This window comes from Coregonus lavaretus (genome assembly GCF_964263955.1).
Source record: "Coregonus lavaretus genome assembly, chromosome: 11".
NCBI lineage: Eukaryota > Metazoa > Chordata > Actinopteri > Salmoniformes > Salmonidae > Coregonus > Coregonus lavaretus.
In genome coordinates this window covers 19,915,169-19,976,953 of record NC_139998.1, presented here as the reverse complement: position 1 = coordinate 19,976,953, position 61,785 = coordinate 19,915,169, and the positions used below count along the sequence as shown (strand labels likewise).

At 44.6% G+C, this 61,785-nt stretch overlaps 1 protein-coding gene across 1 annotated transcript; it reads left to right on the top strand.

The window, feature by feature from the left end:
• Positions 1–30,815: 30,815 nt before the first annotated feature.
• On the top strand, positions 30,816–44,380 carry LOC311137035 (uncharacterized protein; the record flags this gene model as incomplete). The annotated part of the gene is made up of 3 exons (XM_084171348.1): positions 30,816–36,543; positions 38,506–38,608; positions 40,052–44,380. The coding sequence occupies 3 exons, from the start codon at positions 30,816–30,818 to the stop codon at positions 43,302–43,304; spliced, it is 9,084 nt and encodes a 3,027-aa protein (XP_084027474.1). The 3' UTR covers positions 43,305–44,380.
• Between the last annotated feature and the right edge of the window lie 17,405 nt (positions 44,381–61,785).

Below are 61,785 nucleotides of genomic sequence, written 5' to 3'. Positions count from 1 at the left end.
CTATTCAACCTCTCAACCTCTCATCTACCCTTGGAATAGAATGGAGTAGAGTAGAGTACAAACAAATATAATATAATAGAGCACAATAGAATACATAGAATTGCCCATCAATAAGGGTAGGAATGGAAGTTTAGCACCAGTCAGACATTGTCGATTGTATGAGATTTGAGAGCTCTCTAGGCTGAGTGCTGGGTATCGCACAGTGTCATATTTCTCTTTGACATGGACAAGACAGGAACACTGGTTTAGGGCCAGTAGTAGAGGTGATGAACCTGTTGCTTCTGATGAGCACCTAAACACCCTCTGAACCACACACAGTATAGACCGGAGTAGCTGAAGAAGCCCCTAGACGCTGATCTTGGGTCAGTTTAGCATTTTATCCACTAATGGTTAGAGTAAGGACTGGGGAGGGGAAGCTGATCCTGATCCTAGATCTGTTTGGGTTAAACATTCCTGCAGCAACAGGACGCTATACTAAGACACCCCTCCTCACTCCCCTCCTCACCGCAACCTCCATTCCTCCCTGCCGCGTTTCACTCTCTCACTCCCTCTATACATGCCGAGGTTGCAGCAATTACATTTGTTCAGACGTTTGCTCAGATGACTTAAAGAGCAAACGCATCGCCTGCCAAGGAACCAAGTACAGGGGCACAATTACTCCCCGGCATAGCTGATAAATTACTTACGGGCCCTTTAAACTTCAACTTCACCAATGGCAGCGAAATCACACAACTATGCTGGCTCTGGTCTGTCTCTGGCTGGTTGGCCCCGGCATCGCAGCAGTGACGATTCACATACTCTACGGGTGCCTTTTTACTGCCCTGTTTCTGTGGATGACGTCATTATTCCCATTCGGAACAGAACTATTTGTATTTTTATATAATGGAACATCAGCTGGGGAGGGATGGAGGATGGAGGGATTGTATCACTGATGAGAAGGAGAGGTTATGGAAGCCTGCAGTCGAGTAGGAGCAGAAGCAGCGGCAGCAAGAGGCGTAAGGCCAAGTGCAGCCAGTGCTGACTGAGCCCCGACATTCTGACCCGACCAGACACCATTCATAAATTCCCCTTAGTCAGAAGAGGAAGCACGTACAGGGGCCACTGAAGTGTGGATTGTGTACGAGTGTTCCGTCCCATAGGCACGATACATATGGACCCGATAGCTTTTATAGCTATCACACGCACACCGTCACACACGCAGGCACACACACACACACACGTCTCTGGCCCAAATGCCTCTCCTTTCCTTTCCTTGGGTAACATGGTCCCTTGCCTCGCCATACAAAGGAGATATTCCTAAATCCTAATTCAATCAATCAATCAATCAAATTGTATTTATAAAGCCCTTTTAACATCAGCAGATGTCACAAAGTGCTATACAGAAACCCAGCCTAAAACCCCAACAGCAAGCAAATCAGATTGGCTGTGTCCTTGGGTGGATGTTTCCGTCTCCATCCCTCAGTTGGAGTTTTATCTGGGACGTCTTTAAAGGGCAATTGAGAAGAATGTGGATTTTACGTCCTCCAAGGTGGGTCCTTTTAACGTTACAGATCCTCTCAGAACTTTACGACCTTGTATTTCTTTTAATTATCCTCCTCTCCGCCGTCTGGATGCCTGATAGAGAGATTAACAAGGAGGGATGGAGAGACTGAGAAAGACTCTTCCTCTGGAGATGAATGTTGCAAGGACGGGAATGTTTCAGGTCATTTTTTCCTGGAACTCTTGCAAAGATATTCCCTCCCCTCCACATACAGTATTATTTACGGTAAGACCCTGCGAGACCCTCAAAATTATTGAAATGTAACATACTGTACCAAGTAGCTTCCATGGCGGCTGTATGCCTGATTCTTTTAAGCTGTTGACAGAATAAGCTACATGTTTTAGTTTAAAGTACATTCAAGCTCTTTCTATCACACACAGTTGGTGTCTGTACTGCATTTGTGTGTTTGAGTGTGTGAGATCTGGGCTGGGCTGTACGTTTTTATCCCCCTGTGTGTGTTACTAGAAAGTTCAGGCATACAGTAGGTAAATTCAAGCAGGGCACCGAGTGTATGTGGCAGTTCGTCTCTCTCTCTCTCTCTCTCTCTCTCTCTCTCTCTCTCTCCTCTCTCTCTCTCTCTCTCTCTCTCTCTCTCTCTCTCTCTCTCTCTCTCTCTCTCTGTCCCCTCTCTCTCTCTCTCTGTCCCTCTCTCTCTCTCTCTCTTCCCTCTCTCTCTCTCTCTCTGTCCCTCTCTCACCCTTTGCCCTAAACCCTCACTAGTCCTAGATTAATGGACTTCCTCTCTTCTCGGCCCAGGGATGCAGCGTGTGCCAACACAAATGCCCGGCCACGCGATGCTGGGCGGCATGACGAATGGCAGTCAGTGAGTGTGAGACCGTGGCGAGGCGAAGGCGAAGGCAGGCAGGCAGGTTTTTCTAATCTGTAGCTGAGGGGCGTGGGGCTAGCCAGCGTCCCAGATCTGTTTGCGCTGTCTTGCTAGCTCCATTGGTGGCATTAATGACAGCATCAATGACAGGCATTGTATCTGGCAAGACAGCACAAACAGATCTGGGACTCAGGCTAGCGTGGTGCTGGTCATGGTGGTGCAGTGCGCTCCAGTCAGGACCACAGAGGCACCACAGACCCTGGCTTGTCCCTGCATCTGGGCCCTGTAATGGACTGTGACCGGGCTTCCGATCTCAGCAGGCCCAGCCGAATGGTTTATAAATTGTTTATTAATATGTTAAAGATTATGTTTATAAGGATTTACTTTAAGGAGTGAGGTGAGGAACACCTGCTACCTACTTGAAACCTGAAGGTGCATCTTAATAGTCTAAAGTGGTCTCCTCTCCATCCATTTGGACTGACCACAAGTAATTGTATGAAACTGATGAAAGAAGATCCTCTGAATCCCCCTGATCTATCCTGTTTTCATCATATCAGTGCAGGAAAGAAGGTGACGATAAGAAGCCATTCTAGACTATGGAGATGTACCCCAGCAGTTTTTTTACTTCTTCTTCCACTTTTCAGCTTTTATTTCCTGGTTTGTGGAGCCGCTCCGTACTCTGTGGTGACCGGTAAACTGTCCCCACCCCCTCAATGAGCACAATACCTCCTCAGCTCCAGTGGTCTAATCTTTGTTTAAATGCTCTAAGTGTGTTCTATAAATGTAAGGTTTCATACCCTCTGCATAGTGACTGTCCTATATGACAGTCTTATTTTCTCCCGCTTTTCACTCTGTCGACTCCCAGCCCTAGGAGAGAGTGTATAGGGCATAAGACTGGAAAAGCAGTGCCACAAACTCAATCTTGAAGTCCCTCCTCTAGACTATATAAGCGTGTGTGTGTGTGTGTGTGTGTGTGTGTGTGTGTGTGTGTGTGTGTGTGTGTGTGTGTGTGTGTGTGTGTGTGTGTGTGTGTGTGTGTGTGTGTGTGTGTGTGTATACCTGTGTGTACCTGTGTGTACCTGTGTGTACGTGTGTGTGTATGCTAGCGTACATGCCCACATTTAGTGCGTGCGCACACATGTGCCCGTGTCAGTATGCAGCATGCATGCGTGTGTGCATAAGTTAAGGTCAGGGGGTAGACTGGGTTGTTTATGTGTGTGTGTGGATGGAGAAATACTGTGAGAAAGTGAGTGGAGAATGCTCAGGGTCCTCTAGCTGTTCCCACTCAGCGAGGAGCAGCAAAGTGTTTGAGCAGATTGGGTTGTGAGCAGCTGTAAAAATAGGAAGGAGGAGAGAAGGAAAGTATGATTCATGTGATAGAGGACATAATCACTCTGAGCCGTTTAGAGCTTATGTATCCCTCCACCATAAAGTAGATCTACTTGGTTTCACCACGGCAACCCCATATCTTTCAGCAGCACCAGGCAAAATGGTCGATGTCCGGATCGAAAGAGAAGGGGTAGATCTGAAATGGCTGCGGTTTCTATCAAGGATTAGATATCATAGCTGATGCTACCTATCGTACGTAGTAGGATATTTGTAGTAGCACAGTTTATCTCTGGACCCAGAACCACATCTTTGGCCTTTTCACACTGCATTGTTCTTAGCCCCGGATTATCTTAGCCCCAGGCTAAGACTGGCCCTGGACTAGTTTAGCCTGTGTTCACACAAGCATTTGTTACGTCTGGGCTAAGATTAGCCCTGGGCTAAGTATTCACGCTTGAATCCAAGCCCAGGGCTAACGGACAAACAAAACACACAACCAATGTTACATTCTATCTCTCAGACACGACCAATATTACATTATATCTAGAGTCCTGCAGGGGCATTACATTTAAGCCCTACCCATACACGTGACTTTCAGGCCCTGCTATAACCCAAAATCAGAAATACAGCAACTTCCTCCGTAAGTTAGCTAGCTGTTTGTCTCTGGCTGCCCCCCGCTCCTCACTGTGTGTGTGAGTAACCATAGTATCAGCTTTGTGCTGCTCCTCAAGTGAGAGCAGCTGTTAGTTGATGTTAGCTCGCTACTTTTGGTCACCAGAAATTATTATTTTCTGTGAGATGATCTCTCCTGTTGACATGGACACATTTTTGGTCATTTGGGTTGCCTAAACAAGAGTGGCAGGTGTCAGGAGCCTTTGCAAATTAAGTGAAAGTGCAGCTTTTGTGATTGGACAGTGAAAATTCTATACATAATTGTTCTTGACCCCATTTGACACTGTGTTTATATGGCTAAGGTTGGTGCTCCATATGGATGTCATGTGGCATAATGGATCCATAGACAGAAAGCAGTAGCAGAAAGTGTATCCACTCCAAGCGCTACCCAGCGGGATTTTATAATGTTCTGCTTAAAGAACTTTCACACTCTTAGGGGTTTGGGTCCCTGGTGTGGTTTCTATCTCCACTCCGGTCAAATTGTTGACATATCACAGAAAAGTTTTCTTTGTCAAGGTTTACATAAATACTCTTTTAAGTTCCTCTTGAAAGGCAACATTTTCCATAAGACCCCAGTTATGCAAAAAACGTCATCCAAAGTACACAGCCCTCTCCCCGGGTCACTCTTTGGCTTGGCCCAGCTGCCCACCTCACACACAGGCTCCAGGAGCCAGAGCAGCAGGGTTGGGCCCCGGCGGACAAGTGCACATAGGACCACTTTCTCTGACTTGCTCAGTGTCTCTCCACCTTCAGGCCTCCAGCACTGATCTCTACTGTGCCTCACTAGGACTGTCCACACAGAGTGGGAATAGAGGCAGCTTCTGCCAGGGGGTTATGGCTTTGGTCTGCTCCAGCTGCCTCCAGCCAGCCAGCCAGCCAGCCAGCCAGCCAGCCAGACAGCAACTGACCCATAATAAGACGCCCAGTTTGTCATGGCACGTATGGAACATGCTGCCTGCCGAGGGAGGGGGGCAGCTGGACCAGAGTTGCACCCCCTTTTGCCCTCAGAACATCCTCAATTCGTCGTGGCAAGGAATCTACAAGGTGTCGAAAGCGTTCCAAAGGGATGCTGGCCCATGTTGACTCCAATGTGTCAAGTTGGCTTGATGTCCTTTGGTGGGGTGGACCATTCTTGATACACACGGGAAACTGTTGAGCGTGAAAAAACATTCAGCGTTGCAGTTCTTGACACACTCAAACCGATGCGCCTGGCTCCTACTACCATACCCCGTTCAAAGGCACTTAAATATTTTGTCTTGCCCATTCACCCTCTGAATGGCACACATACACAATCCATGTCTCAATTCTCTCAAGGCTTAAAAATCCTTCTTTAACCTGTCTCATCCCCTTCATCTACACTGAGTGAAGTGGATTTAACAGGTGACATCAATAAGGGATCATAGATTTCACATAGATTCACCTGGTCAGTCTATGTCATGGAAAGAGCATAGTGTTCATAATGTTTTGTACACTCAGTGTATATTGCAGGTAGGATTCTGATAGCTAGCTAATTTAGTTAGCGCTTAGCAGGTAGGATTTCATTAGCTAGCTAGCTCTGATTTGGTTAGTGGTTAGCTAGTGATAAGCTTGCTAAATCCATTAGCTCTTCATTGACAATGCATCACGTGGGGCAGGTGAGGCGGATAGCACCAACAATATCTAATATCTAAGTAATTTAATGCCACAACAATATATCATATCAGTTAGCAAACAATTTACATGGTCGCTTTCCCATTGTATGGTTGTTTTAGTATATTTTATTTAAGTAAGGCAGCTCCAAAACGCATCTCCTTTCAGCCTCGCTCAGTGCTTTCTGTGGTGGAGGGGCAGACAGAGAAATTACAGAGCGTAGGCATCATTGATCATCTCTGGTTGCACATGATTGGCTCAGGGTGTTGTCACTCATGGGGACACTACATCGCCGCAGCACCTGCTGGGAGAGCTAGCCAGCAAAAGCCCATCTTAGGTGGTCCATTGATTTACAGTAGAAGTGCCCGCCCAAGAAGGCTCATTGTCATTGGCCACAGATAAATCAAGGTCTTATGCCCGGTAACTTTGATTGGACTGATGTGTCAACTTCATAGCTAGATAGTTGTTTACCACGCACTGCTACCACGTCTTCAAGCTTAGTAGCTTAGCTAGCTGAAACATGTCAAGTAGCTTAGCTATCTCCTAGTAAATCATTTTCAAACTTAGCGTTATGAAGGAAATTATGGAGATAAAACGTCTCAGTGCTCATTAGCCACCTAAACTTTCAAATATGGTCATCCATTAAAATAAAGAATGCTGGGAAGAAGATTCAAGTTGAGGGGTTTGTGGTGGATCATAGAGCAGAGGCTAACATCAGTTTTGAGGTAGGCTAGCTATAATATCCTATACACTACATGTCTTATTGTTGATGTTTGATGGCAGACTGTAATACCCCTGGAACCACATGTACAAGAAGGGTTAGTTCTAAATATATTTAATGGAACTGTAACTGCAGTAGAGGAAGCGAGGGAATATCATTATAAACGTTGCATATTGTTAAACGGGCCCCTTTGTAATGGGCAGGCAGACGCACACATTGTCGTGATATTGCAGACCGATTACTGGCTAATTTACTCTATAAAAGTATGCTTGACTGCCGTGTTCTTCCGTGAAATAAGAGCTAAAGATATGGGTAGCCATAAATGGATCATAACCTAAACGTTATAACGTTTGTGTGTGTCTCCACTGGGCTTGCCTAGATCTAGGAAGGAACTGAAGGTGTGTGTCAGTGTGTCTGAATCAGTGCAGGTGTTGTCTTAGCCAAACCGTTTGAACTACACTCTTAGAAAAAAAGGTGCTATCTAGAACCTAAAAGGGTTCTTCGGCTGTCCCCATAGGCGAAACCTTTGAAGAACCTTTTTTGGTTCCAGGTAGAACTCTTTTGGGTTCCATGTAGAACCCTTTCTACATGGAACCCAAAAGGGTTCCACCTAAACCAAAAAGCCTCTAAGACTGTACCCATAACCGTTCCCCCAGTCTATGGCTGAATGACTGGTAGTGTTGTGTCCCTGTCTGGTCTGATCCTACTGGTGATCTGATTGGATGGATCTCTGAAAGATGTCTTAGTATTACTACTGACCCTATCTGTCCAGTGGAAGCGAAGGGTCTGGATCAATACCTGTGTTGTGTGGCTATTAGGGGCTGCTAGGGGCTCGCAGGTCTGGGATCAGTGTTGGTTCTGTTCTAGCCGGTGTGGGTCAGTGCTGTACGCTCCTCTACTGTGGCTGGGGCTGAGGCCTCGATGAATGGCCCCTTGCAGTGGCCGTACAGAGCGTCATTCTTCTCCAAGCCTCATCTGGGGCTGAAATCCGAAGGGGGGAAGCCCGGGGAGCAGGCAGGGGCCAATGTTTTTCTATCCACGGTAAAGGAATGGTGGACATATCGGGTGCTGTTTTAATGTATTTAACGAAGAAAAACAAGGCTATGTCCATTGACAGAGCGGTAAGGGAACAGATGGAGGAACGAACGACAAGGACAGTAGTGAAAATATCAGGGTTGAGCGAGAGGTGCTTTCTCGCTAAGGCATTGTCGCTCTCCACCTCTCTCTCCATCTCTCTCCATCTCTCTCTCTCTCTCTCTCTCTCTCTCTCTCTCTCTCTCTCTCTCTCTCTCTCTCTCTCTCTCTCTCTCTCTCTCTCTCTCTCTCTCTCTCTCTCTCTCACCTCTAAGATGAGCCAGTGGTGGAGTAAAGGAAAAACATCCAGCCCAGAGAGTAACTCCAGCTCCATCATTAATGCCCCAGGGTTTGTTTGTGTTAAGAGTTATTCGCCCACTCTGCCATTTCCCCAGGAATCTTAAATACCCCGTCCCCCCCGTCCCCCCCGTCTCCTCTGCTGTGGTCAGGCCCAGATGGGACAAAGTGGAGCATTCCATGAATAGCACCCCACAACGACCACCATACCCTCCTCCTCCTGCCGCTCACCTGCACCTCACACAGAGGGGCCCCTGGCTCTCAACCCCTTCTCCTGTACGCTCCCATCTGACTGTGACTGTGGTGTGGGGGGGTTGATGGGGGTTCCCACGTAGCAACAGCTTTTCCACAGGAAGCTACAAAACCCATGAAGCATCTCTATAACTCTTTTTATCTATGACCCCTGCTCCTTTTTCCTCCCCTGCTTACATAACGAGGTAGAGGCCCGGAAGTGTTCCCTCCTCAAAGACAAACAGACAGACGGACAAACAGTCCGTAGTCTCTTTCAGATGGATAGACAAACAGCTCACATCCCCAACACTCTAGTCAACACTGACACCCTTCACATTCTCCTGCCTGCCTGCTGCAACCCTGACACAGGCCAGATCTCAAGCACCCACCACTGGAAAGCAGGAATGAGTGGCTGTTGAGCTGCAGTGCCTCTAAAGAGAGGAATATTTGTGACTTTTTAAAAAATAAAGTGGAGAGGGGCCGGAGGGGTGGAGAGGGGGGCAGAGGGAAGGAGGGAGGGGGGATGAATAGGATCCTGTGCTCGGCCCTGTGGCGGACTGAACCCCTCTGTTTGGGCTTTTTTCGGCGCGGGCACACAGGGTCGCCTGTGAGGAGTGGGTCGGAAGCAGGAAGTGGCCGTGTAAGGCGATCCACTAGCCGCTGCAACAGAGACCCTTTTCAGCCAGGGAGAGGAGCGAATGCATCCCTCGGTCCTATCCCCCGTCGTTCCCCGTCCCGCACAGCAGCGACACATCGGTCAGTCCTCCGGCGGTTCGCACAGCGGGTCCCCAAGGCTGCAGAGAGAGGGGGGGGGGGGGGGGGGGGGGGGATCAGACAGGAAAGTGGGGAAAGCTATTCAACAGAAGACTGACGCAGTCTTTGCCAGAATATGACATTCAGGCTACCGAGTTCTACTAAGCTAACAATGGCACTATTTGACAGTGAGGAATAAGCATTTACTAGTTGCGCTAGTGCATCACTGATGATAGTCAATGGTAAGAAAGGAGAAATAGGAAGATTATACTGTTAGAGGTTTATTTTCATACGGCACCTGGCAGAATAGAATAATAAATAATTTAACATTTGCGAGGAGACATTGAACTTCACCTCATCACACCTTTATTACTCACACGAAAGCTTCTGCATGACCCTAGCTTCTCATGACCCTAGCTTGACCTTTTATGGAGGGTCAGTGGGTCAGTACTCCACAAGACCTAAGACCTCTCTCCTTCCTTCCTTTTCTCCTTCCTATTCCTCCTCTCTCTCTCTCTGTCTGCCCTGACCCTCCCCTTCTTCTCAGGCGTCATAATTGTCCTGTATATAGCCTATGCAGGATCGGCAGAAAGCCGTTTCTTTTACGCCTGCTACGTTAGATTATCCTGATGGTGAGGCACCAGACTCTCTCTTGCGTCTGATTGGACGGAGAGTCAGAGAGCGCCCAAGGTCATGATTGCCCCCCCTCCCCCCTCCCCTTGGTATTTATGGCCCGGCTTTTGCAGCTGCAAATAAAAAGGACTTCACCTCCCAAAGGTGGCCCGTCGGCAAGGCACTTAGTTTAAGCGCTGGGGAAAGGAATGCAAAGCCCAGTCAATCGCCTACATTTTATCCCTTCAGTTTAGCTTTGATTGCGTTGGCTATTTCCAAACCATTACCATCAAGTGGTTTTGAACAGGACGCATATCACCTCGTCTCTCACGCAGTACAAAATAAACAAACACAATAAAAGGATATACACTACCAGTCAAAAGTTTGGACACACCTACTCATTCAAAGGTTTTTCTTTATTTTTACTATTTTTTACATTGTAGAATAATAGTGAAGACATCAAAACTATGAAATAACACACATGGAATCATGTAGTAACCCAAAAAGTGTTAAACAAATCCAAATATATTTTATATTCGAGATTCTTCAAATAGCCACCCTTTGCCTTGATGACAGCTTTGCACACTCTTGGCATTCTCTCAACCAGCTTCATGAGGTAGTCACCTGGAATGCATTTCAATTAACAGGTGTGCCTTCTTAAAAGTTAATTTGTGGAATTAATTTCCTTCTTTATGTGTTTGAGCCAATCAGTTGTGTTGTGACAAGATAGGGGGGGTATACCGAAGATAGCCCTATTTGGTAAAATACCAAATCCATATTATGGCAAGAACAGCTCAAATAAGCAAAGAGAAATGACAGTCCATCATTACTTTAAGACATGAAGGTCAGTCAATATGGAACATTTCAAGAAAGTTTCTTCAAGTACAGTCGCAAAAACCATCAAGCGCTATGATGAAACTGGCTCTCATGAGGACCTCCACAGGAATGGAAGACCCAGAGTTACCTCTGCTGCAGAGGATAAGTTCATTCGAGTTACCAGCCTCAGAGTTCAAGTAACAGACACATCTCAACATCAACTGTTCAGAGGGGACTGTGTGAATCAGGCCATCTTGGTCGAATTGTTGCAATGAAACCACTACTAAACAAGAAACACGAGCAAAGGACATTAGACCGGTGGAAATGTGATTAGACCGGTGGAAATGTGTCCTTTGGTCTGGAGTCCAAATTGGAGATTTTTGTTTCCAACCGTCTTTGTGAGATGCGGTGTGGGTGAACGGAGGATCTCTGCCTGTGTAGTTCCCACTGTAAAGCATGGAGGAGGAGGTGTTATGGTGTGGGGGTGCTTTGCTGGTGACATTGTCTGTGATTTATTTAGAATTCAAGGCACACTTAACCAGCATGGCTACGAGAGCATTCTGCAGCAATACGCCATCCCATCTGGTTTGGGCTTAGTGGGACTATAGTTAGTTTTTCAACAGGACAATGACCCAACACATCTCCAGGCTGTGTAAAGGCTATTTTACCAAGAAGGAGAGTGATGGAGTGCTGCATCAGATGACCTGGCCTCCACAATCCCCCGACCTCAACCCAATTGAGATGGTTTGGGATGAGTTGGACGGCAGAGTGAAGGACAAGCAGCCAACAAGTGCTCAGCATATGTGGGAACTCCTTCAAGACTGTTGGAAAAGCATTAGAGGTGAAGCTGGTTGAGAGAATGCCAGGAGTGTGCAAAGCTGTCATCAAGGCAAATGGTGGCTATTTGAAGAATCTGAAATACCAAAATATATTTTGATTTGTTTAACACTTTTTTTTGGTTACTACAAGATTCCATATGTGTTATTTCATAGTTTTGATGTCTTCACTATTATTCTACAATGTAAAAATAAAGAAAAATCCTTGAATGAGTAGGTGTGTCCAAACTTTTGACTGGTACCGTAGTTCGAATAGCGGATGAAATGTCTACAAATGAAAGTTAAGCGATGGTTGGGTTGGGATTAATGAGGCTTTTGTTTGAATAGGATCCCATTGTTATTGTTTCCAGGCATTAGTTTAGGTGCAAATGGGCTACAGAGGCGGACCAAAGTGTGAAGCCCCATGATACAATGTAATGGTGTGTGTTTGGGCAGAGTGAGTGTGTGTGTCGAAGACTTGCTTATGTGTCTACAGCCCTCAAACTCAACTTTGGACCTTGATGCCAGATCCACTGCGTTTTATCATTGTCAGGGACTGATTTAGACCTGGGACACCAGTTGGGGGCAATTAATTATCGTAGGGTAAGAGTTGAATACCCCTGGTCTACAGGTTCAGGGTGGTGGTGTCCGTGTGTGCGTGTGTATGCCTTTGTCTTTGCACGTGTGAGTGCATCCCACTGGGCACACCACGTCATTTCAACATGGAAATGTGGGTAATATTTGGTTGAGACGTTGATCAATGAGATTTCAACCATTTTTCACCCTCTCAAAAAGACAGCAAGAAGTTTGAAGAATTCCCAATGTGTTATCGCTATGCTTTGAACCATCTAAAAGCACAACCAAATTCTGATGGAAAACAATCCGATTTTTGGTTTAGTTGTCATCTAAATGTGTTATCACTGCTCTTTCAACCATTTTAAAGCACAACAAAGTTCAAATGGGAATACAATGTCAGATATTTTGTATTTATACAACTTAATGTGTTATCACTGTGCTTAATCTAGTAGCACAACCAAATGACCTGGATTGCAGTTGAGATTACATTAAAAGGACATAGTGCAAGTGATCAATGCTGTTCGAGATTTTGTACAGATTATTATAGCAATTGTGAAGATCTCCACAGACCTGCGACTTTTGCATGCTATCTTGAACATGCACGCTTTCTATGATTACATAAGAAGACATTTATAGTTACAGTAGGCTAACCTACAAATGTGGCCATGGATGTGTTACTCATTTTGTGTTACCTCCCTTGTACTTTATTGATGAATTATGGTCGCTAACTCCCCTCAACTGGTTGTCTAGGTCTTAATTGATAGGAAAAAAACTAAAACCAGCAGACACTAGGCCCTCCATGGATTAATATTTGGGGGGGGGGATAGCCTGTAATGTCTCTTCCCCTCATACCCTGAAATAAAATCTGTTCACTCAAATATTTCACTGTCAAATTTCTGTTATCAACCTACTAATCAAGCATATTATGGCCATAAATTACATCAAGGACTTGCTTTCTTCTTGGCAATATTCTGGAGACAAACTTGGAAGACACACTCACAACGCAGTCAAGTCTTTAGTTCCACATTGAGACAGTAGAGGTCACTCAAGTGACATAAATGAAAGCAAAAATAGATGCTTTTGGAGAAATTGCACTAAATGGAAATCATAGTATTATTGTTGATAGTTGATTTGGCTTTACCACAAATTAGCATTGCATTTATTTGCAGTGCTGCCATTTAGTTTCCACTCAAGGATTGCTCCAGCAGAGAGGCAACTATGGTAATGTTGGCTTTGGGTAATGTGAGAGACAGTGGGTAATGTTATCAGCTAGCTAGCTGATGAGAAATGTAATGAGCAAGTTAGTTGTGCTAGCTAGCTAGCTAGCTATTGTATCATGTGATACATGGAATGGCATATAGCTAGCTCAATACATTTGGTTATCAAAATGTCAATGTCAATGGAGATGTGAAACAGTTTATACTTTGGCTATTTAGCTATACAAACAGGTAAGTCAATTGTGAGGGAGGGTGTGAGAGAGAGACAACCGCACGAGCTCAGTCATCCACATAAAGAGACGCGTGCAATTATTGAACTGGGAACATTTTCATGCTGTGAGAAATTTTACAACATGACATTACAATCAGAACACAATCAGAACGATTGGGAACTATTTCACACTGGGAAGATTTTTAAACAGTGGCTAGAATATGCGGGTGCTGAGAGAGCGACCAGACCAAACTATGTTGGAGGACAGAGAAAGACTGTACTACCAAGACTACCCCTGTAGCTCAGTTGGTAGAGCATGGCGCAAGCAACGCCAGGGTTGTGGGTTTGTTTCCCACGGGGGGCCAGTATGAAAATGTATGCACTCACTAACTGTAAGTCGCTCTGGATAAGAGCATCTGCTAAAATGTAAGACAGAGTCTTGTGACATACAGGTAACTGCCAAAATAAAGGAAACACTTGAGTAAATGAGGGATACAAAGTAAATTGAAGGAATATACTAAGCAATTAATATCCCATTATGCTCAGAGTCATGTATAAAAACGCCCAGTTGCCCATTATTTTGGCTAACATGACTAGACGAAGAGATCTCAGTGACTTTGAAAGAGGGATCTCACAGAGCATATGGGGTTTAAAGGGTGTGTGTGTGTCTCAGTCACCAAATATCAACCCAATTGAACACTTATGGGAGATTCTGGAGCGGCGCCTGAGACAGCGTTTTCCACCTCCATTAACAAAACACCAAATGGTGGAATTTCTTGTGGAAGAATGGTGTCGCATCCCTCCAATAGAGTTCCAGACACTTGTAGAATCTATGCCAAGGCGCATTGAAGCTGTTCTGGCGGCTCGTGGTGACCGAACGGCCCTGGGCTCAATTTCTACTAAGCTAACATATGAAATTGTTTTAAGATGGTCATACCAAGGATACTTTAGCTATTTGATTTTGAATTTTAGGACCCCTGTAAGTATATATATATATATAAAAAAACAAAAAACAATTATTTGATTAAACATTGAATTTGGCCTTACTGCTTACTTACTTACTTACCCATAGAAACGCATTGAATAACATATTCATACATGGCAACCATATTTAATATGTACAGGGAGTAAAACATTTTTTGCCCACAAAAGTATTTCCATCTATACTGTACTTCCATTAAAAAAATTAACTGGTACCGGGCTACCTGCAGATGAGTCTTGTGAGGCTTGTGTGCAGCCTAGAGCAAAACAACCGACATGTACAGTATGTCTTTCTGAGAGTCTCACCTTTCAATGGTGGGGTCATATTATTGTGTACAAATGTTTGGACGCTACAGAAAGAAGTTGGTATATCGGCGGTACCGACTTCAGACAAGTCCCGTGATGCTTGTGGGGTTTGCAGCAAAACGGAAAACACCATTGTGTTCGTGAGAGACGTTTTTGTGAGAAGAACAATTTTTGGGATGTCTCCTGGTCTGACAAACACTGCTGTAGCTCTGCCACCTTCATCCGCAGATGCAGAAGGCCGACATCGGCCGATGCGGTGGATGGAGACGCAGCCCATGTAAAAAACAGATCTCTCTAGCTTAAATAGACCGATTTTGATTTTTTTATCATGCTAATTAGATGTCTGCGGGGGCATGGACATTGACTCTAAGACACTTTATGTTGGTGTTTCCTTTATTTTGGCAGTTACCTGCAGATGAAAGTGTTATGAACTGACCTGGTCAAGTCCATGCCTCTGGCAAAGCGCTCAGCATTCAGCTAGGCTTTGAATGTCTGCCCAGTCCAGGTTACCTCTCAAGACCCAGACTCAACAGACAGAAACAGACAAAAACACAGACACAAAGACAAACCGCAGACTCATCGCTCACCGTCCCACTATGAGAAAAACTACAGACCAAACAAAAGAAAAACACCTCTGAAGGGTTACCAGGGTTTAATTTTTTACAGGTGCATTTTTGGAATACAACATCATGCGTTGACATACTTAGAAAATATTGAGTCGTAATGAGGTTGTTTGGACGCTTCCTCTGACTATTTCAAGGCAGGCAGGCAAGCAGGGTAAATTAGGAAAATGCTGGTACAAAGTGACTCACACATTCAGTTCCTGGAATTCCCTCTCTTTGGCCAGGAGAACGACGCAAATTGGAATAGAATGTGACAAATAAATAGAATAATGATTACTGACTGCATTTTGACACTCAGCTTTGACTCTAATATGTGTGTTACCGTTTTAAAGTTGGCATGCATTGTTATGTTGTTGGACACCCCTGCCTGCTCTAAACAGCACTGAGTATGTAGGAGTCATATAACCTCTCTTGGAGAAAAAATTGAAGTTCGTATTAAAACAACTTTATTGTTACTGTTAACTCTCTCAGATATTTATTCACGCACCTTAGTTGTACTGCAAGGTAGCACAGCCGGTAACGACAGAAAATGGTTTCCTTTACCTTAAATAGCAGACCTGCCCCACCCAGTGAACCTCCTCAACTACTTCTTAAACCTTAAACATACAACCCAACCTACCTGACGTCGTCCTATCCATAAAGTTCCTTAAAGTTTTACATGGTTGCCCCCAGTGTTTAGCAGGCCCCATCTGTCAACCAAATCACTACAACTCTCAACGTTCATCGTAACTCATTTAAAAACATTTTCCTTCCTCCCGGCATCGACCCCCAACTGCCCTTCCACTCCTGTGACCTAATGCGGAACACTGTCTATCTTTATCTTCTTCTTTAATTGAAGCAGAGAAAAAGCCTTGGATGTGTGTTGAGCCCATAGAAATACGATGACTAGAACAGACCAACTCTATTTCTATTGTTGTAAGCAGAGGAGTAGTAGTAGAGAAAAATTCCACTAAAATAAGGTGTTCCATTTATACCCAGCGGCCTGGTTTATCCCAGAAAACAGCATGTGGCTAGCGGCAGGAGGGAAGAGACATGGATTTGTATAATACTGTACGGACAAGAGAGGAAGCAAAGGATAAAGTAGGACAAGGCTTGAGAGCGAGAGAGAGGGAGAGAGAGGTAGGGAGAGGTCATTTTTCTGTGCTACTACTCTTTGCTCCGCCTGCTCCACCTCCCCCCATGACCTGGCCTGTGTCCCAAATGTAAGTGTACTACTTTTAACCAGGGCCCTATTTCCTATATAGTTTGGGACACAGACCAGGTCATTTGGGACACAGCCACGGTCTCAGACTAGTAGTTTCCCTCTGTATTGATAACAGTGCATGAGGTGCCAGGGCTATAAATGTAGAACTTCCTGTCCATCAATCAGCCAATCCACTTTCCCTTGGGCTGTCTGTCTGTGAGCCATCCTGTCCCGTGCCCTTTAGCCATATTTGTCTTCCACCTTTTAAAATTCATCTACAGAGGTCCGGACACACTCTTGTCATTCATGCATGTACAGTACACACACACTGAAAGACAGCGACTCCGTTTAGGCTGATCTGTAACCCACTAGCACCTCCCGCGGTAAGGGAATGAGGCAATCTCAGAGTTACACACAAGGATACTTTATTGACACACACAGATGAAAGGTACATGGAAAGGTAGTGGAATGGTAGTGGTTCTGTAACAGGAGAAAACAAGAGGCACAGATACAGAACCTTACAGAATAGAGCAGTAACAAATGGCAAAAGACGATATAGAAATATAAGCTGAAATGCTGCTGAACAACTAGCAGTAATATACACATATACACAACTCACTTTATACACGCACACCATCCCACATGTGCAGGATATATGAATGAGTCCAGTTGTTGTTGTGCAGGACAGAGCTGATGTCCAGCCCTCTACCAACCGCCCTAACAACTGCCCTGTCAACCAATCAGTGAGCAGGGCCCTAGGTGTGAATGGACCGTTTATGACGTTATGACCCCTAGCCTACTGCAAAGATGAGAAAGTTAGTAAGGTTGTGTCTGAGAAAGGGCTGTAAGATAGTCATAAAGCAGGAAATTTGTAACACACACACATGCATGTGCACACGTACACTCACTCATTCGCAGACAGAAACTCTTACACACACACTCACACGCTCCCGCTCTCATGCTGCCAAACATTAACCCACATTAAAAGCCCATTCAGTAATATGTGTGTACTTTTGCATTCACATGCACAAGACTTTTAGACAATAAAATACGCACCTTTTGGCTTTGATGGAGTAGCCTGTTTTGAGAGAGTATGACATATATGTAAATGAACAAACGGAAATCTCCTACATGCTTATAACAAGTTAAGAAACATTCCACCTGCAGGCTTAGAGGGACTCAGGTGTTACCCAACTAACCTAATGAAACGTATGCATTTGGCATTTGGTCTCTGTAGAGAACACCCTGTCCAAAGTACATGTTGACACTCAATGTTCTACCTGGTTGGTGGATATGTGGATTGATTCCTCCCTCCCTCACGGCCAGTCAGTCATGAGCAAAGGGCCGACCCTAGGGGTCAAAGGTCATGAATGTGGCCTGCAGGCAGGGCCCTTTAAGCTCTTACAAAACTCCCTGTACATTCCCTCCCTTCTGGAATCCAAGTTCACCTCACTATGATGTAACCGTTTCCAACCTGTCCCATCCCAGCCTTCCACACCAGTGGATGTTTTCCCCCGACTGGGAACACCGGAGGCATGGATGCAATCAGAGCGCCATCATTAACGAGCCTCACAAAGTCCCAGGCATGGGTGTTGCTATATTATCCTATCCTCCTCCTTAATGTTAGTGCCTCTGAGCTACTGCGTACGAGTGCCACGAATCAAGACTCGATTACAAATTCCACCCGAACAGGATAAGACTTGATTATAGGATGTAAAAGCACCAAGACCCAAATCACGTACTCAATACATTTTAATGTATAGTCATTAGTGACTATATACTGTAGGAACGTGAAATCTATATGTAGCCTATTTATCATATTTAGAAATTCCTATCCTAATAATGTGTCACTAAGGTTGGGCTCAGGAGGGCTCTGTCTACCCCGGGCGCTGACACTCTGATTTGTAGGTCGGCAGGTCTGCTCCCTGCTCCAGCAGGCCCTATCTCCTGACTCCTAGCTCTCAGTGGCCTCACTGGCCTTTCCCTCTGGCCCAAGGTGTGTGTGTGTGTGTGTGTGTGTGTGTGTGTGTGTGTGTGTGTGTGTGTGTGTGTGTGTGTGTGTGTGTGTGTGTGTGTGTGTGTGCACGCGTGCATGCACGCAAGTGTGTGCGCATGTTCATGTGTGAGAGAGAGAGAAAAATGCACTTTTTCCAGTCTTTGTTTTCCTAAGGATTTGTGTGGGGGCGACACTTTTATTTTTTATTTTTTATTTTTTCACTCAAACTTACTTGAAATGGGTAGTCGTTGCTTCAAAGAACACTTTCTGCTTCTCATTAAGGTCATAAGGCAATGATTGAGTTGTGATTCTGACATAGATTTAAGTTTTACAGCATCGTACTGCTCCCATTAGAAGTTTTCAGTGTAAATACTTCTGCTATTTTATGATTTCCTAACAAATACTGAGGATTCAGGATACGGTTCTCCTGTTTACGTGTGTATGTGGTGGGTACATATATAAACCTAGACCTAGACTCAATATTGTTCCAATCAATTGAGGGCAACTAAATGGAGTGTACTTTGAGAAGTCCACTTAACCAATGCTTTATTAATGAAGGGTCAAGCGATATATAACGGTCTCTTGTGATGTGTGGTCAGGTGTGCGGCCAGGTCAGGAAAATGTTGTTGGAGTGTGTCCTTACTTTCCAAATATCTTCCACTTGAAGTAAGTCTGAGCTTCAATATAAATCGTCAGTTTATTCAGTTATATTTAGCCGTAGCCGATTATACACATTGACATAAACACACTCGTGGTCAGACACACACAAACACAAACACACACACACACACATGCATGCACACACTCGCACGCACTCGCACACACACACACACACTCATGCATAGACATAGCTGATGGACTGATGTCATTATGGCTGGGGTTACAGATGACTATCGTTAATAAATACACCTCTTTCTCTCTCTCTCGCTCTCTCTCTCTTTCTGTCTGCTCAGCAAAGCTTATTTTACAGCTAATTAAACGTTGCTCCATTTGAGCAGCAACCAAATCCTCTGACCTAGCTAGAAGTATGGACTAGCAAATATTGATATGCTGAAATTAGGAATGTTGGAGGGTGACCATTAATTTGGAAGGGATCTCTGAAAGAGGACTTTGTTCATTAAGGGTTAGGTTATCACGGCTATGGGCCGGAGTCAATAACCGTTGTCTACTTTGCCCGTAGTAATATCCTCTATGTGCAGTCATCCAAGGTTTATATCGCACGCTTTTCCCATCAGTTTCTCTCTCCGACCAACCGCCACACATGAGTAATATTCCACTGCCTTGTAGAAATTAGGGAAATTGTGTCCCAAAAAATAAAATAATCCAGCAGTTAGAAAATAACTAAACACATACACACATACACACACACATACACAAACACATACACACACCCTTCCTCTCTTACCATCTCCCCCACTGTGAAGCTAACCACATTTGGGGTTTTGGTGGGGGGGCTGGTGGGATGGAGGAGGGACGTGGAGAGACTAGAGAAAAACAAGCCTCCAATGTTTCTCCCTGTTTCATTTCACCCTCACCTTGGTTTCTATGGCATCCCTAAAATATTCTCCTGAAAACTGACAAAAACGTCACCCACAACAAGGCAGTGTGACAAATTAACTGCTAAATAACAAAGAAAAAAACATTGAATAAATTAAACAGGCAACAGCCGTGTTGACACGTCTAACATCCAAAACGCTCGCTAACAAACCTATCAAAGCTAGCTAACTACAGCGGCGGGTGTATAATTACTATGTGTCAGTATTAGGGCTTTTTCTCACCTTGTCTAATCAGTGTTGCCTGGGTTGTCCTCACAATCCCAATCCCAACTATGCTAACATTTCTCTTTTCCACACAATCCTCAAAATGCTGACATATTATATATATATATATATATATATATATATATATATATATATATATATATATATATATATATGTGTGTCTTCTTCCCCAGTACTGCCTTCAAAGCAGCACAAGCATGAAGGAGACCTTTAAGGCAAATTGCTTGGATAATGGATGTTTCCAAAAATATAGGAGAGTAGGCAGGCCCACTGACTGAGGGTTTGGCCCAGCGCCTGGCCAGTTATTGGCCCTGCGCCAGCTGTTCTCGCTAGCTGCTGAGCATTCCGTTCCCCGAGGCTGAGGCTGCGCCTGGCTGGGCTCGTCACACTGCCACTGGGAGAGGTGTGAGGAGAGCAGTCAGCCTGCTTTCTCTGCTGCTACCCGATCCCCAGCTCTGCATCCCTCAGCTCATAGCGCCCAGCTAGCGCCCAGACAAACGCATACACTACCTGCGTACTGAGCTCCTCCTTAGACGCACAAAGACACACACTAACTCCTTCTCTACCTCCTTTGCGACTTTGTTACTTCCTGTAGATTCACTCTCCTTCTCATTCTTCTCTTCTTGTCTCATCTCATCTCCTCTCCTCATTCATCCCCTCCTTTCGACCTCTTCACTCTTTCTTCTTCTCGCTTCTTCTCTGTTCTTTGTCTTTCTTCTTGCCCCTTCCTTCTCTCCTTGTTTCTTCTCCTCTCCTCTCCTTTTCTCTCCACGTTGCTCTGACTCAGGTCTTGGAGGCTACTGTGAGGTGATATTTCACTACAGGCAGCGTCTGGAAAAAGTGACATTTTTGGGAAATGCTACCTAATTCTGCTTGTTGATTTACATTGTCATAAAGGGAGCCTTTGTGTGTAGAAGTGGACTGCTCTGCTGGCGGCTAACCTTCCGTTGGCTCTGGCACTACTCATTGTCTCTGGGGGTCACTGGCTGTAGTAATGTATGCGCTAAGTCTACTGTTTGCGTGTGTGCGTGTGCGTGTGTGTGTGGCTTGCATAATGGTATGTCTCTGCCTGGTATACCACTCAGTCTTTGGTGGTAATGCCTCACCAAAGGCCCCATCCTATCCTATTGTCATAAAGCCCTATAGACATCGCTAGGAAAATAGCATTTATCTTAAGTAGTCTCTTCCCACAGCCTGTGGCAGGCGATAGTAATCACAGATGACATTGGACCGAATAAAATTGTCAATATAGAATTAAACTGAAATTGAATAGGGTTTACTTAACCTATCACCTCTAGTATGATGCATTTAAAAAAGGTGGCAATTTTACTGTGGTGATACAATTTTATAAATAGACCCTATGTCTGTGAAAGAGCCCAATTTTACTGTACATTTCTGTACATTACTCTGCATTATGAAATCTTAGCTAAATGCTCATAGACAGATTTTACTGGGAAAGAAGTGTTCTGTGCACAGTCTCTTGAGCTGACAGACCTTGGGAGATATGGATCTCATGGGGGGGTTGAGGCCTCTTGGAAAATAGAAACTGCTAAACAATTATGGGCTGAAGCCACTGATGTGATGGATGGATAAAAGTGCTACCAGCGTATTTTCACTTCAACCTACACCACATACATCCTGCACCAGAACGACAAGGGAAAGACGTTCAGGAAATTCACTCGGCAGGAGTTTTAACTTTTCCCCCACTCACTCCCCTTCTGCTGTGAGAGGAGGAAAACAGCGACTTACAGTCATGCTGGCATACATTTTTAAGTATGGGTGGTCCCGGGAATCAAACCCACTATGTGGAGTTGCAAGCTCCATGCTCTAGTAACTGAGCTACAGAGGATCACTGTCTACCTAGTCCTGAGTCATACCCACATAAATACTCTCGCTCACGTAAATACTGAGACTATCTTTCTCTCTCTGTGTGTCTATCTCTGTCTGTCTCGCTCACACACGCACAGACATACAAACAGAAGTACACTCTATTGTTCTGACTGAATGACACACATACACAGATAGTCATGCATAAAAAGGACACGAATAAGGGGCTTTGAACACACACACCAAACATCTGAGCTCCCACCCTCAGCACTATAGTGTCTGGGTGGTGTTATGGTACGGTGCTTCCATATGGGGAGCTACTGCTGCTGCTGCTGCTGCTGTTGATGGTGGTGAGGCTTAATGATTTGACACCAGGCCTGCAGAACACACCCACACTGACTGAATTGACTTGTAAAACCCACAAATGTATTTTTATGGGACCAGTCACACAGGATTTGATATTTGCCCGGCTAACAATTCTGTCACAGCCACCCTGCCGTTATTCCCGATTCATGACCACTTTATACTTATATCGGATAAAAAAAGAAAAGCGTATCAAAGATGCATTGGCAGATTGATATGTGTAAACCTGGTGTGTGAAGTCATTCTGAGCCTGAAAGGAGACTGACTGACTGTGGATTGTGGATGGAGTAGGGTTGGTGTGCTGGTCAGGTCCTGCCCTGGAAGTCAACCAGGCAGTTGTAAAGATATAAATGAGTCCGTCCTCTTTGTGAACTGACAGCTCGGACTCGAGTGCTACTTCTGTGAGGCCCCTGCGATCCCCGCCACTGCTCTCTTTGTTGTCGGAGTCCCGTGTTGTCCGCACCCTCTCATCCCCACTGTGCAAACCCAGGGGCAAACACCAGACAAGGACATAATGTATGGGTTTGGCTGTTGACCGTCCAGACCCTTCAGGGCCAGATCAAGCACTGTGAGGCCAGTTGGGGGGAGTTTTCAATAGGGCCGATTTGCACCCATCCGGCCAACCGCTGGCGGAGAACACGGCAGACACAGTAGACACTGGCTTTCAGAGCCCTGTCGAGCTGAAGAGGGGATGTGACTTTTCACAGCCAGGCCCCAACCCAGCCAGGACCACAGACCCCCGGCCTTCTCTCCCAACCTGCTAAATACCACTCAGAGGTTGGCTGGACCAGGCTGGGCGATAGGGAAACACACATACCAGTGACCTAACAGTAACACTCAGGGCCTGGCTGCATAGAGGGGCTTCCACATTTAGTGGGGCCTTAACTCACCACTGCGTTTGTCTTACAGACAGAGGAATTTAAACCAGGGTTGGGGGTCATATCCATTTCAGTACAGTCAATACAGGAAGGGAAATGACATTTCCATGAAGAACTGAAAATAAATAGAAATCCAGTGAATCTCCTCTATTGAATGGAATCTAAATGCAACCCTGGTGCTCACCTCTGGTCCTGGTTGTGGGTATGTACCATCCAGATTCACCTCTCTCACCTGGTGTGTCTTTCCTCCTCTCTGTAGTAGAGACAGGGCCATGACCCCAGGCTGAATAATAGTCACCTATGTTACTTACAGTCCTGCTCCCACTGTAAAGCAGTCAACACACCACACAGTTTCTCCTAGTGACGCCCCCAAGGGCATAAGCCAACTAGTACTGAGACATAACTGCATTTCATCACATAAATATTTCATCATGATCTTATTTGGTTTTCTTATCGATGTGCCCTTGTGCAAGGCACTTAACCCTAATTTGCTTCAGGGGGTGACCCTGTAAAACAACACATTTCATTGCACCTATCCGATGTATGTGAAAATAAAACATTTAAATAAATGTTTCCTCCCGTGCTAGTGTGGTGCCCGCAGAGTTCATGGGGGCGTGCGTCACTGTCAGGCATATCAGCACTAATGGTATGAGAGATGGCCTTTCTGAGACTATAGCTCAGCATTCAACACCATAGTACCCTCCAAGCTCATCATTAAGCTCGAGGCCCTGGGTCTGAACCCCGCCCTGTGCAACTGGGTCCTGGACGTCCTGACGGGCCGCCCCCAGGTGGTGAAGGTAGGAAACAACACCTCCACCCCATACGTAAAAATGTATGCACACATGACTGTAAGTCGCTATTGGATAAAAGCGTCTGCTAAATGGCATATTATTTATTATTATTTACTTGGCTGATCCTCAACACTGGGGCCCCACAAGGGTGCGTGCTCAGCCCACTCCTGTACTCCCTGTTCACCCATGACTACATGGCCAAGCACGCCTCCAACTCAATCATCAAGTTTGCAGACGACACAACAGTAGTAGGCTTGATTACCAACAATGACGAGACAGCCTGCAGGGAGGAAGTGAGGGCTCTGGGAGTGTGGTGCCAGGAAAATATCCTCTCACTCAACGTCAACAAAACAAAGGAGATGATCGTGGACTTCAGGAAACAGCAGAGAGTGCACCCCCCTATCCATATCGACGGGACCGTAGTGGAGAAGGTGGAAAGCTTCAAGTTCCTTGGCGTACACATCACTGACAAACTTAAATGGACCACCCACACAGACAGTGTGGTGAAGAAGGTGCAACAGAGCCTCTTCAACCTCAGGAGTCTAAAGAAATGTGGCTTGGCCCCTAAACCCTCACAAAATTTTACAGATGTACAATTGAGAGCATCTTGTCGGGCTGCATCACCGCCTGGTACGGCAACTGCACCGCCACAACCACAAGGCTCTCCAGAGGGTGGGGCGGTCTGCACAACGCATTACTACCCGCCCTCCAGGACACCTACAGCACCCGATGTCACAGGAAGGCCAAAAAGATCATCAAGGACATCAACCACCCGAGCCACTGCCTGTTCACCCCGCTATCATCCAGAAGGCGAGGTCAGTACAGGTGCATCAAAGCTGTGCCCGAGAGACTGAAAAACAACTTCTATCTCAAGGTCATCAGACTGTTAAACAGCCATCACTAGCACATTAAAGGCTGCTGCCTATAGACATATACTAGAAATCACTGGTCACTTTAAGAAATGGAACACTAGCCACTTTAATAATGTTTACAGATCTTGCATTACTCATCTCATATGTATATACTGTATTCTATACTATTCTACTGTATCTTAGTCCATGCCGCTCTGACATCGCTCGTCCATATATGTACACTACCAGTCAAAAGTTTGGACACACTTACTCATTCAAGGGTTTTTCTTTATTTTTACTATTCTTTACATTGTAGAATAATAGTGAAGACATCAAAACTATTAAATAAAACATATGGAATCATGTAGTAACCAAACAAGTGTTAAACAAATCAAATGAAGCTGGTTGAAAGAATGCCAAGAGTGTGCAAAGCTGTCATCAAGGCAAAGGGTGGCTATTTGAAGAATCTCAAATATAAAATATATTTTGATTTGTTTAAAAAAATTTTGGTTACTACATGATTCCATATGTGTTATTTCATAGTTTTAATGTCTTCACTATTATTCTACAATGTAAAAAATAGTACAAATAAAGAAAAACCCTTGAATGAGTCGGTGTGTCCAAACTTTTGACTGGTACTGTATATATTCTTAATTAATTCCTTACTTAGATTTGTGTGTATTGGGTATATGTTGTGAAATTGTTAGATATTACTTGTTAGATATTACTGCACTGTCGGAGCTAGAAGCACAAGCGTTTCACTGCACCCGCAATAACATCTGCTAAACACCTGTATGTGACCAATCAAATTTGTTTTGATTTGATTTGAGATGATCTGATAGGATCTGAAGGGAAGGAATGTGGGTGTGTCTCCTGGCAGATGTAAAGACTCATTTGTACACATTACAAATATAGGCTTTAGGCTGTTCCCAATTCACACGCGAGCCAATGGAATGAATTTGAGTCTATTTGTAACGGTTGCATACTGTATGTACTGGCACGGGAAAAGGGATATTCATTACCTAACAAATTCAGTGGAATTTCCCAGAAGAATTCAGAAGACTTTTCTAGGCACTTTGGGGCAATATTGTATAATCCGGCCTCAGGCTAGTCTCCTCATGCCCTGTTGTCTGTTTCAGTTTAACAGATTTCTGTGGGATCCATTTACATTTATATTTTAATAATATAGCAGAAACTCCAGAGTGTATTCATCTTAAGATAGCTAGGTGAGACAATCACATATCAAAGTCGTAGCAACAAAGAAGAAGTTATCAGCAAAGTTAGTGCTAGTAGGAAAAGACAAGTGCAAGGGGATAAGACTGAGATGGCTTATTATAAATACTTTTTGAAGAGGTAGGCGGCAGGTAGCCTAGCGTTGGGAAAGTAACCAAAAAGTTGCTGATTCGAAACCCCGAGCTGGCAAGGTGGAAAAAACCTGCCATTCTTCCCTTGAGCGAGGCAGTTAACCTGAAACAACAACTGCTCCGTGGACGTCGATTAGGGCAGCCCCCTGCACCTCTCTGATTCAGAGGAGTTGTATTAAATGCGGAAGACACATTTCGGTTGAATGCATTCAGTTGTGCAACTGACTAGGTATCTCTTTCTCAGATGTTTTCGGAAGATGAACAGGGACTCTGCTGTCCTAGCATCAGTGGAAGCTGGTTCCACCATTGGGGTGCCAAGACAGAGAAGAGCTTTGACTGTGCTGATCGTGAGCTGCCCTCCAGTAGGGGTGGGAAGGCCAAGAGACCAGAGGTGGCAGAATGGAGTGCTCGGGTTGGGATGAAGGGTTTGATCATAGCAACCCACTGGCTCCAGGCCATCTATAAATCACTGCTAGGCAAATCCCCGCCTTATCTTAGCTCATTGGTCACCATAGCAGCACCCACCCGTAGTCTACGCTCCAGCAGGTATATCTCACTGGTCATTCCCAAAGCCAACACCTCCTTTGGCCGCCATTCCTTCCAGTTCTCTGCTGCCAATGACTGGAACGAATTGCAAAAATCTCTGAAGCTGGAGACTCTTATCTCCCTTAATAACTTTAAGCATCAGTTGTCAGAGCACCTTACCGATCACTGCACCTGTACACAGCCCATCCGAAATTAGCCCACCCAACTACCTCATCCCTATATTATTTATTTTGCTCTTTTGCACCCCAGTATCTCTATTTGCACATAATCTCTTGCACATCTAGCATTCCAGTGTTAATACTATTGTAATTATTCTGCACTATAGCCTATTTATTGCCTTACCTCCATAACTTGCTACATTTGCACACACTGTATATATATTTTCTGTTGTATTTTCTGACTTTATGTTTTTTTTACCCCATATGTAACTCTGTTGTTTTTATTGCACTACTTTGCTTTATCTTGGCCAGGTCGCAGTTGTAAATGAGAACTTGTTCTCAACTGGCTTACCTGGTTAAATAAAGGTGAAATAAAAATAAAATAAAAAATAGCCTGAAGGTAGGGAGAGGCAGTTCCCCTTGCTGCTCCGTAGGCAAGCACCATAGTCTTGTAGTGGATGTGAACTTCGACTAGAAGCGAGTGGAGTGTACGGAGGAGCGGGGTGACATTGGAGAACTTGAGAAGGTTGAACACCAGGCAGGCTGCAGTGTTCTGGATAAGTTGCAGGGGTTTGATGGCACAAGCGGGGAGCTCAGCCAATAGAGAGTTGCAGTAGTCCAGACAGGATACGACGAGTGCCTGGATTAGGACCTGCACCGCTTCCTGTGTGAGGAAAGGTCGTACTCTACGGATGGTGTAGAGCATGAACCTTCAGGAGTGACTCGCTGTTTTGATGTTTGCAGAGAACGACAGTGTGTTGTCCAGGGTCACGCCAAGGTTCTTTGCACTCTGGGAGGGGGACACCGTGGAGTTGTCAACTGTGATGGAGAGTTCTTGGAGCGGGCAGGCCTTCCCCGGGAGGAAGAGCAGCTCCGTCTTGTCGAGGTTGAGCTTTAGGTGGTGGACCGACATCAGAAGCTTTTGTATTTGTGCATTAGCGGAGAGAGGAGATATATTCTGACTGTTTAAAGTCAGTCTCTGTCCTATGCGAATAGGCTATATAAACAAGATACCTTTGTTTTGATTTTTGGATTTGGATTGCAGATTATTTAGATGCAACTATATACAGGCATCAAACACAAATAGAAAAAAACACAAACAAAATTGTGAAACCACGCAAAAGTGCGATAAAATAATGAATAAAAAGGAAAGTTGGATAGAACTTAGGTGCTGTTGTAATGAGATAAACCATAGGAATTCCTCTCACTAGAGGTACAGCCTTCACTGGAGGAGCCATACTGCTAGTGAAAGTGGTCTGCCCCAGTCCGCTGCATTTGGAGAGCCATTCTACTAATGAAAGTGGTCTTTCCCTGTCCCTCCTCCTACTCTCTCCTTCTGTGTACGGCCACCACGCCCATCCCCAGCCATTGTCAGAGCTTTGTAATTACAGGGCAGGGCTGTGCTGTTAGAAATACAGGGATAGAGCCATCCGTGTCACAGGGCCATGTAGGTCAATAGGCCTGCTGGTTACAGGGCAGGGAAAGCCAGGCATCCCTAATTATGGGTTGCACTGTACTGTGTGTGCATGTGTGTTTGTTTTTGTCAGTGTGCATATGTGAGACAGAGAGATAGGGTAATTAAATCAAGTCATATATCAATGGGAAAAAAAATGTATGTATGCACTCACTAACTGTAAGTCGCTCTGGATAAATGACTAAAAAAAATTTTTTCTTGCACACACATACACAAACACATACACCCTCGAGCACATGCACACATGTACACACACACACGTGTAGACACACACACACAGAGAGACACACACACACACACACAGGAATAGACCTAAAGCAAGTGTAGGTGTTAATGCAACCCCGGGCGGCTCCATAACAACATTATGTCTGAAGATGAGGTCAAGCTTTTGCAAAACGCATCATCATGATGTGGCCGGTGACGCTTTGCTTCTTGAAAGTCCAATGTCTTGAAAACTTGACTGCTAACATGCAAAACATTTTGGGACTGTATCAACAGTGGAATAACAAAATAAATACCAAAATATAGTTTTTGAGTGGATTTTACAGTTTACATTATCTCATTAAACTTTTTTTTGCCTCCCTTTAACCAATCATCTGCAACTATTAACGTTACTTACTGGCCATTTCAGCTGCTCTTACTTACTTATTTAGTGAAAGGGAAATAATAAATGTGTTAATGGCCCAAAGAAATGATCTTGCCGGGCAAAATAACAGTTTTGATGAACAGGACTGTTCATCAAGAGGGCCCGTGAGCTACAGTATTTGAATGGGTAAATACCCACATTCATTGCCTTTTTGTTTGGTGTGTGATTATTTTCTCTCCCTGTCCCCAAATGATTTGTAAGTACAAAGAGCAAACGCAGTCAGTCACCATGGGAATGTGTGTGACTTTCGCCAGCTGTCTGAGGTACCCCGCTGGGGAGCAGGAGAGTCACAGACTTCACCTAGGACGGGGCGGGGCACCACTTCACAGCACACAAACGCAGCATTTTCCTCCCTCTGTCACTAAAATCAAATGTTGGCTTAGATAGGGGGGAAGGAGGAGGAGGATGAGGAGATGTGGGGGGCTTCTTGGCTAACAGGCCCAGAAATGACATTCTGCCACTAACTCTGAGCTGTTGCTGGTCTGACCTCAAATGAAGCAGTGGAGGGCCAAAGTAAACCAGAATATAAACAGTGTCTGGGATAACTGAGGGAAAGGCAACAAATGTAAGCGTCCCCTGCCCTTCTCACTGTCTAAAGGCCTATTGACTAATCCCCTGATATTGCTCCATGATCTAAACCTGCGTCCCTCCTCAACCGGCCAAACAGTCTAGCATTGTGTCGCTGTTCTTTGGGGCTTTTACATGATTACTCATTGGCAATGTGTGTCCAGCATTGAATCCTCTTCCTCCTCAGAACCCACAGTGTTCGTCAGAACAAGAGCACACTGTTACAGTAACATAGTCAGATGTGTTTCAGCTTTTGCAATACGTTTTGTGTGTGATATACCTTCTGTGATAGTATGTATTCCAGTCAGATCCACTCAGTAGGCACTATCTTATGGTATGCACAAAGGCAAGCCTTGTCGATAAAAGTATATTGATCTATATCATAGCTATATGAGTTTTATATCTGTTGACCATGACAGTGCACTGAGTGATAACAGTTGAATTGTTGTTGTGGTTTTCAGATGTATCTGGACAACTTAAAAAGGGTTTTACTGTACACTGTGTCTTTGTGCCTTGAGTGGCAGTACTGAGGCAAAACTGTGGCAATACTGCTCTCTCCTGGCAACAGCTGGAAAACAGCTTTTCACTGAATCACTCACCTCCCATCCTACTCTGTTGGTTTAGTAAAGCAAATATCCCTGCTGACTTATGTACCTGTACTATTCTTTGTTCTACAAATAGTTGTGTAACTATATACATGAATGAATGAATGAATGAATGAATGAATGAATGAATGAATGAATGAATGAATGAATGAATGAATGAATGAATGAATGGATGCTGGTCAATGATTTATTACTATTATTTTATTTATTCAGGAGGAAGCATTTTATTCTTAATACAACATCAATTTATTGAAATGCGTTTAGAATGGCAATTGTCCTGCTTTTTTAATGAAATGCAGCTTACTATGTGAAATATGGTTCAGAAATCTGACCCCCTCTTTCTCCTCTCTGTCTCTGCAGGACTCCCAGACGGTAAACTGCCAGATTGGTGGTCCACGATGAGAGCGGAGAGATAATCACGCAGAGAGCCGCACTCCCATCCCTGCCGTTTGTGCCAATGGAAGCAGCGTATTGATCCAGACTCCCAGATTCATCATGCCTCTGCCTCCCAGATAGCACATCTGAGGACCAGGCCTGCACAGCAAGCCTCGCCTGCACCATGGCAGGAGAGACTCAGCGCACGTACGCTGTCAAAAAGCTGGACGCTGAGTCCAAACTGCAGGATGAGGGCACTGCACTGGAGCAGTACAGCAGCAGTGAGAAAGCTACAAAAGAATCTTCAGAGCACTTCTCAATTGCGGACGTGGAGGAGCGGACAATCAGCAGAGGGGCCAAGTTTGTAGACAAGGACAGGGACTATACTCAGCAGCGCGAGGCTGTGATCCGACCTCAGCAGGCGGGGAAAATAGACTTCAAGTCACTTCAGAACAAGCCTAAGTTCGCCAGCAACAGGACGTGGCCCAGTGGCAAGGGCAGCCCCCAGTCCCCGAGCGGAAAGAACCGGAGCCGAGACAAGGGCAAGCGGTCAGGGAAGTCAGAGCGCGGTAACCCACAGCAGCTATACAGACTCAGCATCATCAACCCACGCTCTAACCCTACTATCGGCATCGCCTACCCACAGCAGAAGGTCTCGCCACCCAAGAAGCTGGAGGCCAGCCGAGGCCCTGTGTCGGGCAGCTACAGGTTCCACGTGCCCAGTATACCAGAGCGAGAGGCCGAGCTGCAGCAGGAGGAGCTCAACTACAGCCGCTGCTTCCAGGAGACCTCCTCCAATCTCGCCTTCCCAAGCTATACCTCACAGGCACCGGGAATCACAGGTGGGACATCCACCCACCAGCAGCCACCCCAGCAGCAGCAGCAACCAGGCCCAATGGAGAACAATAATAACACACAGCCAAGCGGCCAGCTGCTCTTCCCGGACTTTCAGTTGAGTGGCTCCAATGACTGGCAGTCTCCAGAGAGGACTTTTAATGGTTCTAACTATGGGATTTCCTCACAAAAATCCACAGTTCTCTCAGAGGCAAACAAGGCAAATGGCAGCTTTCTGCCTTTGCCGTTTCAGTACGGATACCTCTTGTTGGAAGACTCAAACCCAGACCCTTTTCCCTGTGATCAGAACCCCCAATCCCAGGACTATATAGACTCCTCTTTGGCTCCTGCCCAGGTGACTCATAACTCTTTTACCTTTCAGACATCTGAGGAGGGGCGGGAGGGGGTTCAGAATAACACTCAATTCAACAGTGACCAACCAGAGGACAGGTCTTCCTACCCCAATCCTCCACAGCCACCACAGTACCTGCAAGCACCACAAGGGGCAGCGTCCTCAATGCACTGCACCAGCAGCCTGAGTGAGGACTCAGCTAGTAGTGAGAGCTCTGGCTCTATCTCCCAGCAGTCAGATCAGGGTAAGAGTTCCCTGTCAGATAGCACAGACACTTTCGGCCAGGCAGACAATCGGGATGTAGCCCTCACTTCAGGGAGCAAGAGGAGCTGCCACCCCAAAGACAGTGCTGCTGCCAGCCAGAGAACACTCATTCAAGGCAGTGTACACCATGCCAGAAATATTGCACAAGGTCCAAACTCCCAAATGCACTTTTCAAACAAAGCCTACAACAACAGCCCTCCACTCAATAGCATCCACATGGGCTCAGTGTCTTTTGACAAAAGCATCAACACCAAGCCCCATAGTAGGTTACCACACTCATGGGAAGGACCGACTAAGACCTTTTCACCAGCAGACCAAAACACTATGGCTTATCCTAATATGAATGATAAGTTTCAGTTTCAGAACCAGACAGCCGTCGATCAAAGGCCAAACACATCCAAAAGCAGTAGGATGCCATGGCAGCAGATACGCCTAACTTCTGTCATGCCAAACCAAAACAGGATTGAGTTGTCTAGGCAACTCAGCAACCAAAAGCTCACTTTTTTGGTAGCACCCTCTGACTGGCAGGATGACACTAAATCACATAAGAATGGTTCACTGAAAAGCCCCAGCTCCTTCCAAAACAATAGACCTAGTGAAGGTTTCTCAAACCCAAAGCAAGAGAGTGTCAAACAGGGCTGCAGTACAATAGCACATTTTAAAGTTGAGACAAGTCACGCACAGGTCTGTGAGTCCAAGAATAAGCCTATATATTTTGGAATGAACCAATCAGTGCCTGGGTCATCATCAAGAACATATGGATATCCACCATTACAGGTCCCACCAATGGGGCTTATGATGGTGTCACCATATGAATCTCCCTCGCCCTCCCCAATCCATAACCCAGCCTCTAGCAGCACATGTTCCTCACTCTCCCCAGCCTCAACAAGCCCTGTCAACCTCTCTGACGAAAGTCAGATATCAAAGACTGGGCATCCCCCTCCATTTTATCACCAGCACCAACTGACGGCACAAGGACCCACAGATCACCTCAGCACTAACTCTCACCATTTCCAATCAGACGCCTCCCGTAACCTGCCTTACGCCCCAGAGAGGGAAAAAGATGACATGATGAGCTACCTGCAGAACAACGAGCATCAAAAGCCTAGTATGGATGGCAACAAGGGCTATATGGAGGGCTTTGGGGTGGAGCACCACCCACCTCCACCACCATACTCTGCACATCAACTGTTAGCCACGTCTTTAGCCACGGCAAACCTTGACCAACTGGACGTGCTTCTCACATGCAAGCAGTGTGATCAGAACTTCACTAACCTGGCCTCATTCCTTGGCCATAAGCAATACTGTGGACAGCATGTGTTTTCACAGAAAGTGGACGACACCAGAACAACTCCAGGAAGTTCAACACAGTTTCACAATGACATGACAAAAGATTCATCCTCTGGGACCAGTTTATGTCAACGTATCTCCATGCCAAGGTGTCCATCTGACCTTCACCTGTCTCTGCTGGGGCTCAATAAGAACGGAGAGCTGATGTCTGACAGCGAAACAAAAGGAGATTCTAAGGATGACCCCATGAAACTTAACCTGTTCTCTGGGGCAGGTAACCTTCCTGTCTCTCTTCCTGACTTGGAGATGGAGGATGCAAAGTTAGATAGCCTAATCACTGAGGCTCTAAATGGACTGGGGTATCAGTCAGACAATGCAGAGATTGACAGTAGCTTCATTGATGCATTCGCAGATGATGACCTCGCCACTGTCAAAGTATCGTCAAACAGGCAGACTTTGAAAACCAAAGACTCAATGGTCTTTGAGGGCAAAAGCAAACAATCAACTGAAGATGATAGGTCTCTGACACAAGGAAAATATCTTTATGACTCAGACATAGCGAGCCTTCAGACAGACAACAACCACACAGAAAGCAAACTTGAGAAGACCCCTCTGAATTTTGAGCATGATGAGAAAATGAACATAAAAAAAGAAGTATCTCATAAAAACTCAAGGATCGCCTCGGGGGAGAAACCGAGGGAGCAAGAAAATAAAGTGAAAGATATAAGAAAGCTGTGCAAGAGTGAAAAGGAAAACACTAACACTCCAAGGTTCCTCTTATCCAGCACATTTTCAGAACGTTGTGGAGTTCGAAGCCTCCGGGATAGCTCTTTGTTGAGTGGCTCAACCTCTTCCCAAGTCTCTTCTGCAAACAGGAGTTGCCCAACCCCAAGGATTGCAGCAAGGGAGAATAAAAGGAAAAGGACCGGTGCCGGTACCTGGAGCAAAGAACTCATCCACAAAATAGTTCAACAGAAGAACAAGTTACACAAGCTCCATGTAAAAGGCACCAAAAACCTCCAGTTCTCACTGGTGATGGAGAGATTGACGCCCACAGTGCCAAATCCTACATTTGGGGAGTACGACTATGTCTCAGACTCAGATGACGAGTGTGAGCCTGTGAAGATAGCAAGCCAAGGTCGCCTGAGCCAAAGCAGCCGCTGCAAGTACACCTACACAAAGGAGTGCAAATGGAGGGCTAGGAGCGACAGGAACAGTGCAGCATGGAGGCATGAGTCAAAAGAGTGCTTTGAGGTAAAGAAAGCTGAAGACGTCTCCCTGTCTCTAGAGAAATCTGGCTCTCACCAGATACTTCGGAGGAGAGGCAGCAGGTCATCCACTAGCAGTGAAGTCAGCACGTCTGTGAGTATCTCCAGCGATGGCATCAACAGCCCCAAAAGCACTGACCGCACAGACTCAGACTGTGAGAAAATAATGGAGATCAGGAGGAAAGACTCTTCCGAGCAGAGAACCTACGAGCGATCTCCACAAAAGATATACAAAGAGTCTAGCACACAACTAGCACTGACATTCACCAAATCTACTCAGAGGTATAGCGCTGATAAGACTTTCCTCTCTACTAACAAAGACAATTCAATGGCCTCAAGTATCACTAACTCGAACATTGAAGATGTTGATCCAGTATCAGCACTACTAAAGGTGGGGAGTGCAGTCAAAAATCTTGAGAAATGCAAACGCACAGATGTGTCCTCAAGGGAGAAGGATGACTCATTTAGCAGAGAAACAGAAATGATAGCAAGTTCAGACAAAAACACACCACTGAGGACAGCCGTCAAGATCTCCAAAGGGGAATCAATACATTTTCAATCTATTTGTTCTGATCTCAAATCACATCAGCTTCAATCATCACATCCTGCCACAAACAACATGGAAGCAAATTCTTATAATAAATTCAAAAAAGATGAAACCATCTCAAAGGAAAAATCAGTACACAAAAGACGAAAAAGCGTGGGATGTCAATCTACACAGCCGCATTCAAAGCTATCAGACAATTCTACATTTTACAAACATAATGAGAGTGTCCATCCAATGAAAGAGCCAATGACTTTCACTAATGACTTAGTCCCCAAGTCCACACCTCTTTGCAGTGCACTCATGGACGAAGTGTGCCTGTCTCCAACTGAACTTCAGGAGCCTCTGACACAGAAAGAGACATCAGATCTAATCCCATACCCCCTAGAGCAGGACCAGAGTCTTATGAAGTCTCCTCTCTCATTTGACACATCGTCAATGTTCGGGGACCTCTCAGTGGCAGGATTTGACAATGGCCTCTACACTGACGTTCCATTGCACAAAGAAGGTTTCAGCTCCTTAGATACCATCAATGACAAAAAGGAGGTGTTTAGCTCATCATCCTTTCTTTCTCCTTTCTTGGAACAGAGGGACTGGGGCCTTATGGTCGATGTCAGCCCCATGTTACCAGATGAGATATCCCAATACAAAGACGGCTCTGATAAATTAAATGAAAAGAAATCAGATTACAATCATGTTCCTTTGTCTCTGCCAGACAAAATAATGGACTACAGTACAAATCTCAACAGCTGTGTGTCAGAAGATGAGCTAGAGATAAAGAGGATTGTGACTGAGTTGGAAAATCAGCTCCAGACAGCCAAGCTAAGTCCACCACTGCTTACTGAGGAGTCCCCAAAGCAGCTGAAGATTAGTAAATTCTCCCCTCTGCCACTGGACGACGAATCTGAGAATGAAGACACTGGTCTAGATATGGGCTGCCCTGTGCAAAGCATGGCGTTGGCAGTGTCAATTATGCCATCTGACCCACATTCAGAGTCCTTTGCTGAGCATAGTCTACCATGGTCCAGTCCATTTGAGTTTGAGTTGATGGAGGGACAGCATACTCTAACCCATGATGAACCCAGTGTCCTTGAACAATTTAGCAAAAAGGATGATCGCGAACACAGTATGATAACCACAACCTCAAATACAGAGAAAGTGAAAGAGCAACTGAAACAGGAGGACCACAGAGATGGAGACATGGATGTTGACAATAGAACTGACATAGAGAAATCTGAGGAGATTCTAGAGAGTAAGACCTATGCAGAAAACCTGATGAAAAGCCTGGAAGTGATATCAGATTCCATTTTCAAAAATGATTCCATCACACCTGAAGAGCAGGAGCCAAACCTCACATCCCGTAAGAGCCCAGAACACTTACATAGTGAAAGCCAAACTCCATCTGCTGATACTGCTGAAAGCAGAGATCATAATGAAAAGGAGGTGATTCCTGATGAGGCAAATATTAAATCCACACACGTTAAGTCACGGCCTCCTCTCTCAGAAAAAACAGAGCTCCCATCTGATGTAAAAGAGATTGTTTCACTGCAGCCAAGTGAGTCTATACCTAACAACGACAGTGGGTCAGAAGTCAAAGACATCCCAATCATGAGCAATGTCACTGAAGACAGTAGTGTTATAGAAACTGATTACTGCTCAAACACTGAAATGGATAATCAACCAATGATTGAGGAGACCTGTGAGAACCAGAAGCTAGAGGACCATGGGGATGAAATCCTTGAAGCCAAAAGTGCCCTCCCTGAGCACCCAGAGCTTCTAGATACTTCCATTGATGAGCATACAGAGCTTGTAGATACTATAAGTGATAAGCATACAGAGCTTCTAGATACAACCATTAATGAGCATCTAGGGCTTCTAAATACTTCCATTGATGAGCACACAGAGCTTCTAGATACTACCATTGATGAGAATACAGAGCTTCTAGATACTACCATTGATGAGCATACAGAGCTTCTAGATACTACCAGTGTTGAGCATACAGAGCTTCTACATACTACCATTGATGAGAATACAGAGCTTCTAGATACTTCCATTGATGAGCATACAGAGCTTCTAGATACTACCATTGATGAGCACACAGAGCTTCTAGATACTACCATTGTTGAGCATACAGAGCTTCTAGATACTACCATTGATGAGCATCAGGAGCCAGTAGAGCCAGTGGAGTACATCAGTCTCAATGCTAAGTCTGTGATCCAGCCCTCCAATGGGTCTAACCTAGCACAGCAGGAACTGGATGCAAACTTGGATAATAAGCCTGAAGAGGTAGAAAATGCATCTGAGGAACAATCCATAGATGTCCAAAGTAACTGTGAGAGTGTATGTCCTTCACCATCTGCAAATGAACAGACGGAGGACAGTTCAGCATGTGTAACGAAGGAAGACAACATTGAATCCAAAAGTACAATACAGAATGAGGTGATAAGCCATACAGTTCCTCTGAGGTGTAGCATCCCTGTGAATGATATTGCCAATCAATCACCCCATGTCTTCATGGAGACTGTCGCAGTTAAGCCTTGCAGTCCACTGTTGACGGAAACCAATACAGAGCATGCTAGCCACACATCACCCTTTTCCAACATTGACTCAGATGATGAAAGCACATTGGTCATTGCTGAGTGTGACAGTGACAGTGATGCACAAATGGAACATACACATGAGGACAAAGAAACAGAAATGGAACCTGAATGTGAGGCTAACCACAGACAAGGAGAAGAGATTTCAGATGTTGAAGACATCCAGGAACAAGTTCCCTTACATCTCATGGCATCTCCCCAGCACTCACCATGCAAAGAAGATTTGCAGATGGACGAAAGGCTGGATATTATTCCAGAGGATGCTCCTCCGTACAGTCCTATTCTATCAGCTTCTCCACACACACCTGTGGAGAACCCTGACACACAAGAACAAGAACAATCACAGCCAATCACATGCAATAATATAGATACTATCCCAGCCTCAATCCAATCTCCCAATGAGGAAAATTGTGATGACCTAAATGCCAAAGAAGCACTGCATATTGATGACTCATTGACCATAACAGCTGAGATGGAGTACTCTTTAGTAAGTCCTCCTCAACTGGACTTGGGAATCACAGAGAGCAAAATATGTAGCACTGAAGCCTGCATTCCCTCTCCTCTACCGTTGACCATTGCAACAGAGCAATCTGAGGCAATGGGGGCCCTTACGAAGAGAGTCTCTGTATCACTGTATGATTTCAAATTAAGCCCACTGAACTACAATTACATTCCAGATGAGCCTCCACAACTGAGTCAGTTTGATTACACTCCTATCTCCCCAGCCAACGTGGATGAGGAGGAGCCAGCCATCAAGCAGAGCCACAAGGATGACTGTGAACCTTGTGAGTGCAGTGATGACACGACATTGACATCAGACAAAACACTGTGTGGCATAGACACAGAGTTACCTATGAGTCCAGACCATACAGCCAACCTAAGTCCACCAGATGAATCTTTGAACAAGAGCAGCATCCAAAATGACATAAAATGTCCATCCATTTTACTGGGTCTCCCTTCTCAGAGCACTGCTCCGTCCACTGGCAATATAAAGGAGGATTTGGACATTTGCCCGGCTCCCCTTCAAACTATTGATTATTTGGACTTACATGTTGACTTGCTAAAGGGAGTGGATCCAGAGGCGCTGCCAGAGGCCATGGATATTCATAAGGTCCCTAGTGAGCTGAACGCCCTTGCTTTTATAAAGGACATATCAGATGATCAGCACACTCCCAAACCACTGATCATCTGTGAGAATAAGCCAACCCCATTACCATCAGACCAAACAGAATCACTAACAGTGGAGGAAGGTCAGTGCTCAGCAACCCTCCAGCAAGAGGAAGAAACCATGCAGAAAAATATACATCTGTGTGAGATATGCTCAATGTGTTTCCAGACAGTGCCAGGATTAAGGAGACACAAGGCCATGAAACATTTGGTAAGGACTGAAAGAAGCCCACTTTTGGAAAATGCAAGTAATCAAGGGAGTCTACACAGTTACCAAATATCCCAGTCTATAGAAACAGGAAATAAAAATGATCTAGAGCTCCTGGTTCCACAGACCTGTTTGCAAACAGAAAGCAATGAGGTTTCTGAGAATCACTGTCCTGAGACAAGTAATAGCTCCTTCATAACCAAACACGGAGAAACCGATTTAATCCTGGAGAACACCACAAGTGAAACAAATATGGCAGTGCCAGCTGATGACATAGTCCAGCAAATGCCTCCTCAGTTGACAAAAGCCAAGAAAAGCTACAAACCACGGAAGAACAAAAACAATGAAGTGAACGTGAAGCCTGCCCCATTCTCTGACGAGCTTCTCAATATATTGAAAACAGACATATTACAGGCTATTACTCCTGAAATCCAAACCCGGGTAAAGCAAGGATGCTGCAAGTCACCTGAGAAACAAGACATAATCAATTATCTTGTAAACCACAAAGTTACAGAGCAGGAGGAAGTCCAATGTACTGTAACAAGTAACAGTGGCATTGAACAGATGCCAATGTCTCCAATAGAGGTTACAAGTCTAGCTATGGACTTGACTCAAAGCAACAATGATACAGAAGAGGTGAAAAGCACAAATCTGCCAGAGATTGTCAATGGAGAAGCAGAAGTTAGTATGGAAGTATCTGTAAGTAAGGATATTAGTAGGGATTATGATATGTCTAGAGAGAATTTGTATGACACAAAAGAGGCATGTGAGCAACAAACTAAAGATCAGAGTCTTGCCAAAGAAATACTGGGAGAGGTTGCAGTAAAGATTGAGAAAAACACTGGCCCGACAGATGAGGTGGATAATCTCTCCTGTTTTAAATCTTCTCTTGCAAGCCCTCCTGGACTAAGCACTGATTTGAATGTTTTTCTTGATGATGAAAGCACATTCTCCCAGCTATTCCCCACTAGAAACGAGGAACTGAAAAGGAAAAAATGTGCTAAGGTTTATGGTAAGAAGAACAAGAAGCAGAAACTATCACCCGATTCACCATTAGTTCAAGACTATCCTCCTCCTGACCTATATCTCGAAAAGAAAGATGACTATACAGAAAATCAGATAGACCAAACATTTGTCAACAATCAAAATGACCCTTGTGAATATGAAACAATATCCATTGACGATGCTATCATGTTGAACATGTGTCATAATAGCACGTTAAAGAGTGATTCCAAAAAAGTATGTAACATGAAAGGAGATACAACAGACCACAAAGACATTCATGAGCATACTGTGGAGCATGGCAGTGACTTCCTATGCCAACCCGAGAGCACTATCGACAAAGCATCATTGGAATGGAGTGCCTCCAACGACTCTGTTACAGATACTGTGATCTCCTCTGACCCAACTTCCTGTAAAGCAGAAGTCCCAACCCCACCATGTCCACTTCCTATTATAGCCTCTTCTGCACCTTATCCTGGAGAGCCATGTGCTACAGACAATGTGTCTCCTTTCCACAACATTGACATCCCAAACCTCAATACCACATTCCAGCTACCTGAAATTCAATTATTTGACTCCAACAAGGACATCCCATTAGAAAGACCCATTGGCACTGATTATGCAGAGACCAGAGACACTGCAAAGGCCAAGAAGCTCACAGAACGCAGGAAACGACAAGAGGACAGCGTAAAGATCAAGGACAAACAGTACAAGTGCAAGGTATGCTTCACCTGGTTCCTCACCCTGGGGGAGCTCAACTTCCACAAGTTATCCCACAACCCCTCTCCACCTCCCACCTGCTACATGTGTGTCCAGCGCAAGTTCAGTTCTCGGGAGCAGCTGAGGGACCACCTGAGAGAGAAACACGCCAAGAACAAGGCCGGCATCTGGACCTGCGGCATGTGCCTGAAGGAGATATCGGACGTGTGGATGTACAATGAGCACTTACGGGAGCATGCCACGCAGTTTGCCCGCAAGGGCCAGTCACACAGCGCTATCCTGGGGAGTCTGCCAGGCTCTGGCATGCAGGAGTCAGCCGTGAAGAACTTCATCACCTCCATCATGCAACGCCGCCCCAGCAAGGCCAGCAGAGAGTCCAGTAAGGTCTCCAACAAGGATAAACTAGCCGTGGTAGAAAACACTGGGCAGGAGGTGAGAACTACAGAGGTAGCTCAGCCCAAAGTTGTCAAGCCTAAAGAGAACAGTGAAAAAGTGGGGAAACCAAGCACGCTGACACCTGTTGAGGTTCTGCACAAAACAGAGCCAGTGCCAAAGAATGTGGAGATGCACCCCAACTGTAAAGACCCCTCAAGAGACTGCCACCACTGTGGCAAGCAGTTCCCCAAACCCTTCAAGCTTCAGAGGCATCTGGTTGTGCACAACTTAAATAAGATTTTTCTGTGCCACAAATGCCCAGTGACCTACCAGGAGCCACAGGATCTAAAATATCATCTGAAGAGTGAGCATGAGGAGGTGGATGAGCTTGACTCAAAGCATACCACCCTATACACCTGTGAGCTGTGTGCAGACGTCATGCATGTGATCAAGAAATCTTTCATCTGCAGCACCTGTAACTATACCTTCTCTAAGAAAGAGCAGTTTGACCGACACATGGAAAAGCACTTGTCAGGTGGGAATAAGATCTTCAAGTTTAGAGGAGTTCTCAGACCTATCAAGACATCTGCCTCCAAAGAGAACGATGAGTGTGAATTGCCAGCTAACAAAAAGAGAAAGATTCTTAGTGACAGTCTACAAGAGAACAGCTCTGACAGTGGCATCGCCAGCATAGCCTCAATGCACTTAAATCAGAGTGCTGAGATGCCAGTTCTGAAACTCTCTGTACACACAACAGAGGACTCTACACAGACCAGTGCATGTGAATATCACACTGAAAATTATGCCCATGTGAAGACTGAGGACATGGCTGAGGACTACTCTGACATGCTGGTAGAGCTGGAGCATTGTACGTTTCACCTGGGCTCTGAAAGTCTCTCGACTGCTACACCCAAAACAGAGGACATTGATCCCAGTCCTTCACCTAAACTGCCTGTTAGAGACATTGGTGAGGCCGATGGCAAATCATTCACAGAGCCATGTGATGTGAAGGAAGAGGATGATCCCCTTGAGAGCAGTACAGCTGAAGAGGAAAGGGAGTGCTTTGCCAATGCTAAGCAGAGCACTCCTGAGAGCAGCACACAGACTACCACAGCAGAAGCTGAAAAGAAGAAGATACAGAGGAGAGATTCCACGGCATCGGATGAGGAGTTGTATGTTAGTTTCCGTGAAAACCTGATCAACAGCTCAAAGAGACCCGATTCACATGATCTCCACCGTCCTCCTACAAAGCATAAATCATCTACCATTGTGATGGACCAAATGAGGGAGAGTGAGCAGGGGCAACAGTCAACCAGCCCTCACAGCCATGACAACAAGCAGAAGGACAAAGCCTCCACACCCAAACCCAGTGAAAACACTAAACACAGCTCCAACAACAGCCCCAGGGCCATAGAGTCAACACCAGTCCACCACACCAAGATCACTTCCCAGGGCCCGGCATCCAACGAGGACAAAGACTCTGTGAGAAGAGAACAGAAGAAGAGGAAAGAGATGAGGACACCTCACAGTTTACAGAGGGTCTCCTCGTCTGCCACACGGGAGAACCTTGGTGCCGACGTCAAGGCCAAAAATAAGTTCCGTCCCAGCAAGTGCGAGAGTCCGGCAGTTCACAGGAAATCGGACGGCCCCAGCGAATACCCGGTGCTCTCTTCAGTGAAAGAAGATGTGGTCAGCATCAAAATAGTCCCCAAGCACAAAACATCAGGGAGTCTAGGCCTTCAAGCAAAGAGAAGCTCCCTCGATAACTGCACGCCAAGGAAAGCAGAGATGGTGCATCATATTAATGGGGATTACAAAGCCAAAAAGGGGCCTCTTGGACGGCCTCTTCATTACCCAGTTTCTAAAGCATCAGCGCCTCCTATGAACAATTCCTTGAATAAGTCTAGGCCAAAGACAGGGGTGAGGTCCATGGAGAGCCACTCCTATAGGACAGCAGAGTCACAGAACAACCTCCTGAGCCAGCTGTTTGGCCAGAAGCTCACCAGTTTTAAGATTCCTTTGAGGAAGGACACTTCAGAACCAATAAACTGATTGTGGGAGGAATCTGTGGGAAAGAAAACAAAGAGACTGAAAAGTTGTTCACGTTACTGATGATCAAGACAATTCATGACCATGAATGAGATTGCATGGCTCTCTGTGAAATGTTTGTCTAAATACTTATGTTGTCACTTTATGTCTTCTTCTCTTGTAAATGTGTTGTTATTACACAAATGTGAGGAAGATTATTTTATTCATCTTGAATGAAAATGCTAGTAGGGCAAATCATTGACTAATTCCTGCTATTCTTAGGTTGAACATTATCTTTTTCAGAGACTATATTTCATTCGAAAAATACAAAAAGAATACTTGAAAATAAAACTGATTTTTTTTTTTACAAATAATGCATGACAATCAAAAAGTGTTCATAGAGGATATTGTTTTTTTAATGCAATAGGACCAAATGACATCCCAACGGACTTGGACTATGTCAGTGCACCTTTTGTATATGCTTCTCCAAAATTACTCTTTTTGTATTATTTTTACCTTACTGTACTTCATTGACATTCATTATATTAGCTTTTGTATAAACATTAACTGGTGCTATGTTATTCTTTATTGTAATGTGAACGCCAATGTCCTCTAACTGAAGGGAACATGAGATCTGTAGCAGTTGCATTCATCCAACCGTTTGTGCTGGTTCTCTGTAGTTTATTTTTTTTTAAATGTAAAAAGACTGTGTAAAACCTCCTCCAACAAAGTATTCATCTGTAGGTCCTTAGGAAAGAAAATTAGGAAAGCTTGCATCTGTACAAACTCAGGTGCATCCAAGGACTATTCCCAGTCCTGAGACCTGTTTTAGGAGATCCTCCCATGCACTGATACTACCACACACAAAACACACACTCAGTCCTCCATGTCTGTCCTCCAACTGTTTAATTATGAATATTATTTACTAAGACAAAAAAGGTGCTTTATCTTGTTTATATGTATCTTATAGTGTATTATATTATAGGTAGATTATTTCCTGGTGCAATGCTCAATGTCAAAGTTTTATTTTAATAATGTGCAACAGAATCAGAGAGAGAGAGAGAGAGAGAGAGAGAGAGAGAGAGAGAGAGAGAGAGAGAGAGAGAGAGAAAAATAAATGGAAATGCAATGCCTCTTGTATTGTAAATTTGTTCACTTAGTGCCTCTTTTAAAGTTGGTTATTAAAGATATGCATTGGTTTCTCCTCGCTTGTTTCTTCCTTTTGTTTATGACATCTTTTGCCAATGTTCCAACATCCATCGCTGCAGACCCCCGCCGTCACCACAGCATCAGAAATTGAAAACGGTGAAGGCCTGGAAGCAAAAACAGGTGCACCGACAACCATAACAGCATCTGAATCACTCTTCTCTGAACACTTCAATGAGCTGCTAACTCATTATCTGAAGGAAGAGCACAAATGTAGCCTTACTACAGGGAACATGAAACCAGAAGCAGGAAACATTCATCAAACCATATGCACCAAGGGTATGGGACATTATAAAGCAGGCCAACTAGGACTGCTTTTTCTCCCCCCGTGCTGCCTTCATGAAGCTCTCTCACCGTGTGTTAAGTGGCTTCTATCCCTACATGATCCCAATCTGACATTATATAGGAATAAAAAGCCATAGGACACAGCGGTAGATAGGTTGAGAGGGACACAGGGGGCGGGGCTGGGCTGGGGTGGAGGGGGGTCCTCTGTCCTCCTCACGTCATCCACGGATTGACCCAGCAACCTGAGAGTGGCGAGGGAACGAGATGAGAGAGGGATGATAGATGGTGGGAGGGAAGGTAGACAGACAAGAAGAAAAGTGAGAGGTTATTTTCTAATTCAAGGACCTCAGAGCTCAAAGAGACAGCTTCTGGGGAATACAATAGACATGCTTTTGAGTGATATAAAGAGGCTGTGGTTCTCTCACACCCTTTTTGTGTCCCAGAGGAGAATGTGATGACTTTACCATGACAGAGTCAGGAAGGTCAGTGTGTTTAGATGGATTGCATTCCATTGTCTACGTATATGTCCCTGTTGTATGTGGACTGATACATTCATCCAATGGGATTCTCAGTAGGTCATATTAACTCAATCAGCCTTTCATGAGTCCAGTGCTCCTCTCAACATTCCTTCTTCGCTTTGCAAGTGGTCCATTCAAAACATAACAATATGCTCTATCATATCCCATCTGTTCATTTGGACACATGCGGTTCATTGCTCAATCGCAAGTCTACATTTGATATGGTGAATTTATATTGTAATACAATCCAATTATTTTGGCCATTATATCATCAAAAGCCTGTAAAGTCAGGATGCCAAGTAGTTCATTTTCTATGTGTAGGTGCATCCAAAGGTTAATAAGAAATTATCCACAAAAAAACATGAATCATATCCAATGTCAAAATGATGCACATGACTTCAGCAGAACATTTGTGCCAAATGAATCATTTAATAAGACATTTGAAGATGCAAGGAAATGTGTTTGTCAAATTAAGCTGTCAAAATTGTGACATGGGGACACTGACATGCATCATACTCGGCTGTTATTTTTAGTAGTCTGTATTTGCTTCAGTGACATTCTAATACAAAAGCTCTGTATATGCTGTGTAGAAAACATGAACATCTGCTCTTTCTATGACAGACTGACCAGGTGAATCCAGGTGAAAGCTATGATCCCTTATTGATGTCACTTGTTAAATCCACTTCAATCAGTGTAGATGAAGGGGAGGAGACAGGTTAAAGAATGATTTTTAAGACTTGAGACAATTGAGACATGGTTTGTGTATGTGTGCCATTCAGAAGATTTAAGTGCCTTTGAACTGGATATGGAAGTAGGTGCCAGGCAGGCGCACCGGTATGAGTGTGTCAAGAACTGCAACGCTGCTGGGTTTTTCACGCTCAACAGTTTCCCGTGTATATCAAGAATGGTCCACCACCCAAAGGACATCCAGCCAACTTGACACTACTGTGGGAAGCATTGGCGTCAACATGGGCCAGCATCCCTATGGAACGCTTTCGACACCTTGTAGAGTCCAGTAAATGAGATACTGTATTTGAAGGGGGTGCAACTCAATACTGTATTTGAAGGGGGTGCAACTCAATGTGTTGTACACTCAGTGTATATATCAACTTAAAATGTGTTCCTAATGTTTTGTACACTCAGTGTACTTACTAACTATATTACCTTATTGATGTCTTTGGATTCATTGGACTCATTAGGCATCTACAGGTGTCCTCTGTTGCTTCTGGTCAGCAGCTGTGGGTCGATGAATAAACAATTAAACAAGGAAACCAAGTAGTCTACTTTTCATCACAATCTAGCCTAGAAACATGTCAAATAGAATGTGCGAGTGCCGCACACTGTGCTGTCAGGCTTCCTCGTATCATCTGATCTAGGAGGGAATTCTCCAGAGGCACAGTCATGCAGGAGCATGACAGGAGCGCTTTGCACTTTGAGGTAGAGTGGCATTATCAGTAAGTTCTGGCCTTGAAATAGCATCGTATTTCTCTCTCTCTCGCTTGCTCGCTCAGTCTCTCCCTTTCTCATTTGATCTGCCACTCTCCTTCTCTCTCCCTACTGCGCCTACCTTTCTCTCTCCCTCTCTCTTTCTCTCTCGCTCAGTCTCTCTTTTTCCCTTTCTCATTTGATCTGCCACTCTCCCTATATGTATCTCTCTCCCTTACTCTGTCATTCTTTTTACCTCTGTTCCTCTACCTCTCTCCCATTCTCTCGATCTCCCATTCTCTCTAATATATCTCTCTCCATCACTCATTCTCCCCTTCCTCCTCTCTCTCATTCCCTCTCTTCCTTCTATCCTTCTTTACTCCTGCTCACTTCCCATTTCCTGCCTTTACTCTTTCTCCCTCTTTCTCTCCCTCTCTCCCTCTGCCCATTTCTACCTGTTGCTCACACTCCCTTTTTTCTCTCTCCATCTTCTTCTCTCCCTCTCCGGTTTTGTCTCTCCCTCCCTCTTCCACTGCCCTTACCCACCTGGACAAAAGGAATGCATATGTGAGGATGCTGTTCATCGACTACAGCTCGGCCTTCAATACCATAGTGCCCTATAAGCTCATTACAAAGCTCACGGCCCTGGATCTAAACTCCTCCCTATGCAACTGGGTCCTGGACTTCCTGACGGGCCGCCCCCAGGTGGTGAAGGTAGGCAACATTACCTCCTCGACACTGATTCTCAACACAGGGGCCCCACTAGGGTGCGTCCTCAGTCCCCTCCTGTATTCTCTGTATACCCACGACTGTGTGGCTTCACACAGTTCCAACTCCATCATCAAGTTCGCTGACGACACAACAGTAGTAGGCCTGATTATCAACAACTAGACAGCCTACAGGGAGGAGGTAGGCACTCTGACGGCGTGGTGCCAGGTAAACAATATCTCCCTCATCGTTAGCAAAATAAAGGCGTTGATTGTGGACTTCAGGAGGATCCAGGCTGGACACACCCCCATCCTCATCAACGGGGCCGCCGTGGAGACGGTCAATAACTTCAAATTCCTCTGCGTACACATCTCAGAGAAGCTGAAATGGTCTAACCACACGGACACCGTGGTGAAGAAGACACGACAGCGACTCTTCAGCCTCTTCAACTCTTCTTGCAAGGTGCTTCAGAAGGTGATACATTCAGCCGAAACACACCATTGGTTGCACACTGCCTGCCATACACCAGGTGTTGCAAGAAGGCCAAGAAGATCATCAGGGACCTAAGCCACGCCCTGTTCTCTCCGCTTCAATCACTCAAACGGGGGTGGTACAGGAGCATCATGGCAAAAATTGGATGACTGGCCAATAGTTTCTACCCTCAGACCATCAGGCTGCTGAATAGCCACCACTAGTCAGCTACCTGCCCCTCCTACCCTTGTATTGGGCTTTTTTCACTTGGTCCCCACACCCCCTCAATGGTCATGCTGCTCCCCCTATGGTCATTCCCCCCCACCGCCTCAACAGTCTTTACTCTGCCTCCACCCCAATGGACATTGTCACGATCGTCGGATACAGAGGACCAAGGCGCAGCGTTGAAGGCGAACATACTTTTATTATTTAGAATGAACACACGAACAAAAACAACAAACGATAACGTGACGTCCTCGGTTCAAACACAAACCTATACTGGAACAAGATCCCACACCAAACAATGCCAAACGGCTACCTAAGTATGGCTCCCAATCAGAGACAACGAGCTACAGCCGTCTCCGATTGGGAGCCACCCTGGCCAACATAGAAATACTAAACTAGAACAAAACCCAATGAAAACTCACACCCTGGCTCAACATACTAGAGTCCCCAGAGCCAGGGCGTGACAGTACCCCCCCCCCAAAGGCGCGGACTCCGACCGCGCCAACCAAACACAACAGGGGAGGGGCCGGGTGGGCACTCCGCCTTGGCGGCGGATCCGGCTCCGGGCATGATCCCCACTCCCTCTCTAACCCCCCAAAGTACCCCTGGTCCGGTCTGGCCCTGCTGGCCGAAGCTGGACTGAACACTGGTGGAGCGGATTGCTCTAGCTCCGGTGTGGAGCAGCTGACCGGTGCCGGACCAGGCACCGGTGGAACAGGCACGGGCTGTGCCGGACTGACGACGCACACCCCTGGCTTGGTGTGGGGAGCAGGAATGGGCCGGACCGGGCTGACGAAGCGCACCACTGGCTTGGTGCGGGGAGCAGGAACGGGCCGGACCGGGCTGACGATGCGCACCACTGACTTGGTGCGGGGAGCAGGAACGGGCCGGACCGGGCTGACGAAACGCACCACTGACTTGGTGCGGGGAGCAGGAATGGGCCGGACCCGGCTGACGAAACGCACCACTGACTTGGTGCGGGGAGCAGGAATGGGCCGGACCGGGCTGACGACGCGCACCACTGACTTGGTGCGGGGAGCAGGAACGGGCCGGACCGGGCTGGCGAAGCGCACCACTGACTTCGTGCGGGGAGCAGGAACAGGCCGGACCGGGCTGGCGACGCGCACCACAGGCTCGGTGCGAGGGACAGGAACAAGCCGGACCGTACTGGGAACACACACCACTGGCCCTACGCGGGGATCAGGAACAGGCCGGACCGGACTGGCAACACACCCCAGTACCTCTCGCCGTGCCTCTACATCCTCCTTCCACCTGGTGACCAGTGACTCCCGTAACCTGGCGGCCTCCTGCTGCCCCGTCATCCACGGCGTGAGCCCCCCCCTAAAAAAATTCTGGGCGTCTCTCCTCCCCGTGGGCCAGGTCTCCATGTCTCTCGCCAGACTTTCGCCCTTCTGCTTCCAAGTCCAGCCTCTCTCCTCCTCACACGGCTTGACCCAGTCGAGGTGGCAAAGGAGATCCGCTAGAGATTCCCCTGGCGATGGCTCCTGGACACGCTGCTTGGTCCAGCTTTGGTGGGATCTTCTGTCACGATCGTCGGATACAGAGGACCAAGGCGCAGCGTTGAAGGCGAACATACTTTTATTATTTAGAATGAACACACGAACAAAAACAACAAACGATAACGTGACGTCCTCGGTTCAAACACAAACCTATACTGGAACAAGATCCCACACCAAACAATGCCAAACGGCTACCTAAGTATGGCTCCCAATCAGAGACAACGAGCTACAGCCGTCTCCGATTGGGAGCCACCCTGGCCAACATAGAAATACTAAACTAGAACAAAACCCAATGAAAACTCACACCCTGGCTCAACATACTAGAGTCCCCAGAGCCAGGGCGTGACAGACATTTATTTATTCATCACTGCCACAGTTGTTATTATGTATATAGTGCTATTTCTATTTCTATTGTTGTTTTTTATTACCATTTTCATTATTTTATGTCACTTAGTCCTGCATGTTGGAGCTCGAAGCCTAAGATTTTCACTGTACCCTGCAATCACACTTGCAACCCCAGTACATGGGACTATTATCATATTATTACTATTAAACATTCTGAATCTGAATCTCTCTCTCCCCCCTCTCTCTCTTACTCATACTCCTCCTCTCCCCCTTGTCTCTCCTCATCCTTTCCTCTCCCATTTCCCCTCCCTCTCTTGCTACTTCCCCTCTCTCTCTTTCCCTCCTCTCCCCTCTATATCTCTCCCTCCTCTCCTACCCTCTCCCTCCCTCCTCTCTCCCCTCTTCTCTTCCCTCCTCTCGACCTATTCTCTCCTGTCTTTCTGGCGGTGTGGTATGGTTGGCTGCTGGCTGCTGTCTGGCTGCTGCTTAGGGAGGTTGGGAGATTGGGGCTAGATAGAGATGGGCTGCTGGTCAGTGGTAATGACATGAAGGCTGAGGGGCGAAGAGGTCACCTCTATCGGGATTTTGTGGCTCCAGCCTTAACAGATAAAGAGGGAGGGAGGGAGGGAGTGAGGGAAAACTGAAGCGAGGACAGAATGAACCAAATGATCCATCTGCATCGTTCTCTGCATCGGGGAGAACCCTCCCTACATCACAAGCATAGAGGTTTTTGATGTTTTTCTACCAGGATGATGTCTCTGAAATCACCACAGTGTTTTAAAAAAACTCAAAGAATAAAGTATGAATAATGCAATACAAACAAGTTCCCCCGGCATGAACAAAGGAGACAAAGGACTGTTTGAAATCAAGACGTAACTAACTCAGCCCGACAACCATCAAAACACTTGATCTGCCCCTTTAGAATCTTCATACAGGGGGAGTAGATGAGTAACTACACAGGAAAAGCTACCTTGGGGCTCACACCTGAAAATATGAGTCAAAGTAAATAGGTCATTTACAGCAGTATAACAGCATCAAAATGAACAAGGAGATACAGTCTATGAATAAATAGATGAAGGTAGTAAAAACAGAAATGGGGCAACATCAAGTCAGAATAGTTTCTTAGAACACAGAATAATAAAAACATATTAGAGCCCAGCTAGATATCTGTTAGATCTTATATTTAACAGAATCTCAGTGGGGAGCCTGGTGTCCTTTACCGCCTATGGGGCCTTTATCTACAAGAACATTTGTAATTTTCCGAGTTACTTACAGCACAGGAACAGACAGTGCACAATAGCTAATAGTGGTTGTTTGATGTTCCAGATTTAGCAGGATAAATAAATGGGGTTGCTCTGCAGGGGCTATGTACATAAAGCAATCGTCTCGCACTTCGGCGGCCTGTGTTTGTGTGCATGTGTGTGTGTGTGCATGTGTGTGTGTGCGTGTGTGTGCGTGTGTGTGCGTGCGTGTGTGTGCGTGGGCTTGTATCTGCCTGACTGAAACAGTTGGCGCTGAACAGCTTGCTTCCAGAGAAGTGATGCCCTAAAACGTATGTTAATCCGATATATTTTCTAAAAAGGTTCCAAGATAAATCGTTTACTAACAGTTTAGCTGTCCAAAATAACTATGTTTGGATGACTCTTTTAATATTTACTTGAAGTTTCTCCTACTGATATTTACTGATATTCCAACAGTTTTTAGGCAGTGTGGAACCTCTATGCAAGCCTCCAAATTTAGAAAATCACCACTACAGACCTGGGTTCAAATACATGTGTACTTGAGTATCTGGTATAGAAAATACTGGTTGACTCAACATTGTTTCAACGTAATTTGTCAACGTATTGTGACGTGGAATCTATGTTGAAAATACAATGGATTTGTAAAAAGATACTGTATCATCAATGATACTATTTAGGCCTATATAGCATTTGCAAAGTCATCAACAGCTATTGTTTCAATTCAACTCAGGGTTCAACAATAAATACATATACTGTATCTGACATTGTATTCCCATTTGAACTTTGTTGTGCTTTTAAATGGTTGAAAGCACAGTGATAAGACATTTAGATGACAACTGACCCAAAAATCTGACATTATTTTTCCATTGGATTTTGATTGTGCTTTTAGATGGTTGAAAGCATAGTGATAATACATTGGGAATTCAACAAACTTCTATCTGTCTTTTTGAGTGGGGGAATAAAGGTTGAAATCTCATTGATCAATATCTCAACCAAATATTACCCAAATTTCCACTTTGAAATTACGTGGTGTGCCCAGTGGGATGGGAGTGTATTTGAGTCAGTGTACTTGAATTCTTCAAGTATATCCGAATACAATTTTCAACTACTTGTCTTTTCAAATAAAATATATCTGAATACTTACTTTGAAATGCACATGAAAGTAAATGAGATACTGTATTTGAAATAGTATTTGAACTCAGGTCTGCACCACTATGCCCTTTTAATATCTCAAGGGGGAAATAATCAAATGCACCATGACTGGTGATGTTATAAAAATGTTGCATAGGCGTATTTAGACTTTATAAACGGACACAGGACTGTCTTATGTCAATAGAATGACAACTGGGATGCTCTCTGTCCTTTTCATGGCTAGTGCTAATAGTCAGTTTGCCCACATCCCTTACCGCATCATCCCCTCCCTCACCATCCGCCCCCCTTCTCTTGCCCCCATCTACACCTCTCCACACCCCTTTCTCCACCTCCCTCCACACCCCTCCACCGGCGTAACACACCCACATCCAACTCTACACCATCCGCCCCCCTTCCCTCACCCACACCCCTCCCTCCTCCACACACCCCTCTACCGCCGTCATGCATTCTCTCAGCCTCTGTTCACGGTTTCTTCATAGCAGTCACAGAGAATCTTAAAGGATCAGAAATGTGATGTGGCATGATAGGATTTTCAGCGTGATTCTCTCTCAGAGCCTCTCAAAAAGAGTGTAATCCATGCTGTGAATAACTGAGTGGTTTACCAACACAGTATGAATGGCTGGCTGGCTTTCTGGCTGACTATGAGTTATATCTGTGACCTGCTCTATTGTCTGACTGTCTGGGAGATTTCTCAAGCCTATATTCAATACGTTCAGTTATGATAGGAATGGGAGCAAATGTTTGCCAACAGAAACTGTACTACCTGAACTTCTTAGATAATACGGATCTTAGTGCTGAGCGATTAGTGCTTTTTGAGGTCATTTTCAGTCCCTTTTTTTTTTATATCACGGTTTTCGATTTTTCGGTTTTGATTTTTTTTTTTAAACATTAATGCATTATGAAATAATGACATAAATATTATTTTTGAGCTTTTTAATGGAAATTACAAAGCCAAAAATAGTGAACATTCAATTGCCAAAACATTGAAAACATTCCATTGTCTCTGTCAGGTCCACATTGGGTATACATCAAAAATAAAAAAATAGGAAATTACTATGAAATAATAAAATATTACTTCGTTTTTATTTGATGACTTTATTATTTTTAATACCTTAAAGTCATCATCAAAAAACTAAAACAATAATAAAGTCTTCATCTCATCTCTGCTCAGACAGCAGAAGCCTGCAAGCCAGACAACTTATCTCTGTGCTTCCCATACTCTACTGTCTTTAGTCATCCTATTTAGCTAGGCTAGTCTGCCTAAGTATGCTGCAGAGCTGTCTGACGAAGTCATTTACCTAGTTCGTCAAAGTAGATAAGGCATACTTTCATGAACTGTCTCTATCCCTCTCTCTCTCGTCATTGTGTTGTGTACATTCCTCTCTCACGCGGTCTATGCATTCTGTGTGTATATCACCTAACGTAGCAGGCGTAAAAGTGTATCTATCCATCTCTATCCGAGACGGAAATGTAAAACTTGTAGTGTATTTGAGGTTAAAAAAGGCTTCTGAAGATTATAATTTCCACTTTGAAATTTCAGACCTGATTTGTCCTTACGAAACAATATATCAACCCGTACAAAAATGTCCATTAGATATAATCTACATAATAATTCACATGTCCTGTTGCTGCAGGATTATTTTTCCTGCTGTAGCAAACGGACTCAAATTAAGATCCTACATTTGTAGCTCTCATTTCAATTTATTTTATCGTTAGACAACGGGTGATTTTAGAGTAAATTAAGATAACCCTGGGTCACAGAATGGAAGAAAACAGTCCAAAATGGATGAAACAAGGAGGTTCCATCTGAATCATGTACAAGAAGAAATGCTAGTTTTTGTTTTCTGTTGCAAAATGTTTTACTACAGTATGCCCTAATGAACATGACCAAAGTCTATAGTGGTCTTTCATTGGTTTAATAGAAAGCAGCAGGAGAGCGAGCGTTGGACGAAGTGCCTTGTGCAACAGGATGACTCACCACAGCTGTGACACCTATCTGACCACCAATATCCCTCAACGCACAGCTCTCACCCCGCACAGCCACGACCCGCTACGACACACACTCTGTGAGACAACACCTTTTAAAACCACTCTCCTCCACTGTTGCACTCAAAGTACTAACCAGAGCCTTAGATTGGGAATATAAGGCTTAGGTACTAAACATCCCCTTCTCACAAATATCACACACTATGATATCCTCTGTATCTGATCGAAAAATGAATAGAGAATCCACATAGAGAATTGAAATACAGATGTAGGATCGTCATTTGATCACACTGTTGCAGGAGAACTTACCTGCAATGCAGGAAATGTAAAACTAAAAAAAGGCTTCTGAAGTTTGTAATTTCCACTTTGAAAGTTCAGGCTTGATTTTCCCCTTACAGAAAACATTACCAACCCCTACAAAAATGTGCATTAATTGTAATCCACATGATAATTCACATTTCCTGTTGCTGCAGGATTATTTTCCTGCTGTAGCAAACGGAATAAAATTAAGATCCTACATCTGTAGAGAATGAGTCATCTGTTCATTGAAAACGTTCTGTTAATGACAGTGCCCTTAAATCTAAGGTGAATACCCCCCCCACACACAAGCGCAAACACACACAAACACACACACACACACACACACACATTTGTGCAAGCACACACACACCCACCAACAAACACACACAAACACACATACCAGTGCTTTGCTGTGACAGAAAAGGATTACATTAACGATCAAGTTAAGACAGATGAAGCAGATTCCAGATTCCAGACTCCCACTCTTGTCAATCTGTGCTAGCGTCTGAGAACTTAAACCCAACATACAAAAGGCATTCATGTCAATGAATGAACTCAAAATAGAACACCAGTAGATAAATGACTCGGTATACTCACCTGCTTGATTCCATTCATTCAGTCTATCCGGTTCTCTCCTCCACTTGTCTCTCCCTTTCTCCTTCTCTCTCTGTCTGTGTTTCAGACTGGGGCAGGAGTGTTCAGCTCGGTGTGTCGGGGACTGGGGGCTCAGCTGCAGACTGACATCATCTTTACTGGTGAGGAGGTTTTCTCCCTCCTGTTATCTGCACCCTCTTCTCTCTCTCTCTCTCGCTCTCTCTCTCTCTCTCTCTCTGTCTTTCGCTCTGTGTCTATTTTTCTTTCTCCCTCTATCTCTCTCCCTCTCTCACAAACTCACTCACTCTGTACAATACGTCTACCCAGCCTAATTCCCTTGTCTTTAACTTCCTATTTCTCTCTCTTTGTCTTTTACGCTCTTTTCTCAGAGTGTCATCGGTTTTAAGTCTGTGAGATACAATGGCGCTAAAATTAAGACTCAATCTTCCGATGTAGGTGGTACACTAAGCTAATGCTTTACACTGCCTACCAGACTTTCAGTATTTTCAACTAGTTCTCAGAATGGCTGAGGTATAGCTTTCCTAAGGTAGTCTAATACCTCAGAGGTTTAAATCACAGAGGAGCAAGCCTGGGATATTACCTCAAATGTCTAAAATGGCTTCCTCTCCTCATCTCCTAAATCCTAACCTCCATCTGCACTGATCTGAACATTATTAGATGAAAACAATATGGTAGGTTGGTAAATTGACTAGGGAACCTGCTTTCAAATTAGTGTGAATGAAGGACAAGGGAAGAGGAAGCCTCATAGACTATTGAGATTCAAACCTCAGAGGAAGCCTGTGTAGACTATTGAGATTCAGCCATGGTCCCTGCTGTGGGGAGCTCTAGTGGTGCTGCTGTCCATAGTGCTGATTACAGCTGAAGGCGACATCAGGAAGGACAGCGGTGACCCTGCACAGGCCTGCACCATATAGCCTTGAGGGAATGGGCAGATAAACCTGTTTTAGGTGGTGCAGAGCCCTAATGAACACGCATGCATGCACGCCCACACACACACACATATATCCTCCCCTATCTCTGATGGGCATTTCTCTATGTCTCAACTAATATAGGCTTACATTCTTTATGGTAAGGTAACAGTGGCAGGTGGGATTGAAATGGATTATCCCTATTAAAGGAATATGTGGTGCCTATTACACTAAAACCCAGACATACACAGCTTCCCACAGAGCCATATACACAGGATCTCTTCCACACTTACACAACACACACACACTAAAAAACACCCACTCAAATACACACACACACACACACACACACACACACACACACACACACACACACACACAAACACACACACACACACACACACACACACACACAGACACACAGAGACCAACACAGAGACCCACACAGAGACCCACAGACAGACCCATAAAAAAGGCCGTGAGGTCTGACAGGTCTGGTTTGATGTTGGTGTTTAAGGTGGTGACAGAGAGAGAGACTGAGATTACATTATGAATATTACCGCTGCTCTGCCAGTCACACTGTGGACAGCTTTTTGTTGTCTTGACTCTCCTCTCAAGACGTAGCTTTTCAAATATCTCCTTGTTTCCATAGTGACACTTCTCCTTTGTTTGAGCGGGGGGTGGGGGGGTGGGGGTTGTACGTGTGTTTGTGTGTGTGTGTGTGTGTGTGTGTGTGTGTGTGCGTGTGTGTGTGTGTGTGAAAGGAAGAGAAAGAGAAAGAGAAAGGGAGAGAAATAACCTGGTGTACCTATATTTGTTTGCTATAAAGATAATGCACAATATGCGTCAAAATCTCTTGGAACGATTTCAATGCCACATATTTCCTATTTTCTCCTCGCTATGCCAAGGAGTCACTTTGTTTTGTACAATACGTAGTTTATTTTTTCATTTTCACCGTTACTCATTATTGGAGATGCATAGGAAATGGAAACCAACTTTTACTCAAAGCCAGATGGTGTTTATTTGTAGGTCATTTCCATGTAAAAGGACGCATGAACACCACCATGTGAAGTTCATATGGTGTCAAATGAAAGCTAAGAGTCTATAAAAATATATATATATTATGGCATATATACATTTTCAACCATTTTCTATCCTAAATATTAGCAATAAGCAAAGGGTTTGATTTCTGGTCAAACAGATAGAAAAGGGGTCTTAGAAAACATCTACCAGAAAAGGCTTAAAAAGTATTAGAAATACATGAAAACATAATTGAAGTAAAGACCCCTGCAAACTAATATCAACACTTACAGTGCCTTCAGAAAGCATTCATACCCCTTGACTAATTCCACATTTTGTCGTGTTACGGCCTGAATTCAAAATGGATTAAATAGATGTTTTCCCTCACCCATCTGTACATAATACCCCATAACGACAAAGTGAAAACATTTTTTTAGAAATGTTTGCAAATTTATTGAAAACGAAATACAGAAATATCTAATTTACCTAAGTATTCACTATCTAGAACCTAAAAGGGTTGTTCGGCTGGCCCCATAGGAGAACCCTTTGAAGAACCCTTTTTGGTTCCAGGTAGAACCTTTTGGGATTCCATGTAGAAACCTTTCCACAGAGGGTTTTACATGGAACCCAAAAGGGTTCAACCTGGAACCAAAAAGGGTTCTCTGTGGAACCTAAAAGGGTTCCCCTATGGGGACTACCGAAGAACCCTTTTGGAACCTTTTTTCTAAGAGTGCACCACTTAGTCAAAACATGTTAGAATCACCTTTGGCAGCGACTATGCCAATCAGGAGTGGCAATTAGGTCACTCAGGAACATTCAATGTCATCTAGGTAAGCAACTCTAGGGTATATCTGGCCTTGAGTTTTAGGTTATTGTCCTGCTGAAAGGTGAATTTGTCTCCGAGTGTCTGTTGGAAAGCAGAAGCATTTCCTCTAGGATTTTGCCTGTGCTTAGCTCTATTCCATGTATTTTTATCCAGAAACACTGCCTAGTCCTTGCTGATGACAAGCATACCCATAACATGATGCAGCCACCACCATGCTTGAAAATATGAAGAGTGGAACTCAGTGATGTGTTGTGTTGGATTTGCCCCAAACATAATTTCTTTGCAGATTTACTTTATTGCCTTATTGCAAACAGGGTGCATGTTTTGGAATATATTTATTCTGTACAGGATTCCTTCTTTTCACTCTGTGATTTAGGTTAGTATTGTGGTTACTCCAATGTTGTTGATTCATCCTCAGTTTTCTCCTATCACAGCCATTAAACTCTGTAACTGTTTTAAAGTCACCAATCCCTGAGCGGTTTCCATCCTCTGCCGCAATGGAGTTATGAAGGACGCCTGTATCTTAGTAATGACTGGGTGTATTGATAGACCATCCAAAGTGTAATTAATAACTTCACCATACTCAAAGGAATATTCAATGTATGCAGTTTTTATTTTTTACTTAAGACATTTCAGATGTTCATTTTTTCTTCATTTTTAAACATTTATACAACAACAAATCCACTTTTGACATTATGGGGTATTGTGTGTAGGCCAGTGACATAACATCTCAATTTAATACATGTTTTATTCAGGCTGTTACGCAACAAAATATGGAAAAAGTCAAGGGGTGTGAATACTTTCTGAAAGCACTGTATATTTAGTTTGGGATAAATTATTTGCCTTCTGTAAGTTTAAGAAACATTGCCCTGTGCCTTGAAATTCCATTACCAAAAACACATATCTTTAAGATATTTTCTAATGAAAGTTCACAGAAGTAACAAGTAAAAGGTAGACCTTACCAATTAGTTATAGTATTTTTACTGATATCTATTTGGTTTAAAAATTATTTATTAAGTGATCTGAGGACAACGGGAGGTGACGTGGAAACCAGCCACTAGGGGCAACAGTGAGCGCTGTTTCCTTCAAGTAGGTTTCAGTTTTGCTAGGGTGTTGTGGACAGGGATTGCGAATGGGCGTAAGCATCTGCCTGATACCAGAGGTTGTAAATTTGAATACAACGATATAAATATATTTTTGTTTTAAGCCTATCCCAAACCTTACCTTAACCATTCAGAGTTAATGGCTAACCACAAGAATTTGGAGTTAATGCCTGAATTTAACCTTAAACACTTCGAAATGTGATGTTTGGAACAACTTCGAAATATGACATTTGAGAAACATGGATGAACGTCTAATTCTGACCTGCGACTGTGAGAGCTGGTAGGGGAAATCATAGCAGTCACAAACCACAGTTGGGTCACCTGCTACAGTCCTCCCTTCCACTGGCATACTGTTATGTTCAGCTCATAACAGTTTTCTTTCTCTTTCTGTCATCTGGTGGTCAAAGCAAGTGTGAAAACAGTCTGGACAACCCCTCCCTCTCTTCAGTTAATGTCACCTCTCCCGGCACTTATTGACACCTACCCATGAGCCCCCTCTCTTTCTGTTTACTGTAACCAGCATCCTTACCCACTGAGCACCGACTGACACCGGACATTAACGGACGTTGAAATTGGGTCAGTCCTCCCTGTCCTTGAATTTTTGGTTTTTGGTATGGTCCAGACCAGCTTTAATTTCAACGTCCACAGATGTTGATTTTTGGTCTGGTCCAGACTGGCCTTCATTCGGCCCAAACAAAGACATCCATGATTGGACCAGACCAAATCTGAACCAATCATGTTTCACAACTGTGGAGAGCACAGTAAAGTACAGTAAAGTACATTTACATTTTTACATTTTAGCAGACGCTCTTATCCAGAGCGACTTACAGGAGCAATTAGGGTTAAGTGCCTTGCTTAAGGGCACATCGACAGATTTTTCACCTAGTCGGCTCAGGGATTAGAACCAGCGACCTTTCGGTTACTGGCACAACGCTCTTACCCACTAAGCTACCTGCCGCCCCCTTATATAGACAGTACAATACTTTACATTACAATACAGTAAAGTAAAAAAAAGTTGAGGAGAGTATAGTTCAGTACCAGGGTTTCCGTTAGCCGGTAATTGCCGACTTTTGGCCAATAGAGCAAATGTTTCTCCCCATGCTGCACACGCTATTTCGGTCCACTCATACAGGAGTAGTAAAGGCCCAGTGCACTTCTTTTGTGGAGAAAAAACAAAAATAAATAATAAACAATAAAAATAATTGTATACCATATACAGTACCAGTCAAAAGTTTGGACAAACCTACTCATTCAAGGCCTTTTCTTTATTTTTTACTATTTTCTACATTGTAGAATAATAGTGAAGACATCAAAACTATGAAATAACATATATGGAATCATGTGGTAACCAAAAAAGTGTTAAACAAATAAAAATGTATTTTAGATTTTAGATTCTTCAAAGTTGCCACCCTTTGCTTTGATGACAGCTTTGCACACTCTTGGCATTCTCTCAACCATCTTCACCTGGAATGCTTTTCCAACAGTCTTGAAGGAGTTCCCACATATGCTGAGCACTTGTTGGCTGCTTTTCCTTCACTCTGCAGTCCAACTCATCCCAAACCATCTCAATTGGGTTGAGGTAGGGTGATTGTGGAGGCCAGGTCATCTGATGCAGCACTCCATCACTCTCCTTCTTGGTCAAATAGCCCTTATACAGCCTGGAGGTGTGTTGGGTCATTGTCCTGTTGAAAAACAAATGATAGTCCCACTAAGTGCAAACCAGGGGATGGTGTATCGCTGCAGAATGCTGTGGTAGCCATGCTGGTTAAGTGTGCCTTGAATTCTAAATAAATCACAGACAGTGTCACCAGCAAAGCACCCCCACACCATCACACCTCCTCCTCCATGCTTCACAGTGGGAACCACACATGCGGAGATCATCCATTCACCTACTCTGTGTCTCACAACGGCACAGCGGTTGGAACCAAAAGTCTCAAATTTGGACTTATCAGACCAAAGGACAGATTTCTACTGGTCTAATGTCCATTGCTCGTGTTTCTTGGCCTAAGCAAGTCTCTTCTTATTATTGGTGTCCTTTAGTAGTGGTTTCTTTGCAGTAATTTGACCATGAAGGCCTGATTCACGCAGTCTTCTCTGAACAGTTGATGTTGAGATGTGTCTGTTACTTGAACTCTGTGAAGCATTTATTTGGGCTGCAATTTCTGAGGCTGGTAACTCTAATGAACTTATCCTCTACAGCAGAGGTAACTCTGGGTCTTCCTTTCCTGTGGCGGTGTGTCCAAACGTTTGACTGGTACTGTATATATACACTACCAGTCAAATGTTTGGACACACCTACTCATTCAAGGATTTTTCTTTATTTTTACTATTTTTTACATTGTAGAATAATAGTGAAGATATCAAAACTATGAAATAACACATATGGAATCATGTAGTTACAAAAGAAGTGTTAAACAAATCAAATTATATTTTATATAGTGAAGCTGCCTTGATGACAGTTTTGCACACTCTTGGCATTCTATGTTATTTATTTCATAGTATTGTAGTATTGTATGTCTTCACTATTATTCTACAATGTAGAAAATATAAAAAATTGAATGAGTAGGTGTGTCGAAACTTTTGACTGGAACTGTAAGTATTCAGACCCTTTACTCAGTACTTTGTTGAAGCACCTTTGGCAGCGATTACAT